Source organism: Pteronotus mesoamericanus, unplaced genomic scaffold (assembly GCF_021234165.1).
Source record: "Pteronotus mesoamericanus isolate MK-2021 breed Mesoamerican mustached bat unplaced genomic scaffold, CSHL_Meso_final contig_68, whole genome shotgun sequence".
Lineage (NCBI taxonomy): Eukaryota > Metazoa > Chordata > Mammalia > Chiroptera > Mormoopidae > Pteronotus > Pteronotus mesoamericanus.
The window spans coordinates 32,770,435-32,842,523 of NW_026555234.1; the positions used below are offsets into that span (position 1 = coordinate 32,770,435).

General features: G+C 39.6%; 1 protein-coding gene across 1 annotated transcript; it reads right to left on the reverse strand.

Moving 5' to 3' along the window:
• Nucleotides 1–16,966: 16,966 nt before the first annotated feature.
• Nucleotides 16,967–59,795, reverse strand: KDR (kinase insert domain receptor). The gene is made up of 30 exons (XM_054582194.1): nucleotides 59,449–59,795; nucleotides 55,744–55,837; nucleotides 53,586–53,782; nucleotides 50,512–50,642; nucleotides 50,099–50,267; nucleotides 49,360–49,499; nucleotides 48,285–48,468; nucleotides 46,759–46,873; nucleotides 46,510–46,673; nucleotides 44,476–44,632; nucleotides 43,295–43,418; nucleotides 42,680–42,788; nucleotides 41,688–42,008; nucleotides 39,593–39,739; nucleotides 39,124–39,255; nucleotides 36,761–36,867; nucleotides 36,198–36,333; nucleotides 35,729–35,833; nucleotides 34,253–34,366; nucleotides 33,458–33,546; nucleotides 32,747–32,900; nucleotides 30,700–30,797; nucleotides 28,411–28,533; nucleotides 28,146–28,257; nucleotides 27,783–27,882; nucleotides 27,282–27,387; nucleotides 26,027–26,178; nucleotides 20,967–21,066; nucleotides 20,395–20,480; nucleotides 16,967–18,604 (listed from the first exon to the last, which is right to left on the reverse strand). Exons 1-30 carry the CDS (start codon nucleotides 59,513–59,515, stop codon nucleotides 18,382–18,384), a joined length of 4,056 nt encoding a protein of 1,351 aa, XP_054438169.1. The 5' UTR covers nucleotides 59,516–59,795; the 3' UTR covers nucleotides 16,967–18,381.
• Nucleotides 59,796–72,089: the final 12,294 nt, after the last annotated feature.

Below are 72,089 nucleotides of genomic sequence, written 5' to 3' on the forward strand. Positions count from 1 at the left end.
AAACACCTACTATAGACCATGGTTGTATGTGTGTGTGGAGTAGCTGCCTAAATAATTAAAAAGAGGAAGGAAGCACATCCTCTCTGGCTTTTGGCCCCTCTCTTCCTTACTCTCCAGAAAATACAAGCCTGTCTAAATCAGAAAACTCCACCTCCCTCTAGTAGAAATAGTTGCCCCAGCATAGTTTGATGTTGTTGGGCTTTTTGTTTTTTAATATCTGTTCTCAGGAGAGGACTGCTCCATGAACTTGGAGCTTCTCCATGTCCTTTATGAACACTCCACAGTCCTGTTTCTCTCTCCACTGAAGGTCTGTTTGAACACTGGGCATGTTTAAATGTTCCTGCTCTATCATGACCATCCATAAACAAGCACAAGAATAGTACCCATGAGGGGACACAGGAACCGTAGACCCAAGGAAGAGGCTCATCTTGCCAAGAATCAGGAAATATCTAAAATTGGTATTTCATGCAACCCACCATTCACCATCAGTGTCCCTCTTCACATTGAAAACCTTTCTATCCAGCTGGCCTCTTGTTTAGAAATGATACCTACTAATACAGGGACCTGAGTTAGGACAAGTGATTTCTGGGCCATAGCCAAAATGTCAAGCTCTTTCAAGTAGACTCTCATGTAATAAAGGCTCAATATTATAAATCACAGTTCTATTCCTGAAAACACACATCATTAGCTATGAAAATTTTCAAAAAAATGAAAATAAAATTTTTATATATTTACTTTTTGACATGAGATATATCATAATCCAGAATATATATAGTTAAACTAATAATTGCAAAGTTAATACTCATCTTAATACCCAAATCCCAAAGAGATACACTTTTGAGAACAATGACCTAATTCAAGAAATTGAATATAGCCAACATCCTACAAGTCCCCATATGATACTCCCCAATCACATATATTTATCTGCTTCTTCATCAGAGATGATCACTATTTCAATCTTTAGTGATAAAGAATTTCTGGTTGTTCTTTACTATATATATTTACATATATATCTTAAAACAATATAAATTGTGTTTGCTTATTTTTGAACTTCATATAAAAGGACTTCAAAGAATTCTAATTATGTATCTTTGTGTCACTTTCATCTGTCTCTCAACATGATATCTATAGTTGTGACTCAAGTAATGTTTTAAAACACTAATTTGAACTATGTTATAAATGTTCACCTTTATAAATATTTCCTCATATATTGGAATAGATGGACTGAAGACATCATCTTCCTCCTGGGTAAATCTCCAAATAGTTAGCATGAATGTTCTTCATTGCTATGTGCTGTCTTGAAAATTTTTGTGGCACTTTTGACTTGCAGGAATATATTTAAAAGGAAAATTTGGGGGATAATAACTTGATTTCTCTCTTCTCCTTTTTTCCCTTCTTTCCCCCCCCCCCCATCTCTTTATCCTTCCTTCCTCATTAAAGATCACCAGAGATTAATTTTCAGGCTACCTAATACAACTCATTTCACCCTTGCTCAAACCTGTGATGTGTGAGAACTATTTTGTCTACAAGTCACAGATGAGGCAACTAAAGCACAGAAATGTTAATTGCCTTGAAGCAATACATAAAGCTAAAAGATGAGAGATGTGAAAGAACTATCAAGGAAATGAATGAAATCTCCAACCTCTCATCCATCTAATTAGAAACTCCAGAGAGAATAGAGAAAGAGATTTTAGCTGAATACTTTCTGAAAATGAAGAAATACATGATACCTCATGGTGAAGGAGCACACTAGGTCCTTAGCAGTATAAATAAAAATAGATGTATACCTAGTCTCATTATATAAAACTATAAACATTAAATTCAAAAAAAAATCTTAAAACTGCAAAGAAAAAACTCCAGCTATCTCTAAAGAAGTAGCAATTAGACAGCAAACTTCTCATCAACAGCAAGTACCAAAAGATAATGGAATAATATAGTCATAGTTGTATAAATGCTGTTATGAAAGAATTGCGTAACTGGCTAAACTGTCACTCATGAATGAAGATTAAATAAAGGCATCTTCAGATTGACAAAGATTAAGGACATTTTTAATGCATAAATTCTCATAGAAAGGTATGTATGCAAGAAGAAATGAAACTAGAAGGAATGCATGCATAAACTATAGTGAACCAAAAAATGGTAAATATGTTATTAAACCTAAGTAAGAATTCATTTTTTGAAAACTAGTACTTATTTTAGAGAATATTAATTCTACTTAACATGGAAGATGGAGACAGGAACAGTTTAAAGCAAAGGTTTTTAAAAATTTTTGTGTTACAAGTAATGGCAAAGATGGGGAGAAAAGGGAACACTTTCACACTGTTGATGGGAATACAAATTGGTGCAGCCACTATGGAAAACAGTATGGAGGTTCCTCAAAAAATTAAAAATGGAACTGTCTTATGACCCAGTGATTCCACTTATGGGTATATATCTGAAGAAACCCAAAACACTAATGCAAAACAACATATGCACCTGTATGTTCATTGCAGCATTATTTGCAATAGCCAAGACATGGAAGCAACCCATCAATAGGTGAGTGGATATAAAAGCTGTGGTACACATTTATATAATGGAATATTATTTGGCCATCATAAAGAATGAAATTTTACCATTTGCAACAACATAGATGGACCTAGAGGGTATTATGTTAAGTAAAATAGATCAGAAAAAGCCAAATACCATAAGATATTTAGATTCACTTATATGTGGAATCTAAAGAACAGTATAAACAAACAGACAAAGTAGAAACAGATTCATAGATACAGAGAACAGACTGATGGTTGCCAGAGGGGCGGTGGGGGGAACTGCATGACAAAGATTGAGAAGTACAGACCGGAAGTTACAGGACAGTCATGGGGATGTTAAGTGTAGCATAGGGAATATAGTACTTAATATTGTGATAACTTTATATGGTGTAATAGCTTCACCTTTGGATACTGAAAATATCAAGGGGAACACTTTGAAAAGTATATAATTGTCTAACCCCTAGGCTGTATAATTGGCATTAATACAAAATAATATTGAATGTAAACTGTGATTTAAAAATTGTTTTAAATAAAAAATATTTTTTAAATTTCTGTGTTGCCTGAAAGGAAGCCAGTGATTAATGTTTTACTTTGTTCAGAACAGGTAGATTTTCCTGTAGAGCATTGTTTTTAAGTATTTTTTATATAGGAAGTATTTTATTTTCTAATTTTAAAAATAATAGTATTGTGTAGGCATCGTATTATAAAGTTCAGATAAGAGATGTAATTTTTCAGTGCTTTAATACCTGATAATATTTAACAGGCATAAAATTAACACACTTTTGATTTCATACATGTGCAATAAGATTTAAACTATATTTTGAAAATCCTCTCTATTACCCCCAAAAGAGACTAAGACATTAAGAGTTGAATATTCATGATGCCCATTTTGAGAGGAATAAATTAAAGTTTTAAAGTAGCCTGATATAGTCTGAGATGAGAGAACACCTGAACTTGCTGTGTGATCCTGGGGAAGTCTCTTTAATTCTCTGGATGTTAGTTTTCTACGTCTGAAAATTAAGAGTTAGATGATCTCCAAGAACCTTTTCGTGTTCTTAATGCATTTAGATTGTTCCCAAAGTTTACTGTTTACAATGGATACTGCAGTGACATTTTTGTATAGATAGCTACCTCCTACATTTGTTTAATTTAGATTAATTCCCAGTATAAATTCCCAGAAACAGGATTAGTAGGTATAAATATTTTTAAGGCTTTCAGTAAAACCGACCAAATATGTTCTCTAAATTTCTTTCCTAAGGCATTGTATCACTCATATCTATTGATAAATTTGCAATAGTTAATAAAATTTTTAAAAATGTTATTGACCTTAAGTCTTCCACTCCATCTCTATGAATAGGTCTCCAAAAGAAAGAAAAGAATGACAAAATAATGTTTATCAGATTACTAATTAAAATAAAGAAAACTTGGAAGAGAAACAAATGTCAAACAACAGGGACCTGTTGTTACGGTACAGGATGCTATGTGAACATCAAAAGTCAGAATTTAGAAAAGTATTTAATAACATGAGGAAGTGCTCACAATATATATGCACTGAAAAAGCAGATTTACACAACGCTGTGCATAGTATAATCCCATTATATCTTTATATATGTATGTACAATATGTATGTATATAAGAATGTAGCACTGGCTGATGTGGCTTAGTGGATTGAGCTCCAGCCTACAAACCAAAGGGTTGCCAGTTCGATTCCCAGTCAGGCCACATGCCTGGGTTGCCGGCCAGGTCCCTGGTTGGGGGCACATGAGAGGCAACCACACATTGAGGTTTCCCTCCCTCTCTTTTTCCCTCCCTTCCCCTTTTTCTAAAAATAAATAAATAAAATCTTTTAAAAAGGAATATATACATATATACAATATATGTGTTATTAATATTAATATTTGGCTTCTGACCTATACATATATGCTAAATATATGTATATATTCTAAATACCTATGTGTAGGTGTGTATATAGGAAATTTAAATCACTTATTACTTTCTACCTGATATTATTCTTTTTTAACTATATGTATACTATTAGAATATATATTCACTTATTATTTAGTTTTAACTATATATATTCTAGTTTTAACTATATATATATGTTTTTTTTCACGCAAGTTTATCTAACCAGGTGCCCAGACTAGGAAAAAAACTAGTCTGAGGAGAGACCGCTGTGCCCCTTTTGTGGAGATGACTGGACAATTAACACAAGCTGCTGGCTGCCAATAAAACATAATAAGCCAGGCGCACAGGACGGCAGGATCACTGTGGGAACCGGTCAGGCCCACCACACTCCTGATGGTTTTTGTGCCATTAAACAGCATGTAAGTTAATCATTGCAGTGGTTTATCTCAACACTCCCTGCTGCTTTTAGCCCTTAACACCAATGCGATGTTCATCAGCTTCTGCAAGTCAATGAGAAGGAGAGCTTTATCAGAAAATGTAAAGATCACCTTGTAATTATTATTTTGTCTTAGGGTAAGGCTACCGTAAGTGCCCCCCACAGCTGCTGGTGGGATATTATCTTCTGGAGACTCTGGAAATGAGCACCATGGCATTTAGATTTCCATCCATGCCTGACCCACTCCACCCCCACACACACTTTTTAAAAAAAATATCTTAAATCACAGTGAGTGACAAATGATAAGATATGCAGTAAGCTGTGTTTTTGTCTCAGCATATCCTGGCTGACCTGGTCACTTTTTACTCTTGTGCCACCTGGTCCTTGCTGGCCACAGAGCCACTTATTTTCCTGTCACCCTAAGTCTGTTGCACAAACTCTGTCATCTGCTGCACTAAATATTCATGATTGTCCTACTGTTCCCTTCAACACTGTACAGTGCACGGCCCCAGGAAGACTGTGGAATAAGAACCCCCGCAGGCTGCCGGGGTCAGTAGCAGCCTGAGACTAGCTTTTAATTAAGTTCCTGGTGGGAGAATCTCTCATCATTTATGAGAAATCATTAAAACTTGCAGTTAGAGTGATTCAGTCTCTAGCAATGTCCCATCAAGAGTCAGTGGATCCAAGATCCAACTGGGATCTGAAAGAGAGCGGTTACATCACTAAGTAGTCACATCACAATTTGCCTCTGCAGTGAATGCAGATTGGAATCTCAGATCAGACATTTTCCGTGTTCAAATGTTTCTGATTGGAAGATACATAGAGGAGACCAGAAGAGAAAGAGAATGTGATCTCCCACAGAGGCAATATGCCAATCTCTTACGCTTAAGCATCATATCCCTCCTGGGCGCACAAACTCTGGAGAGCCTGACTATTGGTGTGCTAGCTGGCCAACCCAAAGGAAAGAGACTTTCTCTAGATTTTGCTTTATAACCCCAAATTTGAACACAGAGGTGTATATATCTTTTCAAATTAGTGTTCTGTATTTCTTCCCATAACAACCTAAAAGTGGAATTGCTGGGTCATAGAGTACTTCTATTTTTAATTTTTTGAGAAAATCCCATGCTGTTTTCCACAGTGGCTGCATCAGTCTGCATTCCCACCAACAGTGCAAAAGGGTTCCTCTTTCTTCACATCCTCGCCAGCACTTGTTTGATGATTTACTGATGATGGCCATTGTGACAGGTGTGAGGGGATATCTCGCTGTGGTTTTAATTTGCATTTCTCTGTGATTAGTGATGTTGAGCATCTTTTCATTTGTCATTTGTCCATCTGTATGTCCTCTTTGGAGAAATGTCTCTTCAGGTTCCCTGCCCATTTTTTAGTTGGATTGTTTGGTTTTTTGGTGTTAAGTTGTACAAGTTATTTACATGCTCATTGCAGCATTATTTACAAAAGCCAAGATACAGAAGCAACCTAAGTGTCCATCAATAGATGATTGGATAAAGAAGATATAGTACATATGTAATGGAATATTACTCAACTATAAGAAATAATAAAATCTTGCCATTTGTGACAACACAGATGAATCAAGAGGGTATTATGCTAAGTGAAATAAGACAAACAGAAAAACAAATACCATTTGATTTCACTTACATGTGGAATCTAAGAAACACAGTAAATGAACAAACAAAACGTAAATAGACTCATAGGTAAAGAGAACAAACTGATGGTTGCCCGATGGGAGGGGGGTTGAGTCGGGGGCTGAGTAAAAAAATTGAAGGGATTAAGAAGTACAAATTGATAACTACAAAATAATCATGGGGATGTAAAATACAGATAGGGAATATAGTCAGTAATATTATAGTAAATATATATGGTGCCAGACGGGTACTAGACTTACTGAGGGATCACTTCATAAATTATATAAATATTTAGCCATGATGCTGTACACCTGAAACTGATATAAAATAGTATTGAATTTCGTCTCTAATTAAAAAAGAAAAAAACAACAGCTAAAGTCCCTAAAGAGGTAAAAACCCAAATTTTAATTTGCAGCAGTTTTCCCAACGTCCCACCCCGACTGTTGGTTATTTGCCTAAAAAGCCCTGTCTATGTAAAATTTGAAGACACTCAAAGACATGATCACAAATGCTGTTCACTGATTGCTTTATTATTTCACCATCTCAGAAAGTTCCCAGATGACATAAAGTCAGCTATGACAGCAAAGCCTCAATGAATTTCCAAAGATCAGACCAGGCAGACAATGAGAGAGGACATAAAAGAGCATGTTGTTATAGGCTCTCTTAGCCTATTCATCTAATACATTTTACTTTCGGTTGATCTTGATACCAGTTGGAACCAGGAAAGGCAGTTTTCTCTACAAGGCTTATGGGGAGATATTCCTAATGAGCCCTAAAGTACCTGTTATGAGTGTCAGCTCTTGAATCAGCATCTGGGATCAAAATCTGGATCTACTACTTATTAACTGTATAATTTTGTACAAATAAGTTAAACTGCCTAAACTTTAATTTTCTCATCTTTAAATTGGTGAAAATATTAGTACCTAGCTTGTAGATATACATTATGAGGACTACATTGTAAGATAAACATTAGATAATGATATATAACTGTAGCATTGTGCCTCGCACAGAATAAGCTCTAAATAATTATCAACTATTATTGTTATTGTTATTTACATTGAATCAATGAAAAGAATATGGAGGTGCCACTGGCACATAAGGTGAGGGCCATTTAGCAGTTACTTGGCCAGAAGTGAGCTCTAGAGTCCCCTTCTTTCTGACAGACTGCCATTTAATGGCCTTGCCAGGCATACACCTGGCAGTTTTTTGGGAGACTGAGCCTTCACCAAGGTCACCTGGCAACTTACCATAGCATCGAACGCTGTGTTAGCAGAGAAAACTAAGCGAGCTGGCTGCTATATTGAGCCTTGATGTGACTTCTCCAAAGCCTTTCTCAGAGGCAACTTTCTTTCTCTTCCCCTTATATTAGGGGAACAAAAAGCCCGAGGGCCTTTGGTCATCCATGGCTGCGGCTCCCCCCGCAGTCCTTCCTTTGGAGCTTAGGGCTTGCTAAAACTCCCGTAAGCTCAGCCTCCTGATCCATCATCAGTGGCCATTCTAACAGTCTGGCAGGAAAAGATACCTGCCCTCTGTTCCTCTGGGGCAAATTCACAGTAATTTATGAACTGGCAGAACACCCCTTCCTCACGACTTAATATGCTTAACAACTAATTACATCTGTGTAGGGATTACACTTTACATTGTCCAGCTTTATGGAAACAAAATCCGGGCTTCCTCAGATTCCCTTAAACGGCTCCTTATCTCTGGGAGGGAGATCCTTATCAGGGCCATATGTTAGAGGGCCTGTACAGTTTCCAAGTGACCCCAGAAAGTCTGGGGCCTAATCAGTCTGCAGGCTCAAGGAGGGGCCTGAATGGAGCTCCAACCTGATCCAGCCAAGAGGCCAAAGCCAAGGGAGGTTTCTCCCTGCCTTCCATCCTCCATAAACCTGTCAAAGGCTGAGTCTGGACAGGGGCGACCTACGTCATCTCCTCTTCCCGAGCAACCAAGGCTTCCTATGTTGACCTTCGTGCAATGTGGAGCTTGAGTGTGCAAATCCTAGGGAGTTATGGGATTCCTTATCCAAAGTCAAAGTGAAGTCTTTGCCCTTTCCAGGGGTGCTGAGAAGGACTATTTTGGTAGTAACACTTGGCTTTTTAACTCGCAAGCTAACTATACCCTTGCAACCCCTGAGGAAACAAGTCAACACTACTGGTTTCCTTTTGCTGAGATGGGAAAATAGGCCCAGCGGGAGAACTGTATGCCTCACACACAGTTTTCTCAAGGTTTGGGAGATTCCTAGCTTTGGCAGATGCTAAAAACACTGCTTCCCTTGGGTTATAACAATTCAGTGAAAGACCTTGTCTTAAGGAACTCCTGGAGTTGGGGGAGGGGGTCTTGGATTGCAAAGAGCAGGAAATGTCTCTCAGTGGGAGGAGCCCAAGAGCCAGTGGGGGCCTGCTGGAGCTTCCCAGCCTGTGACTCACAAGAAACTTCCCTGCTTCACCCTCCCTGGACTCCAGCTCCTGGGCCACTGTGTCTCAGCACCTCTTCCTGTCTCCATTCCGCCCAGACCCCTGAACAAAGCAGAAGTCTGGAGTCCACAGCAAAAGCTGAAGTGTTGTGTATATATTTGGGTGTCATCTGTGGAAGCAGCTATTTTGAAAACAAAAAAATAAAAAAATAAAAAAATAACTTCCCTGCCCTCAGAAGAACTTGGTGAACACTTAGAAGTGCCTACTTTAACCATTTGAGACTGAAACCTTCATTATCACTTCTTGAAAAAAGAAAAGTAGACATAGTACATTCCTTTTAATTGATTCATAATAATAATAGGTTAGATAATTGTTAAGTAACTGTCACAGACACTATACTAAGCGATTTACATCCATTACTTTATTTAATCTGTACAACAATATTGTTATTATCTCCATTTTATTAATAAAGAAACTGAGGCTCAGAGAGGTCAGGTAACTTGCGCATGATCACACAGCTCAAAATATGGATCGAGACATGGGTATGTCTTGGAGACCACCTGGTCCAACTGGTACTCTGATTCCTTAACTCCTTACAACTTCTTAACTTTTCTCCAACAACCTTACAGAACAATCTCTACTTACTCTATGAAGGGGGAATCCATAAGTCACAAAGAAAAGAACATGTGATTAGAAGTCAGATGATCCAGGGTCTGACATCTCATGGTTTCTATCCATTGAACATTGACCTAATTTATCCTTTGGGAAGACAAAAGGGAATCAGAATTCGTTCCATGGATGGAAGCCTCTTCATTTATTAAAAGAGAGCCCTTGCATATGCCTTAAATCTTCTCTAGTCTATTTCCAGTTTCCCAACCATTCTTTATGTAAGACCATCTGGTCACCCTCCTCTGGGTATGCAGCAATTTGTCAAGTTATCTCTTAAATGTGGTTACAAGAATGGAATGACAGAATTCAAGTGGGTCTGACCAGCTTAGAGACAGTGGGACATCTCCCTCCCTTGGTCTCCACATATTTATCTAGTTACACAGCTTAAAATTTCCCTTACCTCTTTGGAAACAGCAATATGCCCTGAAAACACAGTCAACAAAATCCCCCGAATTTTTTTTTTGTGCTCTTGCTCGAATATTTAGCTTAGGACAGCAGGCTAAAATGCCAAAAAATACCAGTTTGCTGAGAGCCAATTGGCTGAAATTCTATTTGCCAAATGACCCATTTTATTGTTGCATTCCACAGATATTGAGTGCCTGTTGTTGTCAGGCACTGTTCTAGGCACTGAAGAAAAAAGGTGAACAAAACAGACAAAAATTCCTGTATTGATGGCGTTAGATTCTTAGTATAATGGAATTGCTCTGGACACTTTTGAGATTTGATTCCTTTGATTGTCATTTCAACATACCTCAAATGTCATATAAGCTTTAATTTTACATTTCTAGCTGTTGGTAAGAAAATTTCAACATTTCATATTGATGTGATTAGTTTGGATTCCTTTAGAAATTAATAGCAAATATATAATATAAAATTGTATTATGCTGAAATTGATGAATTTGAATGAATCATTGGAAGTGATTAAAAATTTTCATGAGAAATTTAAGCCTTTTGAAAAATCAGACATTCCAGCCTCGGCTGGTGTGGCTCACGTGGCAAGAGTGTCGTCCCATAGACAAAAGACTGTGGGTCCAGTTTCCCTCCAGGGCACATACCTAGGTTGTGAGTTGGCCCCCATGCCATACAATCCCCCATCCAGGCACATACGGGAAGCAACCAATCAATGGGCCTCTCTTGCAGCAGTGTTTCTCTCTTTCTCTTCCTCTCTCCCTCCCTCTCTCTCTGAAAGCAATGAAAAACAATTTCTCAGATGAAGATAGTCTACAAAATTCTGCTTCAAAGACGGATAAAGAAACAGTTCATTACAATTTCAGAGAAAACTTTTCAATACCCGTTGTGGTAAAGTTTATAAATAGTTCTTAAAGGTTGGAATATGTGAGTATTGATGAATTTAATTTGATGAGTTAATCATTGTGCAAACTGATCATTTGACAAAACTGATTTGTTGTAAATTGTCCATTGTCTGATTGATTTTAACCAACTGATATTTCTTCATTTCAAGCCATTGTGAAAGCCATGGTGCCCCATCCCAAAACTTGTGCAGAGAAATCAAATTGATTTGAGTCAGCCTTTGAATCCTGACTAGTGAGCTCTTTCTTTTTTTACAAGTATAATTGATCTACAATGTTATGAGTTTCAGGTGTACAACATAGTTATCCAACATTTATGTACCTTGCAAAGTAATCATCATGATAAATCTAATAACAGTCTCTCACCAAAGTTATTATAATACTATTGACTATATTCTCTGTGCTGTGCATTCCATCTGACATATTTATTTTATAACTGGAAACTTGTACTTCTTATTCCCTTTTACCTTTTCACCCATCCTATCACCCTGCTTCTTTCTGGCAACCATCAGTTCATTCTCTGTATCTGTGGGTGTTTCTCTTTTGCTTTGTTTAGTTATTTGTCTTGGCTTTTAGGTTTCACATATAAGTGAAATAATACAGTATTTATTCTTCTCTGACTTATTTCACTTAGCATAATACTCTCTCAGCCCATCTGTACTGCTAAAAGTGGAAAGATTTCATTCTTTTTTATGGCTAAGTAACATTCCAGTGTGCGTGCGCGTGCGCGCGCATGTGCGTGTGTGTGTTTATCACATATTCTTTTTCCAGTTATCTATTGATGAACACTGGTTGCTTGGCTATTGTGCATATGCTGCAATGATTATGGGGATGTATATCTTTCCAAATTTGTGGGGGTTTTTCTTCAGATAGGTACCTAGAGGTGGGATTGCTGTGTCATATGGTAGTTCTAGTTTTAATTTTGGGGGTAAACTCCGTATTGTTTTCCATAGCGGTTGCACCAATTTGCAATCCCACCAGCAATGAACAAGTGGGCTCTTTCTGAATCCTGACTCTCTCACACTACAGTCTTCCCAGGCACGTGCCATCCAGAACTTTGTTCATAATGTTCAGATAATCCTTATGCAAGTCTTCAAACTTAATGGACTAGAGAGAGCAGTAAGTTTAGGAATGACCTATACAGTCCCCACGTATCATCTCCAATTTATGTGAGGAGGGCATAGCTCAATGCCTGGCATATGGTTGAGGATCATTAGTTCTCTGCCCCTTCAGGCTGCTCAGGTCTCAATAATTACAGAGGTACTTGCAATGTCTATCACCATGAAATATGGAAACATAATGAAGTTAAATTCATAATATATATTTATCTAAAAATTCTATAATGTTGTGATTAAGCCTGCTGTAATATATGTCATCCAAAATTAATATTCATGGACACTTTTTAAGTGAAAATTATTAACTAATTATGTAAGATCTGACTCAGGAATGGTTTCTGGCATGGAATCCTCTTGATTTGCTCATCAGGTAAAGAAGCAATAAGTTCTGCTCCAGCACAAAAGACCACAAGAATGAAAGCCAGGCAGAGCACCAAAATTCACTGATGGGTAAGGGGAAAAGAGAAGAATGAGGATCATTTTCTCTTTTCATGACAGGTCCTCAAGGCAATTTGCCAACCACATGGGACAGGGGAGGGGGAAAAAGGTACAGAAATAGACCATGACTGAACTAAAAGAAAATTCATTTCTATTGATTTGAAGTACAGACTGCTTGAAAGATTCTAAAGGTGGTTTACACAGGATAACACTTTGATTTGTGGGAATGATGTATTGAAGAAATGTTGCATGGTGCCTGATAATATAATACTTTACAATGACCAAGGAGAAGTCATTATATAAACCAATCCCTACTGAAGAATTCCTAGTAAAACTAAGGACAATGTTGGAATTTACTCTTCCCATACTTTGGATTTGCAGCCACTGGACAAGTTTAAAATGTAGAATAGTAAGTAATATAAGGACACCACAATGTTATTTACGAAAAAAAAACCAAAGATTCCTTCTGTTTTTCTATACAATGCCTGCCAACATGGCACTCTTCTGGAGCACTATCAGAACCTCATCTTTCTTTACAAGTAAAAGACAAATTGTGCATCATGAGGCAAGCCAGACAAAAATAAGCCTAATTTTCTCAACTTTCTGTAAGATGGCGTCTTACTTGGTTGTTCCCATGTGCATCCTGACTCTGAAGTAAGGTTAAGTCCCCCCATGGTGAGCTATGTACTGCAATACCTAGAAGCGTTCTTAAACTCAGATCTTTATTCAAGAATGACTGAATAAAGAATGAGTCAGTAATGAGAACTAAGCTCAGTTCATTAAGGTGAGGCCATAATAATACATAGAGTCCTGAAATAAGATTGGGTTCCTCCTCTCTGTGGCTCTGTTGCTCTCCCTTAAGCCATAACCCATGCAGCTAAGGAAATACTCGTAGTTTTGACCACTGCCTGCTAAGGTGCCTGACATATATTAAATGCCTAACAAATGCCTGTGAAAACCATCAGTGAGCATCCTTTTATGTATCCTACTCTGGCTTGCCATCTGGTCTATACTGTGCTGCTGATCTTTTGCTTTATGGTCTCTATTAATTAACTGAGTTAATATTAGTAAACTTTTTAAAGGCGTATCTGGCATATTATAAGCATTTTATAAGTACAGTTAAATGTAAGCAGACAACAAACACATACATAAAAGATTACTCACTTAAAGTTTACTATTAAGGGCTGGCTCTCTGGCACTTGATTCCATGGAAGGCTGTGCCTCCCCCCAATATGTGCTGCAGGAGACTGTCTGCTAATGTTCTCATTAACCTGGGGAATGAATGTGGGATGTTTGTGGTCACCATATATCTAGATTGAATTCTCTGCTTTGCATCTGGCTTTTTATTTCCATTTATGTTCTCTCTGTGGAAATGAATGGAATGCTTTCAATCCCCTTTGTCGGGATAAGTCATTTCATCTTCAAGAGATCACCCGCACAGCACAGCACCAGGGCTCCCATTAAACCTCCCCTGGTCACGGTGGTCCAGAGGGCTCCTGAGAAGTCACTGCGCTTGCATGTCCCATATCCTGGGAGCCGCTCAGAGGCTGAGAGTTAGGCAATGAGAGTTCATTTAACACTGACGAACTCAACCCACTTTCCTGAATTTATATCCCCCAAATGTCACTTCCTGACAAAGGGAGGACACAAGGAGAACAAAGAATGGATTGAAACCAGAGCAAAGTCTAGTTTTCTTATTCCCTGCCAGTTTTCTATTGCAATGCATCTAAAAGTTAAAAGCATCAAATAATGAAGGTATGAGGGTCCACTATCACCAGTTATTGGAAAATATACAGGGCTTTGGTTCTAAAGTATCTGGAATAAATGGCGGGTGAGGCTAAAATAAACAACTAAACCATATATTTCCATTCTTTCATTTTTAAACAAAATAAAATGAGTGAAGCTATTAAATTTAATATTGTTTCGTAAGTGTTTAGGAGTTATATTAAAAGGTCATATGTTTTGTTGTAAAGAAAGGTACAAGGAGAGGTCTTCTCACTAGCATTCACTTGATATCAATCACAGTTTACTGTAACCTTTGTCTTATCAGTAGTCTTCCTTTTTTTTAAGAAAACTTTTTTCCTAACTCAAGAGTCCTTATCTCTGAGTCAGACCTCTCCTGGGACTGGTCTGTTCTAAGACATTTTGGCTCCAGAATGTCAGGCCAACTTGGTTGTTAAATTTCTCTCTGGGTTGCTCCTCTCAGATGTCTACTTCTATGCATTCAAAACAGAGTAAATTATTTTTATCTTTTTAACCTCTTTATCACCTAAGATCATTCTCTAACTGCCCACCTCTCACCCCCTGCAAATGGACTTAAAGTTCTTTTACAAAGACTGCTTAATTTTCACATATGTCTAAGCCATTACGCAGAAGAGATTCACGTAACAAGTGCAATTCTATAAGAACAGATTAGAACCCCCTTTGAGCCACTCACTACATACCCAGGAAGGTATGAACATGGCATGACTATTGCAACTAAGGGAAAAGGGCATGCAACCACGGAAAGATGTGGATGGAAAGTGACTGACTCAAAGGCTTTAGCTTCCTGGGTTTGCCTACATTTTATCATCTTGGAGAAACATGTCTGAATAAGAGGCAGAAAGAAAGACATGCTAAGAAAGACAGAAAAACTGGGTTTCATTAACTACAAAGTGTGGGTTTGAGATTTTCACTTATCTTCTTTCTTTCAGTTGAAGAGGACAAAGGAACGTGCATTAATAGAGAAACGTAGTCCAGGGGTAATAAACTTAAACCTCCCACAACTCTCATCTTCCATGTTGATGTGGCCGAGGAGAAGGGCTGTTGTGGGTGGGGGTGGCAAAGAGAGAAACTGAAGGTGAAGTTGACAGAGGAGTTTGAGAGGAGGGAAAGGAGCAAAGCAAGTAAAGGGCGAGGGAAGGGATGGCAGGAGCCAAGGGGAGACAGTATGGCCTCATCTAAAACACAACAAATGCCTCCAATTAAAGCTTTGTAACTAAAACCATGCAAGAAACACTTTTAAAAGCCACAAAATTCTCTTCAACACAGGGGCAAATGAGGAGAGAAAAGTAGCTAAGAACAAGGGGCATGGATGACAGAGGAAAAAGAGGGCCAAACCTCACCTCCTAATCAGTCTGCCTGAGGTGCTGAAAGCATTTCTTTATAGTGTGAAGTTGCAACTGAATCCAAGTTCCTGGCATCAGAAACGGTGCCAGGGGCTGTTTACGAGAAACAAAATCTCTCTTTTCCTAAATGGAAGAAAATTCTGTTTTTGTGTGAGGTCTTTTTTATCTTGAATAATCTACACTCTTTTCCTTTTCATTTACTGGACAACACTGCAATTAATGGGAAAGACAAAGCCAGGCCTGACCTATGGTTTAACAACATCTATCAGAAGACCCCATCCACTAATCGCAAACCATGGCCCAATCTGTAAGTGTTGTCCCCAGGAACCACACACACCCATAGCCGTTTCACCATAAACTCATGCAGAATGTCTCAGGATGATGATAGGGTAGGAAAAATGGTACAATGCATATTTCCCAAGCACAGGGGAGGGAGAGGAGAAGACATATATTTAATAAGTGGTGCTGCCACAATTGACAACTGCTTAAAGAAAAGAAAGCTAGACCCCTACACCTCACTCTATATACAAAAATAAATCCTAAATGGATTTGAATGTAGAGAAGAAAACTTAGAATTGAGGGTTATTTTAGAATTGGGAAGACCTTCCTCAATAAGATTAAAAAACCTAGAAACCATTAAAAAAAGATAGGCATATTTGTCTATCTAAACATTTCAAAATCTTATATAAAAAATATCACAAAGAATAGGGCCACTCATTGGTATCAATGACTTGTTAATCAATAATTTGTTAGGTAATTCTACTCGCTGAATTCAGGCAAAAGTAATCATTGAAAATGGCATCATTGGATTTGATGTTCTGACACTTTAAGTACAGAGTAAAATATTATGGAAAACTATTAATATACTCCATGCTTCCTGCACTGCCTGGATCCTGCCACCTATCTCTGAATCTCTCATCCTCTGATTTTCATGGCTGGCTATTCTAACAGGCATGGGGTTTGCTGGAGGACAACACTTTAGAGAACTTACCACATGTCTCTCAGGCTGTGTTTCAAGAGTCCCAAAACTGCCTGGACTATAATGAGAGTGCACGTGTGTGTGAATTATTTGTGTCCTGAAGAAGAGGGAGGCGAGAAGTAATTCTACCTCATTCCAGAAGTATGTACCCTCAAAATAGTTAGGATCATATTATACCATTGTGGTTTTTTTTTAACTAAGAAAACATTTATTGGTTTATAAAGTATATAAACATTTTATGAAAATATCCTCTATAAGAAAAATAAGAGAACAAGTAAAAATAAAAACTACCACACGGAAATAATGTCTGATTCCCCTCCTTCATTTTAGAAGTGAGAGAAATGATAGATACAGTCCTGAAAACTTGCAAAAGGATTCCTTCAAGTTTTCCAGTTTTTTTAATAAAATGGCATAAATTGCTGAAAGCATTATGACCTTTGTTATGCTACATATACTGATACAAAATGTGAATGGTACAAAGTTCATTATATATAATATAAGGTTTTAATATATTACATTTGTTTCTACATAAACAGACTATAAATATATGTGCCATAGCATGTTTTATAGTCATGGTTCCCAGCATCTCACACTATGGTACCAAACAAAAAATACATTTTTTGTTCAAAAGGAAAGAACAAGGGCAGAAATCAGTAGAAATAGCTTTACATGTTAAAAGTCTACACAATACAATAGATGTTGTTATAACTTTGGCTATAAAATAATTTTGAAATCTAAATTATCCAGAGAGAGGACAAACCAAATCAGTTTTTACTAAGGTGTAGAGGCCAAATGACTAAAATACTGACTATTTGGGGGTGAAAGGGAGGGGGAAGGCCCTGGGAGGGGAGAAGGAACCACAGAGCGAACTCCTTCCTGGGGCCTTGATACCACAGCTTGATGCCAAACCTACTGCATTCAGGCTCAGACACATCACGACGGGACAGATATGTGGGTATTCATCCACAAGAAGCCAGAAGCTGGTTTGTACAGTCAGAATTCTTCAACACGACAGGGAGCCTCTGTCTGAATGTCCTTTCTTTGTGGTGTCTGAATAAAGGATCAGCCTGGGAGAGAACGAGCCAGAGCTGCATCATTTCCTTCCTGGGGCTTGGCCAGGAGACACGTAAGAGTCCGGAAGGAACTCTCATTAGGAGTCGGAAACAGCACAAGGAACTCTCATTTAGCCTAACTGGGAAGAGCACGCAACCTTCTAAAACCAGTAACCTTGTCTGAAGCCTTTACATTGCCTCATAGACCCCATGCCCACCTCCACTAGAGCTAACACAATGCATTTGCAGGCTCCAGTGCACTCTCAAAGGAAGCCAACATCTTCCTTTCTATCAGTCCAAACCCCACGTAAGACTTGGCTCAGGACCCACATCCTAAACAAAGCTTCTTAGATAGACTCAGCTGTAAAGGTCTTTCTCATCTTCAACACCAAAAGCACTTCCAAAAGCACTGCCTGGATTACCTAGTTTTACAGAGGTGTCAACTCCCCAGGTATTGCTATGTCTTGGAGGATGAAGCCTTTTCTTGAACTTCTTTTGTTATAACCTGTGGGGAGACCCACAATAGGGAGCATCACACATGTTTTTCAAATAAATGAAAAAGAGAATAAGGTCAACACTGGGAGAAGACACAAACACATTCTTGGGTCACAAGCATCTTGTCAGGAAATGCCTAGGGGACTGGCTCCCTGCAGTCTGAGATCCATTTTTTTTTTTAAATGAAAATCAAATGTGGCTACTTCCTGGTGGTGGAAAGAACAACACTTGAAAATATGAGCAGCACCTCTCATGTGATTTCCAGGAGTCGGGGACTTGGGTGCCTCCTTTTAAATAGGAGGAAAGCTCAGTGTGGTCCCAGAGTCAGGCTGGAGGATCTGGGCTGGGTTGCCAGCCTGTGGCCCAGACTCCATCAGCTTTATAAGTTCTGCTTCCTCGCTGGAGTACACCGTGGTGTCTGTGTCATCAGAGTGATATCCAGACTGGTAGCCACTGGTCTGGTTGGAGCCTTCAGATGCCACAGACTCTTTGCTTTTGCTGGGCATCAGTCCACTGTGGAAAGGAAAAATGCAACCACAGGAGTTGGCAGAGAGAAGGCAGTTCTTTTGCTTCTTACCCTAACCCCCCGCCCACCTCCATGTGGGCTGTAATCTCCCTAGAGACACCAGCCCCTATCTCTCCCACTTGTTAATCAACGTATCGGGTTTACTCAAGACAATGTCTATTTTCAGGTACTAGCATGAATTTGTCCTTCCAGATAAATCCTCTTATTTGGGTCCAAGTCTTTCAAGCCTGAGATGAGATGAAAGGCAGCTCTCCTGAGTTATGCAAAGGTTCCAACCAATGGAACATTTTTATGGCCTTGTGGATTGACAAGTTTGTATACAATGATAGGAGCCAAAGGGACTCTTTCATGATCTGAAAGGAAATTAGGATGTTCTGAAAGTCCACTTGTGCTTTCCCCACACTGTCAATTAGGGGATTGCAAGGCATGGATAGGGTGTCAATAAAGTTCTCGAGCAATGTTAAACTTTAATAAGTTAAAGTGTGTGTGTGCAATCAAGCTAGATGGGTCAGAAACTGCTTTTTTACTCATCAAAAATCACATTCTTTGGAAAGACTGAGGACCTGGATCACTCAGCAGCAAGAAGAGAATGCTTTCAATGGTGTGGAATCATGACAGATGGTAATTGTGTCAAAGCTTAGAAGTGCAGGCTGTGCTGATCTAAAACTTCAGGATTTACACTTCTCAAGGCATTCTGAGATAGGTTTTGCCCCTAAATAAGTGCTTTATGAACTTATTCATATTAAAAACTGCAAATAGGGTTTTATTAACTCTGTGCTCATATATGGTTTAAAAGTTATTTCAAATCACTAGAAATTCAATTTTTCTTTCAATCCAATCCCAATAAAAATAAGTTTAGTGTCTCAAGCAATGACATGATAATTATCACACAGTGATTGCTGAATAAATACATTTTGAATCAGTGAATAAAACATGATTGGCTCTTACAATTTCTTTTTCACCTTGGGCTTAAGGCAAACAAAATAGCACAACAGAACATTTTAATGTGTTCTTTTTCTAGTATGAACATCAATAACCCATGGGTTATTGAGTTAGATTTTAAGTAGATCAAAATCTTCTCTCTTCTTACCTAGAGTAAACCCACTGGCAAATAAATAATTATTCTGCATCCTATTATTCTTTTTAATTTTTAAAATATTTGTTGTTATTCTATTACAGTTGTCCAAATTTTTCCCCCTTTGCCCTCCTCTGCCCAACCCACCTCCCTACCGCCCCGCTCCCACAGTCAGGCATCCTATTATTCTTACAAATTCAGATTTTCATTTATTCGTTAAGTCAAAAGCAGGTACATCTATTCAAAACAACTACAAATTCCTCTTGAACCTCATGGAGAAAAATATATTCAAAACAAAATTTAGTATTTGTTCTCCAATTAAGTAAGGTGAACTCAGCCAATAATATGTACGTATCTAAACAAATAGCTATTGGTTTATTTATATATCATACTTCTCAAGGAGAGACACATCATTTATGTACAGGTTGGAAAATTCTTCAGGGATCACATCCAATGACCTCTTTGTTATTTAGCCAGTAGCAGACAAATCTCATAAAAATCCTCTGATTCATTTCAAATTCTTTTTTAGGCTTACCACTTAATTTAATTGTTTGATTTATTTAAGTTCTTTATTAGTTTGATGCAAATTTGACTGGCCAATAATGACACAAAACACAAAAACTCTGCACCTACATTGAAAATTCTAAGTTCCTTCCAAAATTTCCTGTTGAAATTAGTCTTTTCTGTTTGGCTGAGCCTTACCTAAAAGATGGAGATAATTTGGTTCTGTCTTCCAAGGTTTTCAGCTCTTCTGATGCAAGAACCATACCACTGTCCGTCTGGTTGTCCTTTTGAAGAGATAATGAGATGGCACAGTTGATTGAGTGTGTACATGGACCAACTACTTAATGAAACTGATTCCTTAACCCATGTGTCAGACAATACATTCTAATGTTCTGCAGAGGGACATAAAGGTATGAGAGTCAGGAGCTGTGCAAGCTACAAGAGGGAGCAACCGCTTCCTGGAAGCAGACACAGGCCAGGATGAAGAGAGGACTTTAGGAAGAAGAAGCTGAGGGACCCATTTTCATCCTTCTTTTCCCTTGAGAGTATTTACACTTGAGTGAAATTGGACATGAGGGTTGGTATCTTGAACTTTGACCAGGGGCTTTCCTTATGGAATAAGTTTCATTTCAGTAGTGACCCCATGATACAGACCCCACGGAAAGCCTTATAATGAACCTCCTAGACTCTAATGCTTAGGCTAATATTTATCTAGCTAATGTTTCATCTTTTGTATAATTTTTAAGACTATTTTTAAAAGATGTACTTACATCTGGGATTATTTTTACTTCTGGTTCTTCCAAAGGGATATCTTCAAATGTTTTTACACTCACAGGCCGGCTCTTTCGCTTACTGTTCTGCAGATACTGACTGCAAAAGAAAAAATATTTATATTTTAGTGGTGGTATATTTGGCTGCAGATACCACAAGTGATACCTAAGTTCATTATCTTTCAACCGCAAGTTTAATAGTGACCTTCAAAACATCCTTTGGAAAAAGAAAAACAAAACAAAAATCTTTCCCTGCTAGCACACATTGAAGGCTTAATTTCCTGTGAAAGTCCATTTAAAAGTATAATATAAGTGAGGGGCCCAGATGAGCCCCTCTTCCTTTGAATTGTACTTCTGAGGTCCAGGGCTGGACAAAAGACAACAACAGCAAACTCAGTGATCAACTGCCTTCTCCTTGGCTTCCTGATTGCATGAAATTCCTCCACTGAGTTCTCGACATGTTACCTAGTGTTTCACATCTGCCAGGCCATCTCCTAGGAAAGTTTCTCTAGGTAATGTTCCCAGAGCAAACATCCAATGGAAGATGGGTGAAGGAAACACCTGCAGATCTCACTGACTCTCACTATAGGATCTGAAGATAATCTCCTCTGTCTACATGTAATAAAGGCTTAGTGTGTGGACGGGAGAGGGACTGAGTCTCACTATCCTCTATTTCAGCCCATACTGTTGCTGGTCTTAGGAAAGGGCAGGGGTTCAAGACTCATGAGATATTTTGTCAATGTCAGAGTCTACAAAAACTTGGGAAAGTCATAAATATTTCTATGTCTCTGTTGCCTCATCTTTAAAATGTATTGGCCATAACTTTCCCTCCCTTGGTCAGAAGGAAGAATGAGGACAATGAAAGAACAGTAAATAAATGGTAGGCGGCGAGTGTTCTTAGAAAGAGTGATGTTCTATCAACCAAAGCTTGTTGTCCTCCTTTGTATTCAAAGGGGTGCCAGTTTCCTTCGGGAGTCCAAACAATAGGTCTTGTCTGACAATATACCACCTGTGTCCAGGGGGTGCTCCTCCACTGCCCTGTGACTTTGGGTAGGTCTGAGTGATCTGGTTAAAATCACTGACAGCCCAAGTGGAGAGCAGGAAAGTCCTTTCAACAGGAGGTACAGCAAATTCATTCTTCACTCTTTTCCCAGTGTACTTCTCACCACAGGCAGACTTATGGACATGCTAACTTGTTGTTTCCCTGTGTTTTCTGTGAACGAGTAGAGTGAGGACTCACCTGGGCCAAAGACAGAGAATGGGAACTGAGTCTCCCACCCCTTCCCCAGGAGGCAGGTTCCTCCTCCTATAGAGAGGAGCCAATGAAGTTCACCAATGACATCCTCACTCAGGAAACTCCACAAGAAACAAGACAGGATACACAAGGGGAGAGGAAAATGTCCACTTCTCCCAAGTTCAGTCCCTAAAAGCGGCAGTTGCTAAAACCTATTAGTAGCATAGTCGATTATTCATTCACTCACTCATTCAGGAATCCCTTCTATGGGCCAAGCACTATGCTCAATGCTCCTCAACCATTTCCCTGTGGCATCTTCACAAATGGTACCTCTCTTGGGAGGATATTATTATCCCAACTTCAGATGACAAACTGAGGCACAGAAAGGTTAAGGAACTTGTCCAAAATCACAGAACTGAAATATCTGGATTACAATTTTGAGAGTAATGAACAACCACCAAAGAATTTTAAGCATGAGATTGACCAGCTCAGATACATCCTTTTGAAATAGGAGTCTGGGGTGAGAAGGGTAAGACCAGAGCCAGTGAGACCAATGAGGGGGCAATTCCATTTATCTGAGATAAGGAAGGGCAGCCTGACTGAAAAAAGGTGAAGCTGACAGGGTTTGGAGAACTGGACAGACAGATTCAAGAGCTATTCAGGATGAAGAATCTAAACTAGAGTTGGTGATCTCGGGCAATAATGCAGCTACTTTAGAAAGGACAGCTCTTCTGACTTCTGACCCCAATAACTCCAAGTTGCATGGCCTTTCACAGTTAAAAAGGCATTTTCATGTTGTATATGCTCCTTCCAAAACTGCAAATTAGGTTTTGTGTGTATGTGTGTGTGTTTATTTTTCATTTGAAGATGAAGGAGCTAAACCTTAGAGAGGAAACAGCTAGAGCTTAGACTCAAACTTTGGTCTTAGACACTAAAGCCCATGCAGGTGATTTTTGTGTGGTTGGTTAGATTTTTTGTGTGTGTGCTTTGTCTTGTTTTGTTTTACCCTACTCTACATTGACTCCCTTGGAAAAGTATCATGAAGGAAAAAGAGAGCAGTGGGTATAAGTGTTCAAGTTTTCATGAAGCACCTAGCATGCGCACAGCCCTTTTCTCTCACATGTGACCTGACTGTGTGACAGAGGTGGTAGGAAGAAGAGGGTACATGGTGTGTGAAATAGACAAAAGATGGAGAAAAGACAGTTTTGCTTCCAGCTATCTAATATCAGAGCCAAATTCAGGGACCTCTAGCCCAAAGCATCACTCTATAAGGAGCATTTAGTCATTACCAACAATTACCCAAAATGAAGAAAACGCTATGTGCCAAAAATATTTTTCTGGGAAAGAATTGAAAAGAAATAAGTTGCTTGGAGTGGGACATGAAACTGCCAGGGGAAATGATGGAACAACTGCAGATGGTCCCCAAACTGTCTTCAAAGAAAGATGCATGCAATTAATATGTGTTTTCTTGCAGGAAGCATGCAAACTTGGGGCTAGGGCTAATCGGCAGGGAAATGAGAGAAAAAGCTAAGTCTAGACACTGGTGGTCCTTCTTCCCCACCCTTCCCCCACACACCTCTCAGCCTCTCTCTAAATAAATGCTGAACACATATTTTTAATCAGGCAACAAATCATCAGGTTGGCTCCCACAGTGATGTCTCTGTCCAGCTCTTTTTAGAAAGCAATGGAATTGAAAATTAGAAGGAGGGAGCAAGTGAAAATGACTTCTCGGCTTTTCCACTTGACTGGCAATGTAGAAGAGGAGAAAACAAGTCCGCCGAGCCCACTCCAGCCTCATCTCTCTCCCCCCAGGGACGCAGACCCACAGAGAGAATCAAAATGAAGTGTGCCATGCGCAGATGCCTGGATTCTGCCTTCCTTTTAACCCAGATGATTTAAATGTGACCATGGAGTCCTATTTTTACAAGAGAAGAAAAGGTGGAGGCGGTTGGGAGAGGATGCAGACAAAAGATTCCAATTTCCACTTTATTTTTCAAATTGTGACTGGATAAAAGAGAAACTGAACTAGAAAGACCAATTCAAAAATCACAAGCAGAAAATAGAAGCCAGGCCTGTGTTCGGAGTATGGTGTCACATTTGTCCATGCTTCTGGGGATAAATGTTAGCAGCCCTGTCTTAGATCCAGCATTGCATTTGGCACTTCCATTACACAAACATGACTTCATCGACTCTCAGCACCATATGCAAAGTGCCCGAGTGAGCCAAGATGCTGCCGACTTGGGTCCTCATTCCACCTGGTCACTGAAAATCCGAGGAATAGAGCTCATGATCAAATGGCTTTCTGATCAACGAGGAGGCCATAGTGTTGTGGGAATAATTACCACACCAGAAGGCTGGCTGAATTTGAACTAAGATTTTTAACATGGGAGTGGAACTACAGGCTTTCATTCCGTGACTCTTTCTCTCTGATAGGCCCTCCTTGGAGTGGGAGAAAATGGCACCGAGTTCAATATCAGAGAAAATGGAATTATTCCGGGGATGTAATTTTAAACAGGTCACGTAAGAGCTGTCATTTATTGAGAGCTCCCTAAGTGCCAGGCACTTAGAAATGCACTATATCAGTAACTTGCACAACAATTATTTCCAAATGACACCAGTGACCTTACCTGGGTTGCAGTGAAGACCTGCCCCAGGTCACACAACTGCTAAGAGGCTTACCTAGGAGTGCAAGCCACCTCTATCTGACTCAAAATGTGGATCTTGAATCAGAATATTATATTCCCCCAGGTAGTCACTCTGAGCCTCGTGTTCAGCATCTACATCCTAAAACATCATACTTTCTACCTTGTCGAACACTGAGAGTTATCATGTGGGCAAAATCTGATAATATAAGGAAAAGCTCTTGACAAAATGGAATAGGTGGTTGATGTGTTGCCTTCAACCACTCTGAGCTTTCTTCTCACTCATAACACAGTTCCTGCCATCCTGTGTGGTTGATTCCATGGCACCAACTGTTCAGGGTGCCTCCTCACCTGCTATGTGGCGGCCTGGCCAAGTGCTCAAAGGCCCGTGCCCCTCCCTGTGGCCACAGCATACGCAAGTGGGCAGCTTGGGTCCAGGCTGTCAGGGTGTCCAGTTACAGGAAAAAAACACCCAAAGGAGTGCGAAAAGAAACAAGCAAAGGGAAGTAGTCCCAGGCTTAGTAAAAGGCAATTTTAATATCATAATGTAGAAAACCATATCAACTTTTTCCTTACGCACAGGTGCTGGGAGAGAGAAAAGAAAGCTGCCTTCAGAATCCCTTTAGAAATCAGGGAAGGACTGCAGTGCATGTGTTTTAAATAAGCCCAGAAGCCTCTTTATGCAAATAAAATCCTGAAAATCAGACTTGGGAGGGGCTTCTGAAGATGTGCTGTCCAGTCTGGTTCAGGGCACACTGTCTCCTGGCCCCAGAGGCATAAGTGTGTTTTCATAGATGCACAGAACTCTTCCTTCCTGACTCGGTCCTAAGCCACTTAATTCACACTAATAAAAGAGTACATGGGGATCATTTAAATACAGATGTCTTCGTAAAATTGGTTTCTTTTTCTGGAGATTAACAAACTATGGCATTCCAGCTATTTGCAGCTGCAGGGCTTAAAAATCTGAAAGGAAGAGCTATGGCAGCAATGTGGGCCACAGATGGGAGGAAACACACCTACTCGGACCCTCTTCAGGGAGCGCTTCTCTTTCTATTAGTCTCAGGGCTACGGCTGCACGTGCAAGTGGGATGCAGCAGCTTTACAAAATGTCTTCCTCCCACCTACCCTCCCCCCAAGGTGACCTTGAAGTGCAACCCACAGGGGATGTTGGCCATAGACAGTACCTGATTCCTGCTGTGTTATCATAATGGAATTTGGGGTCACACACTTCCTCTTCCTCCATACAGGAAACAGGTGAGGTGGGCAGAGAGAGTCCAGAATCCTCTTCCATGCTCAAAGTCTCTGATATGGGAAGAACAATGTAGTCTTTGCCATCCTGAAACAATAAACACAGAGTGCTATTGTTATGGCTCCAGTCCTTCAAGGGCCTTTTCATGGAAAACAAAGGCCGAGGGGGCTTCTTGGTTAGGGGGTGTGTTGTCTTCATGTCTGAAATGTAAAACTTTAAGACAACATTAAAAATGACTTGTCAAAAAAACAAAAGGGCACTTGAAAGGGATGTGTGCCTGAAAGTACATTAAAGGAGTTCACGGATAAGGAGATGGGTGAGGGAACACAGAACACTGTGGCCACAATGAAGACCAAGCAGGCTTGGCCACAGATGCAGCAACAGAGCACACAGAGCCCCGCAGAGCTGAGAAATCGCCCACACAAGCCAGGTCCTTTAAAGGACGTGTCATCTAACGTTAGCCTGTGCATTTCAAGGCAATGGAAAAACTGATGACGGTCTAGAGAAAAGCAATAAACGTGCAGGAAAAATGGGTCTTCTAAAAAAAAAAGGTTGCACAACTTAACCTTATTTCATCAAAAGAAAGAAATAAAGGGCAAGATGATAGCTTTAAATGTTTGGAAGGTTTATGGTAAAAACAGATTTGACCCACTGTCCCCCAGCCGTTCAAAAGAAAAGCAAGAGGAAATTGGCTTCCATTCACTGTAGTAAGAGGCGTTGACTGGAGATTAAATAACTTTCTAGTGGTAAAGGCTACAAGTCTAAAATCCTCCTATGGAAGTTATGGGGATCTGGGATTTTATTGGGGAAAAATAAAGCCATCTATTTTGCAGCGTTCAGATGTGTTTTTGCCTGCGGAATATATTAAAAATTCCTTGAAATTCCATCCATTGTTGATATTCTTTGGATCAACTAGTTTGTCATTGTTGCTTTTAACTTTAGAAGAGCATCTGAGGACTTAACAGAAAGATACATTGGTAAGACTAAGAGTGGTCTGCTCCGAGGTTATGAATTAGGATCTCATCTGCCTAAAAGGGTAATTACAGCTTTGCAAAAGCACTGCTGCTCAGATTGGGAAGAATGCAGCTTCTTATTCAGTGGCTGAGAGCACAGCACAGGGTCTAGGCAGTAGAGGCGTCCTTGTCCTCGAAGCACTCTTTTGAGAAGCTTCTTGGATGGTGGTCACAAACCTGCTGAGCATTAGCTTGTAACAGATTTCCCAAATGTTCCACCAGCTCTGAAAACGTGGGTCTCTGGCTGGGCTCGCCATGCCAGCAGTCAAGCATGGTCTGGTACCTAGAGAAGCAAAATATTGGTGTCATTAACTGCCTCTTCCCTCCTGATCTGATGCTGAAAATAAGCACTTGAATGAGTAAACATTTACAAAGAGTTCATCATGAGACAAGCTGTTAAACAGGGATACCCAAAACACCTGATGCTCCCTTACACTTGGAGCATCAGGTGGGTACAGAAAGGAAAGTTAGAGATTTTAATAAAAACTAATTGGATGGTATAGATAAAATGCTGTAATTTCAAGAAGAAGAGATGGCTCTGTGCTTGAGATTATCAAGGAAGGACTGAAAGAAAGAAGCAGGGCACAAACGGGGTGGAATTTATAACAGCAAGTCTTTTAGGAAGGGAGAATTCTGTGAGCAAAGAAAGAGAAGAAATGGATACTTTTAAAGTCTCACATTTCTGGTGTGGTATAATCAGGAGCCCTCATCCTAGTTCCTTCTTTCAATCTTCTACAAAATTCCTCATCAATCTTTACTCCAGGATAAGGAGAAGCACCTAGAATAAATAAAACAGAGATGAGATGTTTGTTATCTGATTTGATTTTTCTCTTATAGGAATCCCTGAATCTGTTTCTTGAATGTACAGATTATTTATTTATTTATTTATTTATTTATTTATTAGATTTTACAATACAAAGCTTGCAAGTAAGTTTCACCCAATAAAAGTCGAATACGAGACAGGGAAAGGTGTACTGGGGGTCACTGACTGTTACCATTCTATTTGCAGTCTGGATGGAAGGACCAAGAGAAGTGGCTTACCTAAGGAAAATATTTCCCAGAGCAAGACACCAAAAGACCACACGTCACTCTGAATTGTGTACACTCTGTCAAAAATTGTTTCTGGGGCCATCCATTTCAAAGGGAGGCGTGCCTAAGAGGGCAGAAGACAGGGAATCAGATTCCAACTTAGCAAATTTCTGAAGAAAAACACTTCCTTTATCCCTGAACACAGGTTCTGAAGTTTCCTAAGGGGAGTCTGAATGCTGCAACTTAACAGGTCACTTGGTTCACCTTCGAAACTTACATCTCCTTTTCTGACGTAATCTGGGTCTTTATAAATATCCCGGGCCAAGCCAAAGTCACAGATTTTAACCACATTCTTCTCCGACAAGAGGATATTTCGTGCCGCCAGGTCCCTGTGGATACACTGCAAAAAAAATCATGTGTGTGTTAGGTCTCAGCACAGCTGATCTTTTCTACATCTGTTGTGACCTCATGCTTGAAAAAAAAAAACCCACATCAGAAAACCAACTGATTAACAGGCACTGGGTTAATATCTTTTATCAACACTTCAGGGAAAAAGTCTGAGTTTTGTTGAGATGCACATCTGTTTATTCCACTAACAGCCCCAGACTTTGGAGTTCAATAACTAAGTTATAATATGAGTAGGGAGTCATAAATAGACTTCTCTTGGACACAATTAAGAATGTGTTTCTGGTCATATCCACACATCCCTTTTGCCTGGTTCCATATACGGTTGAAACATGTTATTCTAAGGGACGCCCCAGAATGGGATTTATTCTGAATGAATGCACGGAAACCAGAAACAAGGGCTCTCACTGGTTTGTTGGTTTCCCCATTCCATATGTAACTGAAGCTGGACAGGCTCTGATAAACAGTTCCCAGTGGGGCTCATCCTGTTTTCAAAGTGGATTATCATAAAGGTCTATTAAAGCCATTGCAGCTTCTCACTAGCCAGGCTGACTCTCTGGTGCACTACAAAGAAAAACCAGCTCTCCTTGGCGTTCCTTCTATTCTTTTCAGCTCCAGTGTCTCCCTTCTCTATGTACCCCAACATCATCTAACTTCCTACTAAAGCTGCTAAGCAGCTTTAGCTCCACCTGGTAGATTTGTGAGAGAATAAGAGTCAAGGGGAACATTTTTAAATGAATGAAACGCTTAGCTCAGAATTCTCATGTCAGTGTAGAGGTGATCACGTGAGCCAAACATCCCTGGCCACCCGCACCTTACATTAGGGTAGCACATCGTCTAGCATGACTGAGCAAGACAGGAAGTTCCAAAAAAGAGACAACCCTTACTACTTTCTTTCCAACCTAAGAGTTTCCTCTGTTAGCTTAACAACCAGGTGGTATTCAATTAAGCAAGGGAAGCTAAGGGATCTTCCCCCTTTCCCATTCCCTTCCCAGTCACTGAAAGGGACCCTGACTAAAATTAAAAAAATTTTTAAAAATCAGAATCTCCAAGAAGGGCAAAGATCTTTTCTCTTTGAGAAAATCCTGTAAGACTCTACCTCTCTCCTTTCCCCGGGGGAGAGAGACGACAAGAGCTCCTGGCAGGAACATCTGAGCTCCTGAAGCTCTGAAACCTGGGACAAGCTTTAAACCCCAGGAAAAGAAGTGGGTTAGGGATGTCACTCTGATTTAGAAACAAACAAAAGATAAACTCCAAAACTCTAAGTCTTTCTTCCTTCAGCAGGCTGTAACAAATGCGTTTTGTGAAACAATTTGTCTTGAAGTTTAATTTGAATTTTTCTTGTTTAATGTCAAACCATCCACCGTACCCTTTTCCAGTTCAGTGACTTGAACCAACCTTGCTCCCTCCGGAGTGTTTACAACCCCTGGAATATTTGTAACTTGTCACGTCTCCACCTCAGCCTTTGTTTGGCCTACTTTTCTAATTTTAGCTCTTTAGTCTCTCTCTTCTAAAGGCTGTCCTTCCTGGTTTCTAATTATATTAACACGTGTTTTTGATGGATGGTGATGAATGTAAAAATGAATTAAAAATAGACTTATACTAACATATCCGCAAGGCCTAGTCCCTCACGTCTTCTAGGTCATTGCTCAAATGTCACAATCTTATAAAGCCTTCCTTGTCTACTTTGTTTAAAACTGACATACACAAACATAAGAGTATGGGACACACTCACATACCACTCCTATATGCTCTATTACCTTTCCTGCTTATTGTTCCCCATAGCGCTTACTCCCATCTAACCTACTATGTATTTACTTGCTGATATTTACCGTTTGCTCTACTCCCTAGAATGTAAACTCCATGAAGCTGGAGAGTTTTGCCTGTCTGTTCACACTGTATCCTTAGTGCTTAGAAGGCTGCCTGCACTTCATGGGTGCTCAATAACCAAAGGCTGAAAAATCACAGGAATTAATTTCATGAAACCCTTACACCTCCTTAAGAAGCAGAAACGGGGACCTCCACTATGGAGTTCTTTTAATAGTCCCAGGATGGGAGAACAGATTATAGTCCCAAGGGAACACCTGTGCCTGGCACTAGAGATCTTATTTCCATATCTGTGATCTGCAGAGATAGTCTGTTTTCCTTTGAGCTGTCTTACCTTCCTAGATGCCAAAAACTCCATGCCCTTAGCCACTTGGAAGCTGTAACAGATGAGATGCTCCAAGGTCAAGAAGTTCTTGTACAGGTCTTCAGAAGCTGTCAGAAGATGCAGGAGTACAGAGCTCAGTATTTCCAGCAGAAACTATTTGTTTGTAAGTTTGTTAGAGTAATCTTCATTTTAGAAGGTAGAAATTGAATTTCAGGAAATACAAGCAGAAAGAAAATGCCTCTATCTTCTGTAAATTTGCTGAATACCAGTATTACTAGCTTTCATCATACCCCTTAGCAAAAATATTAGTTTTTCCATTTCAGCCAGACTGAACCAGCAAATCCAGGAGACAGAATGGAGGTGAAATTGGCACAGATAACAGGGTGAAAGAGAACTTGTTCAAATTTACTGTTTTAAACTTGTTTATTTCATGTACCCAGAGGGATAAACAATAGTTTCATATCAAGAACTCTAAAAATAAAACAACAATATGCAGGGTTACTGAATCTTTTCTCTCCAGGCTTTGTCCTGGGGCAAATGACAAAGGTCAAATTATAATCTACAACGGATAACTAAGAATACCAGAAATAGATTTATTTGTCTCAATTTCAAGATAAGAAAGTGCTATAAATGCAATAAATCTGGCCTAAGAGGATGCTTTTTCTCCTTCAAGGACATGAATGAGAGATGACAGGAACATACAAATGATGAATTTTGTAAACTGGTGGTATTTACTTCAATGCAACTGAATTAAATTAGTAAATTAGTGGTACAAATAACCACTAGGACATTAATGGGTGTTTCAACATGATCTCTTAATTTTAGTCAGATAAGAGATAGCTTCTTTCCTGGAGACAAATACCAAAGTATAATAAATGAAAACTCAGTTGTAATAACCTTGTGCATATTAAAAAGACTTCGAATGGTTTTCTCAATGCCTTTTTATGCTTAGGGCTCAGGGCTCTCAGTGAATAATAAGTGAAACCCCTTCATCTTCCAAATGAAGAAATGGAGGCAAAACTCTAGGCCAGCACTCCTTCTACTCAGACTTATGAACCCAGTCCCTTAGGTTTCCAGCTCACTGGCCACCACTTTGTGAGAGAGAAGGATAGGGCCGAGGAGGCTCCACTCAGAGTGGGTCCAGTTTCGTGAGGTCTAGGCCACCTCTTCATGCTCTCCTCCTAGACTATGTTCCAGCCTCACACTGCCCATCAGGCTTCTAAGGGAAATAAGTCAGATTCCAGTACAATCTATGGTTCCATGCCCAGGGAAGAAGTGAGTTTCTTCTGCTATTTCATGATTGGATTATTCTAAGCTCATGCCTCACGAGAAGCCAGGTGTCAGGAAGCCCCAGCTCTACAGCCATGGAGTGCTCTCTGCTCCTTCTGAGGGAAGCAGATATATTGTGTATCCTGGAGTTGGAAGAAGTCCTAGAAGTTAGGCTGGGAACATAGCACCACTCAGAAAAAGCCTTAAAATATCATCTGAAACATGACCAAATAAAGAAAAGTGTATTCCCTAAGATATCGCTGAGGAAGTATGGTTGGGAGGAAGACTTGATAGGCCAGTTAGGGTGGGGAAGAAATAACAGATGGCCCTACACTGCCTTGGAGATGGTTGGGTGTGGATAACTGAACGACTTCTGTTGGGCTGGTGAAGTAAGCAATGTGGGGCTGAACTGCTTGGGGCAACGAGGAGTCTAATAAACCATCAGAGAGCCTTCTTTGCCCTTCTGGAACATAGCACTGAGCCTCTCCTGCTAATGAATGCTGAATCAACATTTTAAGAGCATTGATTTGATAGCTGCCAAGTTCTCCTGGGGTTCAAGATTCCTCAGGCTAGCCAAGGTTCCTCTGACAGTGTTGCCCGCTGTTATGTAGAGCTTCCATACTTCCCCTCCGGGGAGACTAAAGGCAGCCAGTTTAGAAATTTGGATCTCTTTCAAATATTAGGTAGTATCGGACTTTTCCCATGGCAGAATTCCTCATAGCCCTTTGTCATCTTGTCTGTTCCTACAAGAGCATGCATGAAGTGTGGAGAAAGCAATGGCGGGTACCTTCCTCCTCTTCCACATCACTGAGGGACTTCTCCTCAACAAAGCCAGAGCTGGCTGAGCTCTGGCTACTGGTGATACTGTCCAAACGGCGTTTAGGATCCATGGTGATTTCCCCAACGTATTCTTTCCCTTGACGGAATCGTGCCCCTTTGGTCTATAAAAAAGCACATGAACAAACACACTCCTTGACTACAAAATGAATCTCTAAAAGGTAGCAAACGTTGAAAACAATTGTAACTATTTAAAAACAGACCAGAAGGACATCGATGTCAGGATTATGCAGTCTCCAGGCTAAACTTTTGGGCAATAGATTTTCTTCCATAAAACCCCGTTCCTTGAGCTCACAAAGATAAATGCCTTGGTCAAGATTCCTCAGACACACTTCCAACATTAGGGTGCTCTTACAGAGGGATTTCCACTCTGGGGGAGAGAGGCTACTCCTGAGCTGCCCTTCCTTTCCTTAACCACACCCATCTTCTCCCCTGTCCAGGCACCATCTATCATGCGTGATAGAGGAAGTCACAAAATGAAGCATGAGAAGCCCACAGCCCCCACAGAAGGTAAAAGAGGAAGTTACAACACCCAAGAGGTAATGTGGGAAGATCTCTCACAAGTTTTTCACAGAAATTTTAACAAAAAAATTAACATGTACCATTTTGATTTTTCCTCCATTTCACAGTGTAGCCAGAGTTGAGGTAGGAAATGACATACCTTGTAGGGGACAAATTCATTTCTCTTGCTCCTTAAGTAAGTTGAGAGGTTTCCAAACTTGCAGAATTCCACAATCACCATGAGTGGGCCTACAGGCAGCACAGCATGTCAGGAAAGGAAAACCTGTTTCACTCATGTTTCTCACTTAGCGTTTAACATATTGTTTGACCAGCAAATATCATTAAAAAGCTACAACCTTTCACTGGGGACAGGGTCCTAGAAATCAGCTGGTCATAATCTACTTATATTGTAGGCTGGCTTTTTCCAAAAAGCAAGTCCACAAGATTGACAAATATTTAAAAAGAAAACACACCCACTTGTTTTTCAACATAATCACCTAACATGACTCCATTTTAGGGGGACCTGCTGTCAAGGTCCTTTTGTATTCAAGTTTTTTGGGGAAAGTACTTTTCTCATCTGAACACCTATTACGCAAGTAGCAGACTGTATTATAGTGATGTGACTTTTATTTAATTCACACAAAGATTTAGAATAATTTATAGTGCCCATTTAACCTTCATGAAATATATTTATACAGGGGGGCGCAAAAGTAGGTTTATAGTTGCTCATATGGAAAATCATACAATAATTCATAAATAATAATAAAAGAATCAACTCTGTGTTTTGCATACTCACAACTGTAGACCTACTTTTGCCACCCTCTGGACCTGGAAACCTGGTTAAGTATCCTAAGTTAAGGAAATCAAGGGCATGGGAGCTGAGCAGTTTCCCTCAGACAGCAGCAGAGTCACACAGGCCCGAATCAGGCAACTAGAACCATCCAGAGATACTCACCTCCTGGCTTGGTACAGGCGCCTAGAAGATTGACCACATTGAGATGATGGCCAATATGAATGAGGATCTTGAGTTCAGACATGAGAGCTCGGTGTTCACTGTGTGTTGCTCCTTCTACAAATACAGGGCAAAGGGGGCGATTGTAAATGTGGGCGTTGCCTTAAGAATACTGTTGCATCTCGGCAGCCTCCCCTCCAGGGGCAGATCAACTGTAGCCCACTTTACAGACTAGGTGCATTCCCCTGACAGTGAACTCTAAGTTATATTTTCTAATTCCAAATCAAATTCTTCCTTTAAGTTATCTCAGAATATTTTATATTTAAAAGAATTCATAGTGAAGTCTTTTGCAAAGTGGAGAATACATCTGCACATGGAATCATGCCCAGATTCTCTTCTTTTACAAAATTGGTTTTCATATACCAGGTTTACTATGCTTCTTGGGACCTGATTACTTCAGCACTTCCTCATAAGGAAGCAATACCATGTATTAAATATCCTCGTGTGTTTGGGGCTGTGCTGAAGTTCCCACCAACCTGTGCCGAGCAGGAAACTTAACAAGGGCCAGCTGGCAAGGCCAGTTGGCATATGAGGTTGATGAGGCTAAGACTGTAAGTTTGATCCAGTGCCGACCAGTACACTTCCCTGTAGTTCACAGACATAGTCCACACCTCAGGTCCTAATGAGCCACCTCAAAATTACGTATCTCCTTGGCCTTGAAAGAGAACAGGCAAAAGGAGACAGATGGCCTTGAAACACACAAGACCTATTGGCAAAGGGCAGGTAGCATCATCTCCATCAATAAAAGCACAACACAATCAGAGTGAAAAGTTTTGTATGCATCACCTCCCCAAATTAAAATAGCAAGACCAGAATTTCATTACCATTAGGATTAACAAGTGCTTATGAAGGTTTTAATTTTTTAAATATCATCCATAATCCTTTTTTCCTAGCACAACCATTCTTATTTTGCATATTATCTTTTATATGTGAAATCTTTCACATAGTCCAATTCTAGGGAACATGGTGTTTTATACTCTACTATTTCTATTTATTATATCAAATTTCTTTTCCTGTTTCTGTATGGTCTATAATTATCTTACCAATGCACCATAATATAGTAAGAAACAATTTGTAAATAACTGAGGTATTTGTTTTTTTTTCCTCCCTATAGCCAGGCCACTCAGTACAGTGGTGCCAGCTGTGTCCTGCACAAGGACTCCCAGGCAAGGTGGAGAAGGAGGAGGTGGGCAGCTGAAACCCATCCCTAATTTTGCCTGCCTGGCTCTGCACCCTGGCATGAGTCTATAAAAGATGAACTTTTTTTTCCCCCCAATATGTACAAAGGTGTTTAGATTGACTGCATGCGTGGCTAGTGGGCCCACCTACCCACAGAGCCACTGATACAAGCCCTTATCATAATTAAAAGACAAGAGGAAACAGAGAGAGGGTTACATAACCTAATAATTTTGCTTTTACCTTTCAACATTTTGACGGCCACTGTCTTGCAAGTTGCTGTCTTGTCGATTCCAAAGGCATCTGCTTCAATCACTTGGCCAAAGGCACCACGGCCGAGAGGCTTACCTACAGTCAACAATGACAGGGGCAACAAAACGGACTTGGACTATTATACCATCACAGTGATATGCAGAGATTACAACCAGGTAGGGTGGCCATATATCCCGGTTTAACATGGACAGTCCAGTTTACTCCTTGTTCTGGTTTGATTATTTAGTTATCTCCTCCCTTTACTTTCCAAAGGTCCTGCTTTGGATGATTCTAAAGGACTCTACTTCTAAGTGACTAAAAGGATAATTATTCAAATTCAAGAGATAAAATGCTTTCTGAACTAGAATCCAGCCTTTGCATAGACTATATTTACCATCATCCTAAAGAAAGAGATGGCCTGATAAACCCAATATTAGATTAATATCACTTGAAAGCACACCTAGTTTGAGCCGGTCCCTGGGGAATTCCCATTTGTTGGCATCATAAGGTAGGCGTTCACAGTGTTCATCCAAGGGGAGTTCATCTGGATCCATGACGATGGACAAGTAGCCTGTCTTCAGTTCCCCTCCATTGGCCTGGAATGAATTACTCTTTTAAGTGACACACACTCTGTTGTTTGGCTGTTGTTTTGTGTGCTTGTTATTATTTTGACAGAAGCCCCATTCCTGATGCCTCATTTTTAAATAAAACTCATGGAGTTTGAGAGTAGTCCTATTATTATCGTGTTTCCAGTGTCTCTTCAACTCCCAAATGAGCTCAGAATTAAGTTCTTAAAGCTTAATTACACTAGACAGTCCAAGACCTTTTCTCCTCTAGTGCCTTATATCAATTAAAGCCCAGTGGTCCAGCCAAAAGAAAATGGGCAAGAATGTTATTGTATTGAAATAAACTGTGCTCATTGAGCCAATAACAATGGGAAGAAACAACTTAAAGAGCCCCAGTCAGTTTTCATCAATCATGAAAACCAAAGTGCGTGGGATGGAAGAGAAATTATCTTGTTACCCGCTTCACAGTCCGTAGGATGATGACAAGAAGCAGCCAGAAGAACATGGCAATCACTGCAGTGCCTACTAGAATAATGACTTCCAAGTTCGTCTTTTCCTGGGCACCTGGAAAGGCACAACTGAATGAACATCGACCGTTGGAAACTCATATTTTTTAATATAAGATGACAAAGTTCACACTTACCAACATGGAAACATCCTAAATAAAAAGTCACACACCTCTAATTTGGATGGAGTCTATAATATTATTATGAGTTATTTAAAGTTTGCAAAACTTTGCTCATGAAAACTTCCAAGCATAAACTTCTAAAGTAATTAAGGATAGAAATGTTAATGTCTTCAAAAACCACCATAGAAAGTGTTTGAAAGAAGTCTTTGATGGAAAGAAAACAGGTCATGTTCTAAAGAGAAGTATTTCTAACAGGAGAAAATAAATGTTCGGTTTACTCTGATAATCTATGGTTTGATCTGTATAGTGTCTGAGAAAAACTAACAATGAACAAACAAAATGGAAACAAACTCAAAAAGAACATTTTGATGTGAGGGGTTTGGGCAAAAATAGATGAAAAGGGGGAAGGGATTAAGTTGTACAAATTGCCAGTTATAAAAATGGTCACAGGCAGTTAAGTACAGAACAGGGAATATAGTCAATAATCTTGTAGTAAGTATGTATGGTGCCAGGTGGGTGCTAGACTTATCGAAGTGATCACTTCCTATGTTATATCAATGTCTGATCACTGTCCGGTACACCTGAAACTAATGCAAAATGAATGTCAACTGAAATTGAAATATTTTTAAAAAGCTCTCAGGAAAGAAAAGAGAAGAAGCTACAGAAGCTCAGGACTCTAGGGTACAGCTCCGAGAGGCCGAAATTAAGGCCAGGGTGTGCTTTCCACTCAGAGTGATTATCAAAGAGGTGATAAGGAAGCAATTGTCGCTTAGGGTCCCAGTGGCTGAGGGCAGTGAGAATCAACCTGGCCACGAGCTGTGAGTGGCCCATGGCAGCCTCAAAAAGGCAGAAAGATAAATGATTAATTCGTTAGCAAGATAAGAGTTAATAGTTGAGAGACAAGCACCAAAGCTTGGAAGTAGATTTTGTTTCTCTGGTGTTCATAGTGAAGCAATTCTCTATTTACATGTAGAGATTTAAAAGTCAATTTACAGATGGTAAAAAGTTCATAGATTCAATTGTCTATATAAGTTTGTGTATTAATATTCCCATAATAACATTTGGGAACCTCACAGGGAAAGTAAACATTTACCTCTTCCTTCCTTAGTATTTTCTTCAAGTGAAAGTAAGCCTAATCCCTGGGCCAAAGTTACCTACTTAGCTATTGGTATCCAGCAGCGGTTAATGAAGGTGAGGAGGAGAAAAGGACATCTCTCTTAGGATTTGCCCCAACCTTGAAGTAGTGTGGAAGTGACAAAACCAACATGTCACTTGAAGTTTTTATTTATTTCATACACTTGAAATTTTTTTTGCAAGGACAGTTTATGAAATCGTAATAAGCCTACCCAGATTTGAAAACAAGTCAAAGTATCAAGATGCAATACTTGGCAACAGAGATTTGACAGATTAAAGGGACTGCAATCTAGACCTTGAGCGAAAAGTTAGAAGTTCACAGAGATCCGTCAGTTCTGCCATCTGTCACCACCCTTCTTTCTTCCCTTGGCATACCATTCCTTCACCCGCATAATACACTGTCATTGTCCCCAGATGGGTTATTAACAAAAACAACAACAACAACACATACACACACACAGGAATACACTCCTGAAAATAAAATATTCTGTCACAGATTACCTTTCCCATCTGAGAAAATGCCAGATTTCCCATTATTCCTGCATACACATACAAGTAACTTTTCACATTTAGATAAGAACCCCTCCCCCATTTTTCATTTCAGAGAAGCAATGGTCTATTGTTCATAAATGAATCTTAATTATCTTTAGTCTCATGAAAACTATGAACATTTGTGACTATAGATAGCATTGGTTTTCATGACCAGTCAGTAATTCTAATGATTTTCCAGATAAATATAGAAGTATCGTTCCATATAACAAGTTCACTGAACCATTCAAATAAAGAAAGAATCAGGGAAAGGCAGAAACTCTGCCTGCCTGGCTAAGAAGTTTTCCACAATGAGAACTGCAGGGATAGAAATGTGATGCAAACAAAGTTAAAATAACAGTAATTATATTATCTGGTTAAAATAATACATATTTATAATAGAAAATTTACAAAATATAAAGAATATTTTAAAAATCACCTATAATCTTCCCATGCAAAGTATATGAGTGTCTATAAGATACGAGCTAATTTTTAAAAGCCATCTGGTGTACCTGTCAAGTCCTACTGACCTTCTACTATGAAAAATGCCTCCACTTTTGCACATCCAAGAACACTGCATGCCTGGCAGGTGTACAGGCCTTCATCCTCCTTCCTCACCCTGCGGATGGTTAGGTTCCGGTTCCCATCTTTCAGTACAATGCCTATGAGAGAAGGAAAACGATGATGTTTACTTATGATGTGGCCTGAAGGAGTTTTTCAGGGAAAATATTTAAACTATAAATGTCACCCTTTGTCTTAGGCTATTATCTAACTCCAAAGAGTCTTGCAGAATCAGCTGCCGTCTCCTCACCCCTGGCTTCCATGAGAATTTACCAAAACTCTGAGTACTCTCATTCTAAGTCCTTGAAATGAACCAGAGCATGGACACTTAAATTGTTATTTTTTTCTATCTCAAACAAATCAAAAAATAATATGGATTTTAGACAACATCTCCAGGAAAATTCTGCAGCCAAAGAGAGACAGCCATGTTCTATTCACCTGAGTCTTCCACGAGTGTCTCATTATCTTTAAACCAGGAAATCTGTGGAGGTGGATTCCCAGATGCTGTGCACGAAACTTCGATGGTTTCCCCAATACTTGTTGTCTGATTCTCCAGGTTCACTGTCATCACGGGTGCCATGCGCTCTGGGCACACAGAAAGAAAATACAACATTTAGGTGTAACTTCTAAAATGATTTGAGTATCAGTAAATTATTAAACCATTTCAACTTGGTAAATAGCACACTGTTGATTTACTAAGCTGAAAATACAGAGAGGCTGATAATGGAACTATTAGTCACTGAATACAGTGAAATAAAATCAATAGGTCAGGACAGTTCAGACAGGTCACTGCATCTCCTTGAACATTCATATTTCCAGTGACTCAAGATGGTAATCATATAACAAAATAAAGGTTATCACCTTTATGGATTTTTCTTCTAATTAGACATGGCTTCCCTCCCATGAAAGTTCTAGCTGGTGACATCCTGGAGTTCTGTCATGTTTCTCTTGGAGAATGCAAAACTTCAGTGTAATTCAACAAACAAAGAATGCCTTGTATTTTTTTGGTACTTTTTACAAAATTCATTTATACTACTTCTGTTGTTCACTACCAGTCCTGTGATTGGTTGGACAGGAGTATTAGCTTTATCTGACAAATGAAATAACTACAGTTCAGGGGGTCAAAAATTGCCCAACTCTATAATTAGGTGAACAAGTGAACTAATAGAATCTGGTGAACCTAAACATCTAGATTAATGCTATTTCCACTAAAACACAAACAAAAACAATACCCTAAAGAAAGTCAAAGATTTAAAAAAAGGAAGCCCATGGGTATTTGCTTACATGCATGACAAAACTTCAGATTTGCCTTTTTCCTATAAATCATCAAAGTGCTATGGGAATATCTTGTCCAAACCGACTGAACATCAAAAGGAATCTTGCTGAAATAATCTATTTTAACACTTAGCAAAATGAGATTACCTCAACAGTGAACTACATTGGGGTTTAAGCAAATGTTCTGGATCCTAGTCAATTTCTAAGAAGAATTTTTAGGAAACAACTTGGGAGTCCTTAGGGAAGCAAACCAGCTCATCATGAATACATATTTCCTGGGTGTGGCAAGGCCAGGAGCCTCCTTCCCATCTCTTTCTGAAATCTTCCAGCAGTTGAAAACCAGATCAGTCACCAAGGTGAACAGAAAACATGGTATGCGGTGGTTTCAACAGGCCCAGGGATTTCACCTAACAATGTCTCTTCTTTTTACACCTGAGTCTTAACATTAGCAAAACCCACCCTAGTGTCTGTCTAAAGATACCTCGTAAAATATGCCAAGGCTTCCAAAGATGTTTTTCTAAAACTTTGGTATAGATTAGTTTATCTTAGAGAAGTTCCCCTTCCAAAAATAAAACAAAACAAAACAAAACAAAAAAAAACCAAACAGGGCAAATCCGTCTTAGAAACTTAGAAGAGACATTGAGGATAGTAAAAAATGAAAGGAGATGGCACAAAGAAAAACTCGCTAAGTTTGCCTGCTTTCCCTAGAGACAGAGCCATGGCTGCACAGACTGTGTACAAGGCCCAGGGTTAGATGAGGTATAGACAGTGGCTTCACAGGAAATTCACAAAGCTATCTACTCACAAAAATTATCATCTCAGGGTAATTCCTTGCAGATACTAGTGAGTTATTCCACCGCTGGGGTTGGAAAGAACTAAGCTATTCCAGGGGTGCCCAACCTTTTGGCGTCTCTGGGCCACAATGGAAGAAAAAGAGTTGTCTTGGGCCATACATTAAATACATTATGACACATAATCAAAACTATCTCATAATGTTTTAGTAAATTTACGATTTTGTGTTGGGCCACATTCCCAGCCATCCTGAGCTGAATGCAGCCTGGGTGCTGCAGGTTGGACACCCCTACATCACTTCACAATTATTAGCTTCTTTCTGCCTCCAGAACTTTCAGTGAATATCATAAATTGCACCAGTTGACTTTATAAGCTCCTAGAGGGAAGTAATCTTTAGTCAGCCCCTGAAAACATGACATTTAAGGCAGTCCAACGGCCTCCCGATCATCCAGAGTTGCCTCCCTACCTAGGATTGTGAGCTGCCTGACCACGCAATGTCTTTTCTTGGTCTTCCTGTCCTGAGCAAAGCAGACATAGTCTCCTTGATCCTGCAGAGATGCATTCTGGAACTCCATGATCAAAATGTCATTTGTGCTATTAGAGAACATGGTGGCATTCATTTTCCAAAGAGCATCCAAGTTCTTGCAAACAGGTGTGGGCAGACTCTGTGGGCCAAGTTTGTACCATGTGAGGTTCTCAAATGTAGTTCTGTCTGCGCTGCACCACAAAGACACGCTCTCCTGCTCAGTTGGCTGGGTGCCAGGTTGCAGAATGATTTCAGGACCCTCTGAAATGTAAAACCCGCGGTTAGAACATAGTTATTCATCTTGGGCAGCACACTAGTGACTTCCTGTTGCCTTCAGACTGCTATAAAGCACAAAGGGCAGTGAAGCTCTAGCAATCCCAGACAAAGTGATACAAAGAGATGACCCAACTGGACAATTCAGGTCCCCAAAAATGTCATTAACCAAAATATATTATTTGGAAATGTAAATAATTTTTTTAAATGTTTATCAAATATCAGCTAAAGCTTATACACAAAACTAAGATGAACAGACAAAATCACCAGCATCTGGAGGGCACTGCTCCTATGTCATTTCAATTGTCTCCAGAAAACTCAACCTTGTCAACAGGTCAGCAGCAAGCCTATCAATATTGACCGAACCCCAATAAGCCAAGCACTGTGCCAGACGCTGATAATAATATGAGGTAGGACTTGTGATTTAAAAGCCTGTGTGAAACCATTCTCTCTCCAGTGAAGTTGGATGTACCTACTTCACACAAGCCCAGGAGCTACCTGAGGGGTTTCAATTTATAAACAAAAGCATCAACTATCAGCCCAAGCCCTCTTCCTAAATGCCATGTCACTCATAGGAACAGCAAGGGCTACAGAGTATCAGACAGCATAGCACCAATTTGGCAAAAGATCCAGCCCACCCCTTGGAGAACAGCACTTACTGGTCACATGGAAGGAGATAACCCTCTCTCCTCTCCCAACTTTATTGACTGCTTCACATTTGTACAAAGCTGACACATTTGCCGCCTGGATAACAAGAGTACTTACAGTCTGTGAAAAAAACAAATCCCAGGCCATAAACAATGGAGGCTGTGTTTATGCACATGCATTCAGACTAAAATTCAGCCATCCCCACGATGGCTATGACCCGCCTACTGCATTCACATGCCTAAACTGACCACTCTCAAACTCATGCAAGTATAATTATGTCATTTTAGCTCACATGTTACACAAAAGGGGCTCTGGAAACCATGTGTTTTAATATAACATATTTTCTCATTTTCATACTTGTAAAATCAGAATCACCTTACGACGGATGTATAGATTTAATGACATATGTGTTTTATCTTACTCTAAGCTAGTAATAAGTCAATGGTGCTTCTCAAAGTCAATGGTGTTTTCAATCTGACTAATATGCTACTATTTTATCATCCGATTTATTTGATTATCAGTCTCCAATATTCCTCACGTATTATTATACCCTGCTTCCATGCCATCCTTCCATCCTTCCATAAAAGAGAGAGACAGATTTTCATGTTAAAGAACTTCAAACTCACTTTGTTTTTTCCTTCAATTAGGGCAAATTGATTTTTGTTGACTTCGATTTTATTTCCCCCCTGGAAGTCCTCCACATTTCGCCATTCCTTACAGGTATATGGGTTTGTCATTAAGATAGCTTGCCTATAAGAAAGAGATAATAGAGCATATGATGATTAAGTTTTTCTTTAATTCACATCTATAGTAAGGAGAGGAGTCAGACTTTAGTTATCAGGTTCTTAGAAGGCCAGGTCCCTGGTTAGGGGCATGTGAGAGGGAACCGATCACAGTTTCTCTCGCACAATGATGTTCCTCTCCCTCTTTTTTTCCTTCCCTTCCCTTCTCTCTACAAATAAATAAAAATAAAATCTTAAAAAAAAAAAACTTTCAATGCATCCTACACTATTACAAGACTTGGTGCCAATTAAAAATAGGCTTTAGCAATGAGGGAAGAAGTTCTAGGTAGATTCATTCAGGATACAGGAGGGAAGCAGCTATTCTGGCAACAAACCTCCATTCATAAATTGGATCGACAAGACAATTCAAGTTAATTTAGTTCAAAGGAAGGCAAGGAAACTAAGAAACCATTGGGTTTCTTAGAGTAATCTCCATGGGACTGTGGCCTTTGTGTAGGAAACAGTAAGCATTGGAGGAAGAATCTAGTAGTGGCCATCTCAAAAACAACAACAGGAAGTGAACTGCTTAGGGTGGTGTAGGTGGCTTGTTGTTGTTGGGTTTTTTTTTTTCCCTAAGGATGTCTGTACTTGTGTTAGAACCTGATAAGCTAGGCCTGGTCCTCTGAGGGCTGGCTGCAGCTAGGTCTATTGCGCCCTTGAATTCAGCAGCACTTCCTCAAGATGAACCTTCTCAAAGATAAGGAGAGATAAAGCATTCACCAGTTAATTGGTATAAGGAGAAAACCCAAAGAAAAGCAATTAGCAATGTGAGCCAATAGCCTGCATTTGGAGAGGTGTACAACAGGGCTAACCTTTGACGAGAGAGCTAGCTAAACTCAGAGCAGGATACCCCAAGGAAAGACATCTAAAACATAAGACAGAGAAAGATGGAAAGAGATTAAGAGCACCACCTGAGGGATAACTTTCTTATTAGACAGCCTTCTTAGCTTAGAATGGAGTCATGCAGAGCTTGACTACAAGAAATGCAAGATGGCAAGACAAAAAGAGGGTGTGGCCATACTCACGTGGGGTTGTAGGTGCACTCTTCCTCCAATTGCCAATACCAGAGGATGAAACTCGGGGGAGGAACTGCATACACGGTGCATGTCAATGTTTGGGTGGTGCCATACTTGTAGGAGTCCACAGGAGAGATCAAAGATTTCTCACCGATCTGGGGTGGGACTGGAGATGGGAAAAACAACTTTTGAATTGTCAATCAGCTTTGCGGAATGGAAAGTAGAAGTTTTCAGCAACTAAAGCCCACATTTTTCTAAGCAGGTAGTTTTGCCTCCATTTGGTTTTTCAAAGTACATCTAGACTTGGAAACAGGAGACCTGACTTTTAGTGATATTACTACTACCACCACCACTGCCGCCACTAATAATAATGATAATCCAATAAACTGAATGGCTGAAAATCTTACCACCTTGTATCTCAGTTTTTCTCTCTTTATAAGAACATTATAAGGATAGTTCTCCTTGTCCTTTCAATCTCACCAATCAGGACAAAAAGAAAGGCAATAGTTGTGAATAACACAATGAATACATTTCTTATACAATAAGCATTGTTCTTAGTGTTTTACATTGATTAATTCATTTAATCCACACAACCACTGTTATTATTCTCCACTTTACAGGAGAAAAATAAAACATAGAAAAAGAGAAATAATTTGCCCAAAGTCACTCACCTCTTTTTCTACTCTGTCTCCCTTTCCTTCTTTCCCTTCCTCCTTTGTTTTGTCCCTTTTTTCTTTATTTTTTGGGCTCCAGAGTCATTAATGTGAAACTGTTTTCTCATCACTTTCAACTTAAAGCCTTACATTATACTTTCAAAACTTGACTTTTTTTTTTTTATGTTGATTTTATATAGCAGGGTAGGTACTAGGGCAAGTCAAGTGTCCAGTGACTTCATGAATTAATGAGATAGGATTGTTCACTGTTCATTTTTACATCTTTTTGTTGTTGTTCATTTCCTTTTCCTCACCTTACTTATCAACTTCCCTCCTCAGTCCCCTACTCCCAGGTGGCTTCTAAGGGACATTTCTGAAAGCTGTTACCTTTAAAATACTCCCTGAAGCTCTTTAATGGTGGCTTAAGAAATAAAGCCAACCTCAAGAGACACACAAGGAGGTGGCAAGATATACAGGGAAGCACCTAAATGTCACAGGAGAAGATCCTGAAGTTTGAATATGCATGCCAACAGGGAGAACAAAGAATTACAATGAAGAATCATTTCCCAAACATGTTTAGAACAAGACATTAGTGAATTTACTGCAGGAGGGATACTTTGATCAAAAGTTTGTTATCGAAGACGATGTCTCTCCCCTTGGAGAATGGCAATATACATTTGCTTATTGAAGGTTCTGAGAAGTCATGCAATAAAGACACCTGTTTTACATCAACTTAGCATTTGCCACACTTGACCATGGAACTCATTTTCCCCCCGCTGGAGAACTTATTAACATCTTTCATGAAGTTTGGGAAAACAAAGTTCAAGTAATCATTAAAAACAAAACTTTGTGCCTTCCTTTTATAGCTTTAGAGACAGACCATAGCCTCCTTTTTTTAAAAAAAAAGAAAAGGAAAAGCTTCCAACCAGGTAACCGTGTGGACACACCTTGGCATCTCTAATACATCAACTCCAAAATCAAACTGGAAGCCTCCCACAAAAATTCAAGAGTCATACCCATTTGCAATGGCAGGGGTGCGAGTCCCTGAGACAGGCACAAAGGTGGTGCTGCTTTAAGCTTGTCAACTGTCCCCTCAGGCATTTTCAGCATTTAGCCATCCAGGGTACCTTCTACTTTAATCTTGCATTTGACCACCAAACAATTCATTTTGCATGGCCTCTTAAGCAAGCATGTCCAGAACACACTCTCCTACACCTCGTTTCAACTCTACTGCAGCATTTTTATGCACAGGAACCTCCTGTGTATAAACGCACTCCTAAAGTGTGTGAAGCAGCAGGCAACAGAGGAATGGTGGCCTAGCTATTCAGGAAAACATCGTCATACTCTTTATAATAAACGCTGGGCAGAGAAGGAAAACTTACAGACTCACCATTCACAATCAGAGATACCACGTGGCTCTGTTTCTCCTTTGAAGTAGGATTGGTAAGAATGACAGTGTAATTTCCTGTATCCTTTTCACTCACTTCCATAATAGTCAGTTCATGCCCCACTTTAACAGTGTGATTAGACTCAATGGGTCTTCCATTTTTATACCTATGGGGAAAAAACCCAGGAATTATACAATCTAAAGATTTGCTTTCATGTAGAACAATGCTTTGCATTTATTTCCAAGAGTTACCATTTTATATCTGGATCAGGGTAACCAAGGCACTTCACAGGGATTTTGACATAGTCTCCCACAGTGGCTTCCACCAAAGATTCCATGCCACTATCAAAAGCGACGAAAGGTTTTTCTGAAAGAAAATAAAAACAGTTATTCTCAAAAAATGGCAGCTTATTATAGGTGGTCATTTGGCTTATTATTTCATTTCAAGTGAAGAGTCAAAGGCCTTGGGGTTCTGAATTCAGAGATTCCTCATACTATCTTGCTCTCGGTCACATTCCAGCTTATCCCACACAGCCAGGCTTTGGGTTTTCTTTCTCTCTCCCCAAGTGTACTCCGCAAGCCTACCAATTGCTCAAGTCTCAACTCAAGCAGTTTTTCCTCTGTGAAGCTTTCTCTAAGTCCCCCTAACACACTTGGGTACTCCTTCTCCACTGCCTTCATGACACTCTATACATAGCCCTCCATACACCCTGGGGCTCAGTACTCAGACCTCTTCTCTTTATCTACACCTTCCTCTAGCCTCAGGTACATACTCCTAAATTGAGGTCTCCTGCCATGACTTTCCTGGGTTCCAGGTTTAGAGATTACATAACTCCCTTGGGATGTTTAATGGGCACCTTCAAACAAACACACCCAACCCTGTTCCCCCTAATATTACTCCTCTCTCAATCTTCCACATCTCAGTAAGTAAAATCACCATTCATTCAGTTGCTCATGATAAAAATCCAAAGGTGATCTTCCATTCTTTTTCTCTTACACTCCATAGCCAACAAATTAATAGGCAGATTCTATTGGCTCTAACTTCTAAAATGTATCCAAAATCAGATCACTTCTCACCACTTCTACCTCTACCACTTTTGTCCAAGCCACCTACCATCTGTCATCTGGATTATTGTAATTAGTCTACTAACTGGTCTCCCTACTTCTGCCCTTACTTCCCTAAAGTGTACCACATAAAAAAAAGAAAACAGTAATCCTATCAAAAAATAATCCAGAACATGTTTCTGTCTTTGCTTAAAACCCTTCAATGAATTTCCATGTTATAAAACCCAAAATCACTACCAAAGCTCGTAAATTGGGTCGCACATAGATTATCTAAACTGAGACATGTATGTGAGTGAAAGAAAATAAATGAGTAATGAGAACTTAAGCTATTTGTTGAAAGCCCCACAGAAAGTAATTCAATCTAGGTTTTTCCAACTGCAAAGCCCATGCTTACTCAAGTAGGATCCTCTGCCTTGCAGTAAAATGAAAATATAGAAACTATCTAGTAACACTCTGCTCATTATAGCAAAAACAACAGCAACAACTACAAGTAGTGTTTAGTGAGCATCAGTGATATATTGGTTCATCTCATCATTACAGTTGGAACTTGAACCCAAGCTACGCACTTGACCTCTAGGTTATGTGGTCTACCTAACAAGAGTTCAAAATTACTTTCTGAATAAGCAAAATAGAAATCACTAGCTGACCTGAATTTATTTAAATCACCTCATTTTCCAAAGTATAGCATAATCCCAAAGGAGAGCTTAGCTTACCATAGACCACAACAAATGTGTCGTTCTTCTTGGCCATCAGCCCACTGGAAGCCTCACAGGTGTATGGTCCTTGGTCACTCCGGGTTACACCATCTATAGTCAGGGTGCTCAAAAATTTCTTCACATCACTCCCAGACTGAGTTTTTAGGTCCCGGTTTACAAGTTTCGTATGCTGATGCTGATGCTGAAAAACAGTTTACGGAACTTTCAAAGTTCAGCATAACATTGCCCAGTAGCCTCTAGATACCCAGAGCATCAAGTCTTGGCATTTGGTGAACAACATTTAATGCTAATAATAGAGACTTCAGAGCTTTCAACATAAGTAGATGACAAATACATTTGGTTTCAGGAGAAATAAATAGAACCAAGTGAGTTAGGATTTTTAAAACCTCAGACAGTGGGAATGAGATGGATATGAGCTGCAGAAACACAGGCAAATAGGACCATTGTTTAAGGAGAAGTGTGTCTCCTGCTACTTCTTGGAGAGAAATTCCCTTAAAGGGAAAATAGATCAAGGACTTCGTAGAACAGAGAGAGAATGCAAACTGGAAAGATATAATCGCCTGGAGAAAACTAATCTTCACACAACCTGACTATAGCAGAGTGGGACAGAGTTCTTAGCACTGCATCTTTTTTTCTTTTTCTTAAAAAAAAAACAACCATATTTATTTATTTATTTATTTATTTATTTATAGAAAGAGGGGAAGGGAGGGAGAAAGAGGAGAGTAACATCAATGTGTAGTTGCCTTCTGCATACCCCCTCACCAGGGACCTGGTCTGCAACCCAGGCATGTGTCCTGACTGGGAATCGAACTAGCAACCCTTTGCTTCCCAGTCTGGTGCTCAATCCACTAAGTCACACCAGCCAAGGCTGCATCTTCTTTTCCATTAATGCCATCTATTTTGTAATTATTTTAAAATGTGTGTGTGCATGTGCGTGTGCATGTGCCTGTGTGTGTATGTTAAAGCACTTACATTTTATCTGGCTAGAGAGATCCCTATCTTTCTCAAGAAAACTCTATTGGGGCTGATTATTAAAGTGTTTGGAGATCTGGCTTTCAGTTGTTAGTGTTACCTTCAAAGAAGGGTAGGTCCAGTTGAAGTCAATCCCCACATTTAGTTCAGTCCTTGCTGTACAATTTAAAACAAGCTTTTCTCCAACAGACAGCTTGATTCTGTGAGAGGGACTCAGAACCACATCATATATCTTGGACCCTGGAGCAAATAAGTTGAAAAAACAGAAAGTGAGAAGGAAAACAAATCTATGACTTGGCACAAATTTTTCCAAAAAATGTTGCAACTTTAAAATGTGTCACATCTTCTCTCCCTGAGGGTTTCACCAGTTCTTGGGAACTCCCAGAAAAATGGCCTATTGATCATTACAAAGCAGACAGGCAGGGATCTCAAAGATGTTGTCACCCAGTGGATAGAAAAGTAGTAAAATTTGAGTAGTCAATAGCCAATGGAGCCAGCTTTCATAAACTGCTGAACTTTCCATAAAACAGGTATAATTAAAATAATCGATGCCAAGCAATACTCTGAACATTAAATTTTCCCTAAAGTATGCCTCAGTTAAAAGTATTCTTTTTCATCCTTGGTCTTGGCAAGAGAAGAGAAAACCTTGATTGCATATAGGTTTATTTTATTTTTTTTAAAAAAGTAAGTATCACGAGTTGCCCAACATCATGTCATGAATTAATATATTTTTCAAATCCCTTGTCCTTCACCCTATACATTAATCTCCAGGATCTTAATATAGGAAACGAATCTTTTCTGTGTGATAATAATGAATTAGAAAGGAACTGTCCTCTTACCTACAACCACAACTATGTACATAATAGACTGGTAACTTTCGTCATTAATTTTTGCTTCACAGAAGACCATGCCGGCATAGCTGATCATGTAGCTGGGAATAGTAAAGCCTTTCTGGCTGTCCCAGAATATTCTCTTACCATCAGGAACAAACCTCTTTTCTGGATATCTCTGGGGAGAAGAAGAAACATCAGGTATTTAATCAAGTGCTATCTAAAAGAGAAACCATGTAAAATGATCACTTAAAAAAATGGACATTTTTTATGAATACAAATTAGTTTCATTTATTGTCATCTCAATCCTTACTAAAGTATCTTTCAATCTCATTTTTGATGTTATATGGTAAACAAGCTACTCATCTTAATATTAGCTTAAAATTATGAAAACATAAGAGATGACTGAAGAAGTAACTTACTGCACAAAGTGACACATTGAGGTTTGAAATGGACCCACGACATGGAATCACCACAGTTTTGTTTTTGTTCTCCATAATGTATACAACCCCATGTTGGTCACTAACAGAAGCAATAAATGGAGATCTGTAATCTAAAAGAAAATTTAATTCCATTTAGTTAATGGCATTTGCTAGGAAATTTAATTCCATTTAGTTAATGGTTATCTTTCAGGTTCATAAACTCTGACCCGAGAAGCGAATGATTAGGAACGACATTTCACGCTAGGCAAAGGCATCCACACGTCAACCTGCTGGTAGATATCGGGCTCCAAGGATGTCCTGCTGTCCTGCAGGAGGGGTGTCTGTGTGTGCGTGAAGCATCTGGAAAGAAAACCTCCCAGGATGGAACTGACTCCTTTCACTAGGAGCATCCATCAGTGCAGTGTATTTTGTAGGTTCTACATATAAAAAGGTCGATCGTTACAATCTTTTCAAAATAAAGGTGGCTACTTCTTCACTTTTCACATATACATATACATTTTTATATGTACTACATTTTTCATACATAAATTATAAAGTAAATTCAAAGTTAAATATTTATACTTTATCTACTAAGTTTTACTGATATTAAAAAAATTCATGCTTTCTTTCTTTGGGCAAATCATGTGAATGCCATGAAAATAAATTAATGGATCCCAAAAGACCTTTAAAATAAACAAGAAATAACTAACAATTTTTGAACCATTGTATGTGGGTATTTTAAAATTGTGAAGACTACATGTGAGATTCTTTACAAAATAATGTTTATTAGTTATTGCATTTAGTTTAAGATTCAGCAGTCATTAACATCTTCAGTGACAAAAACTTGAAAAACCACCAAGGCAAAGAGTGAGAAAAAAACAAAAGAGATTTTAATGTCGTTCAAACGTTGTTCATACAGTGTTAATACACGCCTGGGATAGTCTTCCATTCCCCGGAGACAGAGTTGACATGGTGTGAAGTCCTGCTTCAAACCTCAGGGGATAATAGTCCAAGCTGCTATGCCCAACACACCTGACTTAGCATTTTCAGCACTCTTTGAGATGGCTGGTCCAAGTGAAGGAAGAGTTAATTAAACCAAAGGGGACAAAGCAACTAATTCTCTGCAATAGCAGAAGTTTGATTTCCTTTCCAGCTGGAAAGCACAGAAAGGCAGTCAATGCAGCCCACCACGTGCCACAGCCATTATCTTGTGAGGCCAGGACCCACTTCCTGGCTCCATCCATTGCTGGAAGCAGTGGGGTCAGAAAACTAGGGAAGTAAGGTGGGGACCAGAGGGGACATTAAAGAGCTGTCCATAGGGAATACTTAAATGTTTTCTTTCCCATTGTTAAGCTTCATGACCAAAATCTTAAATAGCTCCCCTTTTAGACAGGAAGCAGAATTTGATGGTATACCAAAGATGGGCAGTGTACAAATAAACAGAGCTAGAGCTTGCTACTTCTTCATATTATCTCTCTTTTATCTATATGCTAAGAAATATCACATAGCATACTTGCAGAGTGAGTCTTTCGCTTGCTTTACAGAAGCATTTGGAAACTAAATTAACCCCTTGACATAAGACTAAAGCTATTCAGTAAATCAATTCTATTTCAGTATTCCATGAAGAGGAAATAAACAAAAGAAACCCAAACAACCACCCATCCTCTCAAAATAAAATATTTACTGAAACTCATGAAATGAATTTTCACATGTCTCCAGGTTTCCTGACTCCAGGGAGAAGGAAATAGGGAGATATTATGGGAGACGTTCATCTCGTAGTCTATTTCCAGAGAGGCTGAAAGCAGGAAATCCTTGCAATCTTCTGAGAAAGCCTGGTCTCCCAAGACTGCCAGATCAAAAGGAGCCAGAAATTCTCGAAGATTTGAGACTTGTCTCTTTCAAATTCTGTAGAGAAGAGGAGGAGGGCACAGAATTCTGCCTTGGATTGTGCTTACCCAGAGCAAAATTAGTTCTCAAATATTTTACAATCCGGGAATGACATACATTATTTTGATGTGGTTTCCACTTTTCCATTGCTCTGACTATACTGTGTTCTTGAAAAGTGAAAATATGCAAGTGTGTTTTCCAAAGCTGATGAAATTCTTATTCTATAAAAGATGCTTCTGAAAAAAAGTCGAAGCCCTCTTCACCTACCTCAAATCCTCAGAGATTTAAAGAAATATATACATGCACAAAGAATATTTCTAAAAAGCTTATCTTCATTGAAAAAAATACTTAGAACATCCAAGCACAATACTATACACAACACTTAGATTCCTCTAAATTATATGATAGGTACTCATTATTTAAGTCAGGTTTTCATAGGGACACTCGGGTAGTAGAAGAGCTTTGAAACCAAAAGCAAGAATAATTCACATTACAAATACTGAACACATGTAACACTGTGTTTTTATCCTACATGGATGCTAAGTTGGCCTCCATGGTGTTAATCTCAATTGTCAACTCTGGAAAGATGGGGCATATCATCCAATATCTCAGACCACACAAACAAAGGAAAGAAACACTGTCCTCGAAGGCCCTTTGAGGCAGCATGCTCATTTGCTCCAGATTATGGAATTGTTTATTACAAAGTATAAGAGGGAAAAGAAAAGTTCCTATGAACAAAAAAAGGTCCAGAGTCCTTAGCTGTTTCCCTCTGCATTCTTGGGAAAATCTCTCACCGCTGCAGATAACCTCTCTCTCAACAGAAACCTCTCCATAATTCACTCTGAACCTTCCTTTTTAAGTGTTTCTGGGGTTTTCTTTTTCTCAAACATCAGAAGACTTTTTATAAATCCCCATAGCCAATTGTGAACACAGATTTCTCTTAGAAACAAAGACCAGAACAAAACTAATTGGGCAAGGGCAAAAGAGATGTAACAGAGCCCAAGCTCCAGAACAAATCAATAAGTCTTATTCTCAGAGGAAGCCTTGGGAGAGAAGATTTCTGTATATTCCTGTTGGTTAAGAGCCTTTAGGACGAGCCTTTTTTTGTAATCCGATTCTCCTTTGTGCCTATTGTGTTTTATAACTGGTAAATCAATGTAGGAAATGAATTCCTTTTAACCACTTACCTTGAACGTAGACATAAACAACCGAGGCCAAGTCAGTGTCCTGGTAGAAGCACTTGTAGGCTCCAGTATCATTTCCAATCACTTTCGGAATTGTCAGTGTCTTACAGAATAAGCTGTCACTGCAGTTGGTCACCTCCACTCTTTTCTCAGAGCTACTCTGATTGTTGGGCCAGACCCAGGCCAAGTCCCTCTCTCCCCTGAAAAATTAATTCCAGGAAAGTATTAATGTGAAATGCCACAATATGAGGCTGTTTCTTAAAACAACAACAACAACACAGAAGGTTCTGTTCTTAAACTTATGTATACTCAGAGTCACACAGACTTCTACCAACGAGAGCTTATATCAACAAATAACAAAAATCCATATACTCAGCTTCAGAAATCACTCATAGGGATTCCTGTGTTTTTTTATTAATTACCTCATTCATTTATTCAACAAATATTTATTAAGTATGTGCTCTGTGCCCAACATTATCAAAGACTGGAGATACAGCAATAAGCAAATCAGACAAAAATCAATGCCTTTATAAATCTCAGTGTAGCTGGAAGGGACAGGCAATTAAAAAAATAAATAAACTGCAATAAAGCAGACATTTTTAAAAAGTAATTATTACGTATTCTCTAAACAGTGGTGATAAGTACTATGGACAAAATACAGATAATGCAAAGAAAAGAGTGAAGAATTCTGCAGAGAGGGGACTCGATGAAGTGAGCTATATGATTATTGGAAGGAACAGTATTCCAGGCAGAAGGAACACAAATGTTAAGACTTTGGGGTGGGTACATATCTGGAGTATTAAGGAAATGGCAATGAAGCCAGAGTGGACAGATAAGAGCGAACAAGCAGGAGAGTGAGAAGCAAGGTGAAGAAGGAAGGAAGGGGCTGCAACTCTCTAAGAGCCGCATGGGACCTTGTAAGAAGTGCATCAAACATAGATTACTTTTATCATAGCATTTCTCTACAAAGTCCCAAGGGAGACAGTCAATGTCAAGAAGTAGGTAAGGTCATTGACCCTTCTTTCAAAGAACTTGAAATTTTCATGAAGTTGCAGCTACATTCATGGAACTTCATAGCTTTTTCAGAACATAAGAAATATTTATTCAGAGTTTTAAAAGGGTGTATGAAATCTCTGAGGACTTTAACTATTCTTTGTTGTTGAGGATAAAAGGAAAATCTACTGAGAAATGTGTCTTGAAATAGCAAAGCTAGAGAAACAGCACCTGTTAGTGTGCTTTTTTCCCCCAAGGGCTGAGTATCAGTGACCTACACTTGATAACAGACTAGGGTATCCTTTACCCTCTGCACTCTAAAATAGATCTGTGCTATTGTGTTGAACTCTTGATATTCAAAAATTGTAAACAATGGCAATAAGCTACCCAAGGGTCTTGGTGAACCTCCAGCACTCTTCTCAGAGAGCAACATTGCGTCTACCCATCATTCTGCCAAAGCACACTGGTCCTAACAAGATTCTGAATGATCGCTACATTAAACCCCAAAGTCTTCTACTTTTCTTCCTGAGGTAGGAGCTGAAAGGCAAAATTAAAGTCCACTTCTTCTTGTCATAAAGGCCTGTTTCCCTACTTAGCAAAAATCAATAATAACATGGCTTCTTGCTAGCACGTTAGAAGAGAGGCATTCCAGAATATCAAGCCATATTATGGAGTCATTACCTGTGTAGAACAGGCACTCAGTAATATTAAGAGCTGAATATTAAATTGCTACTACAGTCAGAATTTTATCATGACATGAAGTTCTTGAAAAGAGCTAAACAGATGCCCAGGAGCCACCCTGATTATTATAAAATATGGCCCAAAACTTCAATTCTATCCCTTAAGGTCATGTACTCAATTTTATTTATTCATTCAATATTTATTGAGTGTCTGCTATATACTATATGCCAGGTGCTATACTGGTCACTGGTGTGTGTGCGGGGGGGCGGGGGGGGCAAAGGGCACTAGAAAAAAATGCCAGCAAAATCGTGCAGAATTTTTGGGAGAAGATATTTCTTGTTTTTTCATTATTACATCATTTCTTAAAAATCCAGCTACTTAAAAACGATTAATATAAATCTATTATAATTATACTGTATGGAAATTATTTTTCACTCAATAACAAGTTACCTAACACAGGAAATACATAGCTAAAATCAATCCTTACCTGCAAGTAATTTCAAGAGTTCTATTAGCCGCAATTGTAACGATGTCTTTTTGTATGAGGAGCCTAGATGGACCAAGAAAAACACTAGGCAAACCTAGAAACAAATTAAATAAATGATAGTTGCCACTGAGTCAGACCCAATAGGAAACACCTTCCATAAACAATGCACACTCCATAAATTTAAAAGACCTTTTCAGCAATTCATTGTATAATCTGTGAATTTACTTTTCACCATTCCCAGTAAAAGTTCACAAGCTGTGTCATAACAGGAAGAATGGGCAGATGGTCATAAACCAACACAACAGTTCTGCAATTCATGGAGCTAGGGTGGAGTTCCTGTTTTCCTGCATTGCCAACTTCAAGGTCTTACAAAAGGATATGGGACATTGAAATTAAATGAACCTTCATCTGATGATCTCACTCCCTTGGGAAAAGACCCACTGACATTTCTTATAAAACATAGGATGCACACATTCGACTAAACTGCTGATTAATGAATATTACTCAGAGAGATTTCTATGTAGTTCACATGTGCCCTGAAGGGGGTAGCAGTATCCATGACCTTGTCTCATTTTCCTTTATCAGTTTTCTAGTGGATTTCCTCTGGTAACTGAACTGCCAAGGTTGAAAGACTACATTAAACCTAGTTGAGAGGAACTGAATAAAAGAAAACATTTTCCAATGTCATATAACATGCCTATTAATATACCTTTCCTCAGAGAATGGTTCTAGAAGAAGTATAATGCTAATAAATTACAGTTGAGGAATCCCAACTTAATAATCAAAGCTCTGAGTTTCTCCTGATACCAAGCTTGGAACACAAGAAATCTGATTTTATCTAAAAATAACATGGGACAGATTCCTCACCAAGGTCAGGTTACTCCACAGCAAGAAAACCGAGTTCTCTGTCAACTAAGTGCAACTGGCTACTAGGTGTTGAAAAAGCATCAGAGAAAGAAAAACTGTTCCTGATGCTATAGTCTTAACTGATATCCAGATCTTCAAAATACCACCTTAAAAAGAGATTAATGCTTGGTAAGCACCCAAGCTTAGTATGATTATTAACTTACATCAACTAAGTACAAATGACTCCCTAGGCCTAAACTGGCATTGACCTTGTTGGGCAAATAAGAGGGCATTTACAAACATGAGAGAGTATGAGTAAACAGAGTATGAGCAAATATTCAGTGCAAATATCCAATGCATTGAATCTATGGATCCCACTGAAAACAATCTGCAGACAAAATGAGCAACTGATCACCTGTGTTCTCACATACTCACCCAGATGTGGACAATAGGTTACTGACATAACTGTATATTTGTTGATAAATAACATAGTAAAAATTTGTAATAAAAATCTTTTAAAACCTGGAAATTAACTTATATCAACAAATCTCGGAACCTAAGTGGCACTGGCACTGATTTCAGGCAATGTTCCCTAGAAATTAGGACGTGTCAAAATGTCCCTGGGCCTACAGATCTTCATTTTAACAAGCATTTCATGTGACTTGGTCATACACGGTCTATGGGCCACTCTTGGACAACTATGGGTCTTGGATGGTCATATTTATTTAATTAGCGCAGCACTTTCCAATATGGGGAAATAATTACCCCCAAAGTAGACAAACAATAAAGCAAAATGTTTACAAGCAAAAGAAAAACCTTCCAATAATGGAGTCTCACTTTGTCTAAGAAAAGGAAAATAAAAACAATTCATTTGGATAAACACAGACATAAAAGTTGACTGAAAAACACTAGGTTGAGAAATACGTTGAAAACAGTAACCGAATATAATTTGGACAATGATCCAAATGAGAAAGAACCCACTGTTTGGGCACATTCATGTGAAAAATAAAAAATGGTAGTAAAGACTAAGCTCTGCCCACCTTACCACCAAAATAAGAGATTCTTGAAGATCTTCATAAATTATTGCAACAAATTATCTCACACTCCAGATGTACTTTCCTATGTTAAAAAAGATTTTAAGGTATTTTTCATGGGAAGCCAAAACAACACCATACTATTCTAAGGCCACATCAACACAAAAAAATATGCAACAAGGCTATCAACAATGGTAACTTTCAACTTGCATATGTAGCCAACACTTTTTTTTTTTTTTTTGCTCCATTAAGCTTCATTCACTTTCATTGGCAAGTTTGAGTTCTACTCTTCAGAAGTTCTAAAGAAATAATTGTAAGAAGTACATATGCTACTGCTCAATAAAAAGCCCTTCTATGTTCAAATCCCATAACCAAAATTAATTAATTTGTGCACTGTTACCCTTCCAAAGACAGGAAGGAAAAACAACAGTGCCTCTGTCTCTAGAATTTGATGGCACCAATTATAGTCCAATCCAATTAAGCAAGTCACACACTCCAAAAGGGCAACCTCATCATTATGTTCAGGGCAACCCGATTAGTTTACCACTGCTGGGCTAGGAAACACCCCAGGCTTAAACGCAACTCACTTCTTTGTGGGATACAGAACCACATGTTCCAGACCTTCATTCTCTTCCCATAAAGGGGAAAGAGAGAGGGCTTGTCAGGGACAAATGAGTGTCCATGGCGGAGACGGCCCTGGTGAACCAAATAATTAAGAAAATTCAATAACTAGAGACAGACAATCGTGTTACTTCATATGTGTCTTTCTTATAGACCTGATTCTTTCCCTTTGATATAAGGGATTTCCTGAATTATTTGACTTTTTCCCCCTTTCTCCACCCTCTCTCCTTACTCCCCCTCTAAAGAGTGCAAACCTAGAAATCAGCAAACTGTGGCTACGGAAAACACGTAGGGGCAGAGAGTGGAGGGAGGACAGAAAAAAAGAGAAAAACGAAAAGACAACGTATGGCATCAAAAGCATACGTGTTCCTAATCTTGAAGGAGATAACTATTCGGTGACAAGGAGAGTCCGAGAGGGGCTAAATCTACGTACTAAGTCCCCCAGAGTAAGTTTTCTGACCATGCGTTTACTGCAAGGACCAAAGCGCTTTGAAAGATGTGAAACTGGTTTTTACTAGGTGACTGTTACTTGAAAACACTTTGGGAAGCTGTCAAAGTCCCGGCTCGAAGCCCCAATTTCCCCTTCTCTCTGCGAGGAAAGTTGCGTCCTGCACCAAGAAGGGGAAAAAAGTTGTTCTCCCCCTGAACCCCATCTCATACAGCGGGTGCGTATGTGAGTTCGAGCCAAAAGGGAAGAGCAGACCCGGGTCATCGCTCGCCTCCTACCGAGGCAGAGGTAAGTGCAAGGTGCGATCCTGGCGAACTGGCCGGCGTTCTCTGCAACGCTTCCTTCTCTGCGTCGGGGCGAGGACGGTGCGAGCCGCAGGGCGACGTTTCACCGCCCGTTCGCGCCCGCTGGAGCACCTCCTGCCTGCCAGCCTGGGGCGCCTTCCCATATCCCCTCCCGAGAGCCTGGAGGGTGCGCCGGGTCCGCCGGACACGCTCCAGCAGAGGCTCCGGTCCGAGACCAGAATAGTGGAAAAGGAACCAGGCTCAGGGGACCATTAACTCTCTAGGTAATCTCGGGCCAGTCGCTGAGACTGTTTCCTCACCGGCAAAGGAAAGAACACGAAAGTGTCAGGTCACTTTCAACTCGCCGGCTCTCGGATTCGAGGTAGATTCGGCCTCCAGGTTCTCTCCGAATCCACAGCTCTCCGCCCGCACCCGACCTCTCTGCCTTCTTTCTAGGCAGCGGGCTCCTTACCCATAGAGGCAGCCCGGGTCTCCACGCAGAGCCACAGAGCGATGGCCAGCAGCGTCTTGCTCTCCATCCTGCACCTCGCGCTGGGCGCAGTGCCCAGAAGTTGGGCACTGATTCTTTCTCCCCGGGCCCGCCCCGCAGAGAAGGCGTGGAGGTGGAACGCGCACCGCAGTGCAGGACTCCGGGGCGCGTAGGGCTAGGGTGTCTCCGCTCCGGCCGCGGCTGCAGCAGCGTCTGCGGGTGCCGGTAGGAGGGGATATCCCAGCTGCAGGGCAGCTCTGGACTTTTTTTGTAGCGTGCGAGTGATGCCCCGCGCAGGCAGAGGAAACAAAACTACGCACCGCCTGCTCTCCCGAGGTCCCAGGACTCAGTGCTGGGTGAGAGCCAGGGCCGAAACTCTAGAGCCCGGGGGCGGGGCAACGTGGGACAGGACGAGGGGCGGGGCTCCCCCCCACCCTGCTGACCGCCCCGCCTCTAGCCGGGTACCGGGCCTGGATCCTGGGCTCCCAACACCCGTTACATCTCCGTGTCTCCCCAATGGGCCCGGAACCGCACCTGGCCCCGGGTAACCGAGGGAGAACATCTGGGGCGCAACGACAGTGTTTCTGGCAAAAATAAAATGTAGCCCTTAACAGTTTTTGAGCCACTCCAAGGTACAGTTGGTTGCTGTATCACCGAAATATTGGGGAGCAGTATTGGGAACTCAATGAAGGACACTGCACCCTCAGGACGCGCGCCAACTTTTGGGACGGTCTTAGGCGCTTCGTGAGCCTCAAGTGGCTGGGGGACAGGTTGAGGATTGGCAGCAGGTTGAAGCAACTAGGGAAAAGCAGATACGATGCGGAAGGAAACGGAGGGTCGCACACTGGCCGTGACTCCAGTAGTGCGGGTGTAGTTTAAAAATCTGAATCTAAATGCCTTTATTTTAGTCACAATATGCACTTGCCCAGTTCTCCGAAGTTCCTGCTGTTTTCTCTTCCACGTGGCGGCTTCAAGTGTTTTTAAGTTATCTGTCTAGCCGCTAAAGGCATTTAATTTTGAGCCCCTTACCCCCAACCCAGCGCTCGCCAAAAACGTAGCTCACGCCTCCAGAGACCCGGCGCTGCCGCGGCGGGCGAGAGGGCCACCCGACCCGCCAGTGGAGCTCTTCTTGAAAAAGGATATTTGTCTACCGTGTTACTCCACAAGGAGCCCCTAGCGTGACTCTTCTTGGGCCTTAGACCAGGCTCCTTTTCAGAGCACAGGTTCCAGCCAAGTTACCCTTAGGGGTAAGGGAGGGAGGCCCAGCAGCGGGCTTCACTAGAGAAGCAGTGAAGTGAAAGCTCCCAGACCCTGGGCACCCAGAACACTCTGTACCAAACTTCATAACTCTCTCCGCCTGTGTTGACTTCTTGTGGCGCTGTTAGGAGAGCTCCGATTCTTTTCTGGCTGCATTTGTTCCTTCTTTCCTCTTCCTTTCGCCCTGCATGTGGGGAACGACATTAGATGTCCCCTAATTTAATTAAATAGGGCCGTTCTGGATCCCTGTCTCCTACTTCTCAGGTGCTTTGAATGACAACTTAATGGACCATCCTTCAAGGAGATGAAGAAGTAGAATTAGTATTATTTCTACATCTAATGCAAACCCCTTCTCCTGAAATATGAAATTAATGTAGACTATTGCTTTAGTTTAAAATTTTTTACTATATTTACTCTCCTACTTTGCCAGGTTAACAATTAAAATACCTTAACTCTGAAATAAAATGCATGTATATGATTAAAGTTTTTTTGTTTTGTTTTTTTTTTACATTTATATGAAAAGGTTTAGAACGTAAAGCCCTTCCTTCAGCAGAGGCAGACATTTCTACCTCTTCTTTTTGTCCTAGTAAATTCTAGGCACATGTAAGTATAGCTATGGTTCTCAGTCCACAAAGAGTAGCCTTGGTATAAATACTGTTTGAGTGTTGACTTTCCTCACTTTAAAATATAACTTGGAGATCATTCTACATCAACCCTCACGCCTCCATCTTGTTCTTTTAAATAGTGGCATGGTGTTCGACTGTATACATGCACTAATATTTAATCCAGCACTTATTTATTTGTCAGGGGCAGGAGTATCCTTAAAGAAACTCCTCACTTCCTGCTAGTAAACTTAGCAAAGCAAACAGGATGGGCCCTGGCAAAGTTGGATAAGGGGGAGGGAGATGGAACCTGATTTGGAGAAGGCAATTTTTCTCCATCTCTATCTCCAAACAATTCTTCTCTCTCAACCTTATTTACAATTCATGACACTTCCTTTTCCACGTCTCACTTTAGAAGATAGTGTCTCTTCTGAATGCAAACCAGAACCTGCAGGCCATGGTAATAGCCCCCTTTAGAAGTCTTGGAAGGAAATGATGCATCTTTGATGGCCACAAGACCAGAAGTTGGCAGGGTCTCAATGAAATTAGTCTACCACATTCCCTCCCACACAGCACTCAGAAGTGCCTTGTGTTCATGAAAAATGACAGAGTCTGTTAAAAAAAAAAAAAGTTCCATTATTAGGCACCACTGCAAATGAGTGATTTTATGAGTTAATCTGTCAGTATAGGTACGACCACCACTTATCAAAGTGCCCATGTGTGTTCTGTGCTCTGTAGATGGCGTTCAGACGCATTCAAAGGTGAAACAATGAAGAGCAGTGCCAGGTTCACAGACTCTGGAGCCACACTGGCTGGCTTGACTCTCAGCTCTACTCCTTACTATCCATGTGGTCTTGAGTAACTTAGTAGTTGCATATCTATAAAACACACACAAAAAAATGGTAATAGTACCTTTTTGGTAGGTTTTTGCAACAATTAAATGAGTTACTGCATGTAAAGCACTTTGACTAGCACCTAACATCTGGTAAGCACAGGTGCATAGCACATCATAAGCACCCCAGACACATTAGGAATATTCTGCAGGGGTCAGTTACACTACAATGCACGGTCTCCATCATGCTGCCATGATCTAAACTGCAAATGAGGCTCAACCATTCAACAACTGCCTTTGAGCACCTACTATGTGCTAGGTACTAAACTAAGGACTAAGGTTACAACGATGACAACAAAGGTAATAAGAGCATGAATGAGCAGTCTTCACAATAGCTTCACTTAGGGCAAATTCAACTTAATCACAGAGAGTACCCTGAATTCTCCAGCTACGTCTTTGGGTTTTATGCACACAGAATACACATTGTTCGTATCACCAAAGCACACTGCATAAGTTACACTCTATGTAATTTGGTTCCATTGCCACCAGTATTTTGAACTTCACATCTTAAAAAGTAAATATGAAGATAAGCAAAGAATTAATAATTGTGATTAATTATTAATAATTGTGGAAGTTGGGTGATGAGTACATAAGGGTTCATTTTGCTATTCTCTCTACTTTTACATGTTTCCCCATGATAGCAAAAAATGTGTGTTAAGAAGCTAATCAAAGTGATACCTTGTCTAGTGAAATACCACTGATTTTTTCACCGTTGGTGTCTCAGTGTTACTTCTGGGAAATGGTTGAAGCAGAGAAGCAGGTGGATGGAAACTTGCGCTTTTGCCTACATATATTTCTATAACATTTTGTCAAAATAGGAAAATGTTACTTTCACAAATAAAAGGCATAAATCAAGATCCACTCTGTCTTCTAGTGGCTGTTATATTTTCATATATTGCCATTTGTTGATTACATATTTGCATGAAACTTTCTCCTTTGTCATGTTTACTTCACTTAATTTGTTTGTTTTCAACATTGATTTATCCTGTAACTTACCAGAACCTGTGACTACCTTGCCGGATGTGGGCAAGATGTGTATTCATGACTATCATGCAGTAACAGATTATGAGCATACCCTTTCTCTGTCATTATCCACCTTCCTTACACACCCACATTTGTTTTACTCTCTGTGTGATTTATATTTTTAACTTAAAGTGTATTTGTAGGTTCAAGAAAAACATGGTTATGTCACCACAAAGCCGGGCCTGCCTTGGATGCATATATCAGTATTTGGTTTTATTCATAAAGTCTTACAGTCTAATAAATATGAAACAAACTCTCCATCCTCTATGTGAGACAGATGAGACAGAACTTCCTTACCTTCACCTGCAAAGGAGAAAAATTCAGCTACTATAAATATGTAGGCCTATGTGTCCTCCCAAGCTCTCCCAGTTGGTCTCTTGTTATCACTCATAAGAGGATAAATAGAACAAGGTTTCAATGTGGAAAACATGCAGGGAACTTAAATAACTAACTGGAAATCCCCACAGCACCAGAGAAGGATGTTAAGAAATAATGAAAGTAGCCAAAACTCACTGAGGCACCGTCCTGAATTCTTCCCTTCATCCCTCCTTTATTCCACAGCAAACTTTGAGGGCGGTAAGCACCATTAGCAATTCTTAGTAAAGAAGAGAGTAAGGGCAGGAAGTTATTTTTTTCTTAATTTAAGTAAATGTTCCTTTGCTTTCTTAAAACTCTTGCAAAAAAATCATTGTTTTATCTGTTTTCAAACAATTAATGTATAGTTTTCTCACCAATAGTTAATGACACAATACTAATCCAGACACTCTTTGCTTTTCAAACAAAGTAAGAAGAAGAAGGAGGAGGAGCAGAAAGAAGAAGAAAAAGAAGAAAGAAGAGGAGAAAGAGGAAGAAGAGGGAGAAGATTTTATGTGCAGTTACTTTCCTTGGATTATCTTATTATAATGTTCTCACTGACTCAATGGAAAGATACAATCATTATTCTCATGGGGGGCTGGGGCGGGATAAGATTTAGAAACTAAGAAGTGGAACCAGGATTTAAGAGCAAAAAGGTATGAAACATCCAAGACAGACCCCTCCAGCACTTTCACTTTCCTGCTGAAGACTGGCCTCTTTCAGGGAATGAGGCTGAGTGAATTGACTCCACTGGCTTCCTCAGCCTCCTCATGATAATCACTTTCATTTTCCTTGGTGGGTGGAAGGCCAACAGTCACTTAGGAGAATCATTCTGGGACAAACGTCCAAGGAAGAATGAAAGACAGATAATTTGATCTTCCCTCCACCACCCCCACCCCAGGAATCCCAACCCAGCTGGATCTTGACCTTCTACCCAACCCCTGAACACTGGTCTTTTCCTCTGAAGAAAAGCGGTTGCTCCTATACACCTGAGTACTTGTGCATTTGGGGGATTTCTTTTATCCCATGGATTATTATTTTTTTTTTTTGTATTTTATTCTCCTGAAAAACTTGTATTCATCTTTCAATACTCAGCTCAATGTCTTTCCCAAGTGATATGTTTTAGTTTTTTATTCAGCTGTCTTCTTCAATTGAGAGCCTTTCAGGAGAAACAGGCAGAGATAAATCTTACCTGAGCAGGTAATTGGGTTTAGAAGGATGGTCATTAAGTTATAATGAGAGTGGTGAAACACATGCTAATGGTGCTTATTTAATGAAATGTATTCTGTACACTATAGACTTACTATGATTATGTCTAATTAAATGCAGCTATTGTCAAAGACACTGTGGGGTTAAAAATATATGTGCTAGCTATGTACCATGTACTTTACATGATCATTTTTAAGTCGTCATTTAAATAATAGTCATACAGTTAATAAATCTATCCAGGGCTGCACTGAATTTATACTTTATCTTAGGCAAAGTAATATGGGCCATTTTGTTATTCACAGAGCTAAGAAATTACTTTCCTTTTTCTATATACACAAAGCACTTATAGGATATAATAGATGATAATATAGTCATATACGTATATGAATGATTTTCCCTCAAAAGCAGGAATTAAGTCACTTATTTTGTATTCTCAGTGCCTAACACAGTCTCTATGCATACTCACTTCTCAATACATTGATGATTTTTCATCATTTCCCTTGCTTCTGCTCTTTCCTTCTTCTTCCCTTCCCCGCCCTGCCCCCCGAAACACATGCTTTTTGCATATCCATCACAATTATCTTTAGAGAGAGCAACTTGTTGGAATAAATATAACTATACAACAGCAACATAGTTATAAACAGAATGAAAAAGCTCTTAATTTATTAAGCAGTGGGGATGGGAGTTTTGTTTTTGATTTTGAGTAATGAAGAAAAAGAACATTTCTAAAATTTACATATGCTATATAAGAAATGTGTGCCTTGAACTTCATGTCTGTGCCTTTTGCAGGCTGTAACCATTTTCCAACAAATTAATACCATCTCTCTTCTTAAGAGTTTATCAAGTTTTCCAAATACTAAAAAGAGAAAATCTCTTGTTACCAAGCAAATTGTTACAAGCTACTCATCCCTCACAGAAGGATATGAGGGCGGACCCCCCCAAAATCCAGAATTTATTTATTAAAAATTGTGTATCTATTCTTACATGTTTACATTTCAGTCACCTTCAAATTATTCTGCATTTGATGCAATACACCTATCAAGATTTTTTTTTCCCACTGCTCAAAACAGTTTTGAACTCATTGATTTTGATGCCTTTTGGTGCTTCTGCTATTTTTTGTTTGTTTGTTTTACCTCTTCCACATAAGCAAAAGCTTTCCCTTTGAGGACTTTTTCCATCGGGGAAAACAAAAACAAAAAAAGTCATTTGGGGCAAGATATGATGAATAGAGAGTGGGGTACAGGGGTCATGGCACTTCTGGTTAAAAACTACTGAACACTCAGCTCAGTGTGGGCAGGTGCATTGGTAAATCACCTATCATGAAATGAGCAAACACGTTGGAAGAGTCTTAAAAACAATATTCACTAGAGCCAAACACAACCTCTCACAACAACGCCAGTCGGTACACTGATGCAGATGGGTTCCTAGAACACTCACCTAGCAGGGGAAGCCTGTACTACAAGGGGCCTGCCCTCCAGAAGATAATTCTGGTTTTTTTGTGGCGGGGGTTTCTCCCTTCATATCCATATACTTTCAGCTTAGTTGTACTAGTTTGCAGTTTTGCTCACATTTTTACAGAATAAAGGTAGTGTTTCCCAGTAATGTTACTTCACCAGCATTGTTAGTCAATGACAGCAGAAGAGTTTTATGTTTTTTTGCATATAAATTTAGTCTCCAGAGTTTCCAAAACATTGGTGAGTATTCCCCTGAGGCACAAATAAAAACTCTCTCTGGGAGTGTTTCTGAACGTTCATTTCTAATACTTCACTACCTTGGTGCACATAATAAAACCAAATGAAACAACTCACTAAAGAACACCTCACACAGAGAAAAATTTATAAATAAAATGAAAAATACAACTTCAGATCTAGCTGATAATCATCCAGAAATTGGTCAGGCTGGTTATAGGCAGATGAAAAGCCAGAAGGGAGTCATTTCATGCATCTGACCACATAATATAAATAGAAGTTCCAGATGTGGAGAAAATGAGTCCAGTAACAAAGCAACACGTCGAAAATATTACACAATAAAATTGGCCTTTGGATTGTTCACAAAAACACATTTCCTTATCATAAAAAACCTTGTCCCTGCTTCTCCTTAAAGCTACTTAGTTGTCTGTTATTTTTATCTTTCCTTCATCAGAAAATGTTCTGAAAGAGAAATCATCCCTCACCTTTTCTCCTCAAACACAATAGCTTCTTCTCAGTCTTGACTGTGCCCAGTGTCTCCATCACAGCCATCCCATTGTCCACCTCCTCTTGAAGCTCGGTCTCTGCTTGGTTCTCATTACACAGAACAGGCCTACCTGTCTAGCCAAGACCCTTCACTGGCTTAAGCTCCTTTGCTCAGCCCTAAACATAGGGAATCTCCAAATCCATTCTGGGCCATCATCGCTTGTCTTCTTCCATGACTTTCTTAGGGATCTCATTCCTCTTTTTGTCTTCAACTACCTTCTCTGTCAGTATAACCCGCACAATTGTACTTTCCAGTTCTAATTTCCCACCATAGCTCCAGACTCTAATCTCCAACTCTTCCTGAACATCTCCATGCATATGTTCCACCAATCTCTTAAATTTATAGTGTCCAAAAGTGAACTCTGCCTCTCCACTCCTACACCAGCTTCTTCAGGCTTCTCAAGCACAAAGCCCTTCTAGATGCGTATACTCCATACCTTGCAGCTGTTATTGCCCTGCCTTTCCCCTTCCACCCAAATCCAGTCTTGTGTACATTATTTACATCTCCCATATCCATTCCCCATTTTCATTCGCCTGTCTGCACTGTTTTGTTACCATTTTGCTTTTGTCCTAGAATATTCCATTCTATCCATCGCTCTGCTGCCAAAGTTCTCTTCCTAAAACACAAGGTTCATCTGTCTTTTATCTTTGACAGCTGGCATTTGCACACACCATAAAGCCCCAAATACTAAGGCTGATGTTCAAAGGCTTTATTCTTTGCCTATTTCCTGTTTTTTTTCAGCTTACCTTCCAAAGTACCATAAACATATTCAATATTCCAGCCATAGAGGGTCCACTGGCTGCTTACAGAAAATGCTGTATACTCTCTTGTCTCAGGCTTATGCTCAATGTGTTCTTTTAGTTAATGATGTACTTTATTCCAACGTCAGGCTCAAGGAGGCTGGCCTTCCCTTAAAACCAGGCCCCAAGACATCTCCCCCCTCCCTACCCATCTTGCCCTGCCCATCTGAATTACTCTTTCACTGATAAAATACTCGGGATTCCTTGGGTTTTAAGCAATAGAAAAATCAACTCAAGTTGGCTTAAATGTATAATATCATGTTGCTGTAAGTTACAGGATGACTTCAGCGAGTTTTGTCAGTCTCATTGTGTCATTCTGCTATTTTTCTCTGTGATTCTCTTAATTCAGCCCTCAGGTGCTCCTCATAGTACAAAGCCAATGGCTGGACTTACACCACACTGTCCACAGAAAGCGAAAACTCTTGCCAGAAGTTCTTGAGGAATGAGGAAGGCCCTTTTTCTTCAGCAAACATTTTTCATCTCATTTGCTCATTCCTACATCAGTTTTCATGAGGCAGTGTCTTCGTCTGTTCCAGCCGCTATAACAGGAAACTACAGACTGGGTAGCTAATAATTAACAGAAATATATTTCTCAACGTTCTGGAGCCTGGAAATCTGACACCGGCGTTCCAGCATGGTTAGTTTAGGGTCTTCTTCTAAAGACTTCTTCATGTGTCCTCTCATGGCAGAAGGGGCTAGGGAGCTCTGTGGGACCTTTTATATAAAAGCATTAATCTCATTCATGAGCCCTTCACCCCATGACCTAATCATCTTCCAAAGACTCCACCTGCCAAGATTTCAACATATGAATTGGGCAAATGGGGAAGACAAGCATTCAGACCATATAGCAGGCAGGGGCGATGTCAGTAGGCTTAGATCAGTCAATTTGCTTCTGAAATTAAAAGCGTGGCTGATAACATCAAAACCACATCATTAAAATGAGGAAGGGACAATTTCCCAAAGAAAACTCTGAAGATTTTTGTAGAAAACAAGGGAAAATGGATCTTAAGGAGACAACCAACCAATGACCACTATATTCCCCACACTCCAAGAACCAATTATTCTAGATCTGTTGTAGTATATGTGATATTCTGCTTTATATCAGATTTATTTGGATATGTATGTCTGCCTTCCTCATTATATTGCAGATAAAGAGGAGGCTTAGTGTAGTTTTCATAATTGTATTCTTTAAACCTCCACTTAATTGAAGACAAGTTTTTTTCATTCTTCCTATGAAATACTTCCCCTTCATCCACTGGTATCATCATAACAATGACTAATTGAACTACCATGCGTTTGGCCCTTTTGTAAGCATTTTGTATGTGTTGACTCTCTTAATCTTCACCACCAACCAATAATGTAGGTAATATTATTATCCTCATTTGATAGATGTGGAAACTAAGGCTCAGAGAGTTTAAATAACTTGCCCACACCAAGCTTGTGTGGGCTAGAGCCAGGATTTGAGCCAATGCAGAATGAAGCCAAAGCTACATTCTAAAGCAGGCTCTGATGCTGGTTCATCTTACAATAAAATACATTCCCTGCTAAAAAATAATCTCTTAAAAACTACTTTTTGTTTTTCAGCCCTCTCATTCAGATCATCACTCAATCTTGCCAATTCTTCTTTCCTAACATCTGTTCTTTCTAGTTTATTCTTATATTAAACCACCATCCAAGTTCTGACCATCTCTTGGCTAGACTTCTAGGATCATATATTTGAGAATTAGTCAATCTCATATCTTCAGCCAAAACTATCCTCCTATCCCCAGTACTCTTCTTCCTGACCTGATCTCCAATCTCAAATGTTTAATGTCTTTCAGCTCATAATCATAAGAGAGTAAAACCATGAGAAATGAATGTTGGGTCATATTTGGAGTTGTTCCTGACAATAGTTCTTATGGGACAGTGTGTCAGTTGACTCCTTGATGCTGTTCTTCCTGAGATGGAACTCCTAGAACTGTAGGGGCCCTCAAGAGATTCCACAAGCAAGTTTCCTGTTTTCAGTCAACAAGTCAAAAGCCACTGAAGACAGATCTTGATTATTTGCATCTTGAAAAAGTAGTGAAAAGATTCTCCACAGCCACACTCGGCAACGTAGAATTTCTTCTAGCATGCGACTGTGACAGAGTCTTCCAAAAATGTCAACACTATGAGGTTTTCCCCTGTACTGTGCCCAGGAGTCTGCTCCTAAAATACAGGTGGCAGATTACTGAGCAATCCCTATTTGTCCAGCAAATTATTAATTTCCTTTTAATAGCAAGGTAATTATAACATATGTATGAAAAAATAGAAATTTAGATGTTTAAAAAGTATTACCCATGAACTAGATGTACTATACTGTTCTTGTTTTTTATTAGAGTGTTTATTAGACATGTATTATTTTATTTATTTACTAGAGGATTTATTTATTAATGTTAAACCAGTGGTTCTCAATCCTGGCTACATATTAGAATTCTCTGGGTCTGGGGCATTTTTAAAAAATACTGGTACCTGGCACCATCCTATGTCAATTAAATCTGAATCTTTGGGAGGAAAACCTGACCAAGAGATTTGTATGTGTGTGTTCTAATGTGATTTTAATCACATTAAACTCTTGTTAAGTTCTTGTTTATGAGAATAAAAAGATCTTTCCAAAACTTAGAAATGAAAACAGTCATTATAGTGCTTTATCCATTCTGTACTATATCACTGTGAGCTTTCTAAAGAGTACCAGAAACATGGGAGAGATTTAAGAAGTCTAATTCGTAAGAACGAAATAATGTATTCTTAGCAAACTCAAAATTATTACAAACAGTTTTAAATATTCTTCAACCAAAAATATATTTAATGTGAGAACTGAGTGCATTTTAATGTATTTGCCATGATTCAGGGTGAGTCTTCCAAAAGGGTACCTACAATATGAAAAGGTCTTATAACCAAAGGGAAAGCAGCTAGGGGCAGGTAGAACAAGGTAAAGGGGAGATAAATTGATGATTAAAGGAGACTTGACCTTGGATGGTGAACTCACAATACAATCTACGGATGATGTATTATAGAATTGTACTCTTGAAACATACATAATTTTATTAACCAATATCACCTAATGAATTCAATAAAAAAATAAAAAAATAAATAAGATAAAAGGTCTTAGAATATTCTTAGGCATTTCAAATTACAATTTAATATTTATAGTATGAATTGTTCCTATCTACTGCTGAAGAAAATGTCAAGGAATAGGAGTCTGAAGTCAACAGTTTGGTAACAGCAATTCATTTTGATAGAAAGATTGACAGCTTCACAGGTCTTAGTCTCAAACAGAAGATAACCTCTTATGTTTATTGAAGTAACTCTCCCAGTTTTTCTGAGTTATGCCTTTTGTTAAATGCAACTCTGAATGAAGGAAATGCTTGGGGGAGTTTGAGAGGGAGGACAACACCAAATTTGAGTTTCAAGAAAGATGAAACATTTAAGTCAGTTACTCTGATCTAGAAACACTGCTGAAATCAACGTAGTCCATGATACTTTTACCCTTCCTAGCTGCCAAAGTCAAAAGCTAAATTCCAGTGAACTAGAGTAACATGGAGGGCTAGCTCTTCTGTCCAGTTACAAGAATTATTCACAGTCTAAAATGAGGACCCCAGAACAACAACGATTCTAAAATTTTTTTATGACCTTGTGTTTCTAAAAGTTTAAAAATATCTGTATGTGTGTCTTTGCACACAGAAAATAGACTAAAAACATATGTATCAGAATTTAACAGTGATTATTCCTTGGTGAGAAAAATATGGATGACAAATTTTTTCTGCAAGAATCATGGAATACTTTTTATACATATATGCAGAGAATAAAATTCTTGAGGGACACACTTCAGACTTAAAAACAATTATGCCTTAGGATCAAGGTTGGGATGGGAGGATAGAAAAGATTTCATTTATTACTCTATACTCATATTTTTGAATATTTTTATTGATAATTTATATTTTAAATATTAATAAATGTGATATAAATTTTGAAATTTTAGAAAACTATTAAAGGCTATATTTAAAGCCTCATTTGCCCAGGTGAGTAAGAGAAGGTAAAGAGCAGTGCTTTGCCTTCTCTCTCCTGCTTAAACAGTGTGGGGTAGTTCTCTTGTAATACTCCCTGCTTCCTCATGTGTTTTATGCTGTTGCCAAAACAGGATCTTGACCTCAGAGAAGTCATAAGTTTTCAATAATAATTCATTTTAAAAGCTAAAATGTACTAAGGTTCCACTGTACAAAATGTTTTCTT

Bases quoted from the DNA above. Each gene is read 5' to 3' on its own strand.
- KDR (XM_054582194.1), bottom strand. From the start codon at position 59,515: ATGGAGAGCAAGACGCTGCTGGCCATCGCTCTGTGGCTCTGCGTGGAG. The intron at 48,469-49,359 runs GTAACACTAACA...ACTGTTTTTCAG, and splicing joins GGACCTACCCTTCTTTGAAG to CATCAGCATCAGCATACGAA. The intron at 43,419-44,475 runs GTGAGTATGGCC...TCTTTCTTATAG, and splicing joins GAGTGCACCTACAACCCCAC to GCAAGCTATCTTAATGACAA.